Source organism: Rhinoraja longicauda, chromosome 25 (assembly GCF_053455715.1).
Source record: "Rhinoraja longicauda isolate Sanriku21f chromosome 25, sRhiLon1.1, whole genome shotgun sequence".
NCBI lineage: Eukaryota > Metazoa > Chordata > Chondrichthyes > Rajiformes > Arhynchobatidae > Rhinoraja > Rhinoraja longicauda.
Window position 1 is genome coordinate 6,737,129 of NC_135977.1, and position 65,481 is coordinate 6,802,609.

The 65,481-nt window shown below is 44.9% G+C and overlaps 1 protein-coding gene across 1 annotated transcript; it reads left to right on the top strand.

Moving 5' to 3' along the window:
• Nucleotides 1-9,707: 9,707 nt before the first annotated feature.
• On the top strand, nt 9,708-26,496 carry tmem119b (transmembrane protein 119b). The gene is made up of 2 exons (XM_078421543.1): nt 9,708-10,002; nt 21,875-26,496. Exon 2 carries the CDS (start codon nt 21,903-21,905, stop codon nt 23,010-23,012), a length of 1,110 nt encoding a protein of 369 aa, XP_078277669.1. The 5' UTR covers nt 9,708-10,002; nt 21,875-21,902; the 3' UTR covers nt 23,013-26,496.
• Nucleotides 26,497-65,481: the final 38,985 nt, after the last annotated feature.

Here is a 65,481-nt window from a genome sequence, read left to right on the forward strand (position 1 = left end):
AGAGAGCCCGACGGGCAGAGAACAGACGCACTGCAGAAGCCCAGAGGAAACGCACCGCGCGCAAGGCCCGGGCTACCTCCACTTCCACTGCAGCACCCATCCACTTGTGTCCTACGTGTGGGCGTGCCTTCCGGGCCCGGATTGGCCTCACCAGTCACTTCCGGACCCACAGTCACCAATCCTCCAACTGAAAGTGAAGTCATGGTCATCTTCGAACCCGAAGGACGAACAACAACAACAATATATATATATATATATGTATGTATATGTGTGTATATGTACACTGTATATACACACACTGAACTTTTTTTTCTTGTTTATTATATTGTTTACAGTGTACTATGTTTACATATTCTGCTGCGCTGCTGCAAGTAAGAATTTCATTGTTCTATCTGGGACACATAACAATAAAACACTCTTGACTCTTGTGCTTGCAGGCACCCATGGGTGCTGCAGGGGAGTCTGGCACTGGGTGGCACGGGATGGCCACCCGACTATTGCAGGGGTGCCTGGCACCAGGGTCTCCCAGGAGCTTGATCAACGCAGAGTGCCAGGCTTCGCCCATTGACACTCCCAATCAAACCCCACTACTGGAGCCCACTCTGAGCTCAGCTGGCTCTCCACCGCAGCTTGTGCCCGTCCACAGTGCATGTGCCGGCTGGCATCGTGGGGACGTTTACCGGCCATGCGCCACCCATTCCCTTCTCTCCAGAGATGCTGCCTGTCCAGGTGAGTTACTCCAGCATGTTGTGCCTATCTTCGCTGTAAACCAGCATCTGCATTTCCTTCCGACACACCTCATTCCCTTTCCCATCCCCCTGCCTCCGACAAGCTCACAGCCAAGGAACGCTGAGTGTGAGATTCAAAGCCCTGATCCCTGAGCGATAAACTGCAGTAGTTTAAACAAGCACTAGCTTTTGATGAATGACTCAGTCCCAGCTCTTCCTGACCTGATCGCCCAGCCACATGGAATGTTTAAACAACCACAGACAGGCATTTATTTCTTGGCATGTGGTAAAAAACATGTATTAACAGCCTCAAGAAGTTGAAGTCTGCCCCTTGTCCCCCCCCCCCCCGTCCCCCCCCGTCCCGCAGAAGTGAGTAGGATTATGTCACGACTTCACTGTCTTGACCGAGAAATGATCAAAATGGCTGTGGCTACAGACTGATGTGCGCAAACATCTGTAGTCTGCAGCCCATTCAGCAGCGGGGGAGGTGAGGGAGAGGGAGAGGGAGAGGGAGAGGGAGAGGGAGAGGGAGAGGGAGAGGGAGAGGGAGAGGGAGAGGGAGAGGGAGAGGGAGAGGGAGAGGGAGAGGGAGAGGGAGAGGGAGAGGGAGAGGGAGAGGGAGAGGGAGAGGGAGAGGGAGAGGGAGAGGGAGAGGGAGAGGGAGAGGGAGAGGGAGAGGGAGAGGGAGAGGGAGAGGGAGAGGGAGAGGGAGAGGGAGAGGGAGAGGGAGAGGGGATAAGATCACATTCAGAGTCAGGTCTTCTAGGTTCACTGCCCGACTTTGCCAAAATCTAGCAATGCGTAATCCCTGATTGAAATACCCTAACGGGACGGATGGAATAATAAGTAAGTGAAGTGTATAAAATTATGAATGGCGTTGATAGGGTAGAAAATCAGGATGAAAATATCAAATACAAGAGAGCTTAGCTTTAAAGTGGGAGGGGCATAGTTTAAAGCAGATGTGCGGGGCAAGCTTTTTACACTGAGGGTGTCGAGTGCTTAGTACTGCCTGTGGTGATGGTGGAGGCAGATACAACAGTGGCTTTTAAGAGACTTTTGGATAGGCACATGGATATTCAGGGAATGAAGGGATATGGATTGTGTGAAGGCAGGTAAGAATGAGTCTAATTTGATGCAGTGAGAGTGAGAGGAAGGAGGTGCGAGCACAGAACTAGACAGCACTGGCATAACACGAACAAACTAGTCTTGCCCACGATGGCAGAACTGCAAGAACAAGTTCAAGAAAGACAAGAGTCAAGAGTGTTTTATTGCCACATGTCCCAGATAGAACATTGAAATTCTTACTTGCAGCAGCACAGCAAAATGTGTGAACATAGTACACTGTAAACAATATAATAAACGAGAGAGAAAAAAGCTCAGTGTGTGTGTGTGTATGCACATACTCGCAAATACACACATATATATAAGGGTCGAGACCCTTCTTCAGAAGAAGGTCTGAAGAAGGGTCTCAACCCGAAACGTCAACCATTCCTTCTCTCCAGAGATGCTGCCTGACCCGCTGAGTTACTCCAGCATTTTGCGTCTACCTTCGATTTAAACCAGCACCTGCAGTTTTCTTTCCTACACACACATATATTATATATATATATATATATATCTATCTCTACACACACACACACACACACGCACGCACGCACGTACGCACGCACGCACGCACGCACGCACGCACGCACGCACACACACACACACACACACAAAACAAACAACAACAAACAACAAAAAACGAACAATAATAGTTGTTGATTGCTGCTGAATAAGCTCTTCAAAAAAGATTTGAATAAATAGGGAGGGAGGGCAGCACGGTGGCCCAGCGGTAGAGTTGCTTCCTTCAGCGCCACAGACCCGGGTTCGATCCTCACTATAGGTGCTGCTGTGTGGTCTCCTTGTGACCATGTGGGTTTTGTCCGGGTGATCCGGTTTCCTCCCACACTCCAAAGATATGCAGGTTTGTAGGTTAATTGGTTTCTATAAATTGTCCCTAGTACGCAGGATGGAACTGGTGGGCAGGTGATCATTGGTCGGCATGGACCCGGTGGGCCAATGGGCCTGTTTCCACGCTGCATCTCTGAACTGAACTAAAAAGGCAGAGGAAGGGATTGGCAATAGCAGAGGTAGTTTGAGATAACCAGAAGTGTTTGATCGGCTGCTGGAAGGGAGGTAGGGGGTCAGCAGGTACAATGGGGTTAATGTCAAACTCTCTGCACCTTCTCTTCAAGGAATCAAGGAGATCATTTCACAGAAGTAGAAACAGGAAGCATATGTGGAGATAGAAACAGAGCTAACACTTCATTTTTTGCCAGAACTGGAAAATGCTGCAAGAAAGGAAACAGAAAGTAATAAATTGGAATGAGGTAAAAGAGACAAATGGGTGCGGAGCACCACAGTGGTTCAGCTGGGAGAGCTGCTGCCTCACAGCGCCAGAGTCCCGCGTTCGATCCAGACCTCGAGTGCCGTCTGTGTGGAGTTTGCACGTTCTCCGTAAGACCGCTTGGGTTTCCTCCGGGTGCTCCGGTTTCCTCACACATCCTCACAACGTGCGGGTTTGCAGGTTAGTTGGCTCTCTGTAAATTGCCCCTAACGTGTAGGGAGTGGAGGATCATGGGTAAGGCCTTTCATGTTGCAGGAAAGACTGTGCCTCAGCTGATGATGCAGCAGTGGTTAATGCCAAAATAGAAAATAATCATTCTTGTTTCCTTCTTGGCAGGTTGCAGTACAGATGGAATTAAAAGGCTGAATCAGAGAAACCGCAGCTGGTGATGTGCGCTTGGATTATGCACATTGTTCCAAGTCACTGGTCAACTGGATTCTTGCAGAATGAGCTTCGAAAATAAGTCAAAAATACATGGGAATGAATCAGGTGTCTGGCCAACAATGAGCAGACACGCGTTGAACCCAGTCACAGCCGAATGCAGAGATAATCATTCAATTGTATTTGGTAGCAAAATGGTTCCTGGCACACTTTCCTACAGCCATTGGGTTCCTGAACTGACCTTTATCTGCACAACGCTCATCCTACCTCAGCAAAGGAACACTATGGACCTGTAGGCAGCACAGTGGTGCAGCGGTAGAGTTGCTGCCTTGCAGCACCAGAGACCCAGGTTCGACCCAGGTGCAACCTGTACAGATTTTGTACGTTCTCCCTGTGACCCCGTGGGTTTTCTCTGGGTGTTCCGGTTTCCTCACACTTTCCATAGACATACAATTGGCTTCTGTAAATTGTCCCCAGTGTTTAGGATAAAACTAGGGTTTGGGTAATTGCTAGTTGGCGTGGACTCAGTGGGCCAAAGGGCCTGTTTCTATGCTGTATCCCTAAATCTCTAAAGTTGAAACCACCTCTTGTACTACTGTGGATTGTTTTGTAATTGTGTTTTGCAATAATGTTTTGTGTTTTGCTGTGTTTTTCTTTTCAGTGTCTTGTATAATTTATCTGTAGTTTAGTTTTTAGTTTAGAGATACGACATGGAAACAGGCCCTTCGGCCCACTGAATCCACGCTGTTAATCGCCCATTCACATTAGTTCTATGTTATCTAGTTTAGTTTAGTTTAGTTTAGTTTATTGTCAATTTTACCAAGGTACAGTGAAAAGCTTTCTGATGCGTGTTAACCAGTCAGCGGAAAGACTATACATGATTACAAACGAGCTGTCCACAGTGTACAGATACATGATTAAAGGAATAACGTTTAGTGCAAGATAAAGTCCAGTAATGTTAAAGATAGTCTGAGGATCTTCAATGAGGTAGATAGTAGCTCGAGACCACTCTCTAGTTGTTGGTTGGATGGTTCAGTTGCCTGATAACAGCGGGGAAGAACATTAACAGGTGACGTTTCGGGTCGGAACCCTTCTTCACAAAATGACAAAAAGTGCTGGAGTAACTCAGTGGGTCAGGCAGCATCTCTGGAGACAAAAACAGACACAAAGTGCTGGAGTAACCAACAAAATCCGCTCGGGTCAGCACAATGGCGCAGCGGTAAAGTCGCTAGAGATCCAGGTTTGATCCTGCCCACGGACCCTTGTTTGTATGGAGTTTGTACGTTCTCCCCGTGACCTGTGTGGGTTTCCTCCACATTCCAAAGACATACAGGTTTGTAGGTTAATTGGCTTGGTATAATTGTAAGTTGTCCCTAGAGTGTGTAGGATAGTTTTAGTGTGCGGGGATCGCTGGTTGGCGCGGGCGGACTCAGTGGGCCGAAGGGCCTGTTTCCGCGCTGTATCTCTAAACTAACTTAAACTAAAATAAGACACAAAGGAAAAGGGTCTTGGCTTGAAACGTCACCTATCCATGTTCTCCAGGAATGCTGTTGACCCATTGTGGTACTCTAGCACTTTGTGTCTTTTTTTGTAAGCCAGCATCTGCAGTTCATTGTTTCTACATGTGACATGGTCATGACATCTCTCATTAGACTATTCCAGAGTTGTTGCCATGGATCCCTCAGTTACCTATGATGTCAAAGTCAGAAGCAAATTATATCATATGATTCTCTACTGTATAGTTGGAACCTGTCCCCTGAATAAAATATCTTCTGATTGCGTCTCTTTGTAAAATTGGTTATTCACTTCTAATTTGCACATTTCAAAATAATCTTGTCCTTTAGCTCGGAGTTATTTCATTCAAATGACATCAGAGTAAAACAAGGATTGGTAAGAATTTGTGCAGATCTGTTAAAAAGTGTATTGCTTAAATAGTGAGTGTAGGATTTAATATTTATTCACAAAATGCTGGAGTAACTCAGCAGGTCAGGCAGCATCTCGGGAGAGAAGGAATGGGTGACGTTTTGGGTCGAGACCCTTCTTCAGACTGATGTCGGGGGTGGGACAAAGGAAGGATATAGGTGGAGACAGGAAGATAGAGGGAGATCTGGGAAGGAGGAGAGGAAGGGAGGGACAGAGGATCTATCTGAAGTTGGAGAAGTCGACGTTCATACCACCGGGCTGCAAACTGCCCAGGCGGAATATGAGGTGCTGCTCCTCCAATTTCCGGCGGGCCTCACTATGGCACTGGAGGAGGCCCATGACAGAGAGGTCAGACTGGGAATGGGAGGGGGACTTAAGGTGCTGGGCCACTGGGAGATCAGTTTTGTTAATGCGGACCGAGCGCAGGGGTTCAGCGAAGTGATCGCCGAGCCTGCGCTTGGTTTCGCCAATATAAATAAGTTGACATCTAGAGCAGCGGATGCAATAGATGAGGTTGGAGGAGGTGCAGGTGAACCTCTGTCTCACCTGGAAAGACTGTTTGGGTCCTTTGATGGAGTTGAGGGGGGAGGTAAAGGGACAGGTGTTGCATCTCGTGCGGTTGCAAGGGAAAGTGCCCGGGGTTGGGGTGGTTTGGGTAGGAAGAGACGAGTGGACCAGGGAGTTACGGAGGGAACGGTCTCTGCGGAACGCAGAGAGGGGAGGGGATGGGAAGATATGGCCAGTGGTGGGGTCCCGTTGTAGGTGACGGAAATGTTGGTGGATGATATGTTGGATCCGCTGGCTGGTGGGGTGGAAGGTGAGAACGAGGGGGATCCTGTCCTTGTTGCGAGTGGGGGGAGGGGGAGCAAGAGCGGAGCTGCGGGATGTAGAAGAGACCCTAGTGGGAGCCTCATCTATAATGGAGGAGGGGAAGCCCCGTTTTCTGAAGAACGAGGACATCTCGGAAGCCCTAGTCTGAAACACCTCATCCCGGGCGCAGATGCGGCGTAGACGGAGGAATTGGGAGTAGGGGATAGACTTTTTGCAGGGGACCGGGTGGGAAGAAGTGTAGTCCAGATAGGTGTGCGAGTCGGTGGGCTTGTAGTAAATGTCCGTCACTAGTCTGTCTCCTGTGATGGAGATGGTGAGGTCCAGAAACGGGAGGGAGATGTCAGAGATAGTCCAGGTATATTTAAGGGCAGGATGGAAATTGGAGGTGAAGTGTATGAAGTCAGTGAGTTCTGCATGGGTGCAAGAGGTAGCACCAATGCAGTCGTCGATGTAGCGGAGGTAGAGTTCGGGGATGGGGCCAGTGTACGTCTGGAACAGGGATTGTTCGACGTACCCGACAAAGAGGCAGGCGTAGCTAGGGCCCATGCGAGTGCCCATAGCTACGCCTCTGGTTTGGAGGAAGTGGGAGGAGTCAAAGGAGAAGTTGTTGAGGGTAAGAACCAGCTCTGCTAGGCGGAGGAGAGTGTTGGTCGATGGGGATTGGCTGGTTCTACGGTCGAGGAAGAAACGGAGGGCTTCGAGACCATCCTTGTGGGGGATGGAAGTGTAGAGTGACTGGACATCCATGGTGAAAATGAGGGAGTGGGGGCCTGGGAGCCGGAAGTTATCCAAGAGATGGAGAGCGTGTGAGGTGTCTTGGACGTAGGTGGGGAGGGATTTAACCAGGGGGATAGGATGGAGTCGAGGTAGGTAGAGATAAGTTCGGTGGGGCATGAGCAGGCAGAGACAATGGGTCTGCCGGGACAGTTGTGTTTGTGGATTTTGGGTAGGAGGTAGAATCGGGCCATGCGGGGCTGGGGAACTATGAGATTGGAGGCACTGGGGGGTAGATCGCCGGAGATGATGAGGTCGGTGATGGTGCTGCTGATAAAGGTCTGGTGTTTATCGGTGGGGTCATGGTCCAGGGATAGGTAGGAAGTTAATCTGTGTTAATTTGTGACAAATTATACCTGGGGGTTTATACAGTTTAAAATCCAGAGTGAGCTGAGGCAAATAGAGACTTTAGACTTTAAGATACAGTGTGGAAACATGCCCTTCGGCCCACCAGGTCCACACCAACCAGCGATCACCTCGCATACTAACACTATTCTACACACTCGGGACAATTTACTATTTACAGAAGCCAATTAATCTACAAACCTGTATATCTTTGGAGTGCGGGAGGAAACAGGAACACCCGGGGAAAATGCACGTGGTCCCAGGGAGAACATACAAACAACGCCTGTAGTCAGGATCGAACACGGGTATCTGGCGCTGTGAGGTTAGCAACTCTACCTCTGCTCCACTGTGCCGCCCTGAGGACCCTCCGTCTGTGTGAACACAAGAACAATCTTGTGACCCACTGGAAACCCAAGCTTAGGGAGGCCTAGGTTATTTTGCATAAAGGGTTTAAATCTCACCAGATTGAATTTGAGTACATGTGGTCTCGACCCGAAACGTCACCCATTCCTTCTCTCCTGAGATGCTGCCTGACCTGCTGAGTTACTCCAGCATCTTGTGAATAAATACCTTTGGTTAGTTCATTAAGTACATGTGGAACAGTCAATGAGATAAATCAGTAATAGTGATCATGAAAGTACTGGATTATTGCACAGAATTCGGCACCATGAGACCACCATGTCCATGTTGTCCATCAACTACCCGTCTCCACTAATTCATTTAGCATCACTTGGTCCTTAGCCTTCCGTGACTTAATGAGGTAATTTTTTGTCTAAATAAATCTTCAGTGTCGTGAGGGTCCCAGGCAGTGTGTTCCAGTTTCCAGTCAAACTCAGGGTGGAAACATCCTTCCTCAGATCCTCTCCAAGCCTCTATATCCTAAAACTAATCCCCCTGATTTTAGACACTCCTGCTGCATGCTGTAATGAATGCGCAGCTAACAACGTTCTTTTTGAAGCCACAGTTGAATTGACAAGGCAACCACATCAGCACAGTGGTGCAGCGGTAGAGTTACTACCTTACAGCGCCAGAGACCAGGGTTCGATCCAGACCATGGATGCTGTCTGTACGGAGCATGTATGTTCTCCCTCTGATTGCGTGCGGTTTCTCCGGCTGCTCCGGTTTCCTCCCACACTCCAAAGACGTACAGGTTTGTAGGTTCTGTAAATTGTGAATTGTCCTAGTGTGGATGATAGTGGCAGTAAATGGGGTGATCAATGGTCAGCGTGGACTCGGTGGGCCGAAAGGCCTTTTTCCATGCTGTATCTCTAAAGTCTAAAGTCAATTAATGTACTTTGTGTCTTTTTTTGTTACTCCAGCATTTTGTGTCTTATTTTTGTAAACCAGAATCTGCAGTTCATTGTACCTCCAATGAATGCGTCGTGAGCATCCACAGAGTGCAATATGGTAAGCATCAGATCACCTGCATTTAGGGCGGCACAGTGGCGCAGCAGATAGAGCTGCTACCTCACAGCGCCACAGTCCCGAGTTCAATTCCGACCTCAGGTACTGTCTGTGTGGAGTGTGTACGTGCTCTCTGTGACCACATGGGTGCCCTATCACATCCTGAAGATGTGCAGGTTTGTAGGTTAATTGGCCCTCTGTAAATTACCCCCTAGTGTGTAAGGAGTGGATAATAGGAAAGTGGGATAACACAGAACTAGTATGATGGACTCGGTGGACCAAAGGGTTCCATGATTTATATCTGAATGAGAGATAAAACACGCCAGCATACATTGTGGAACTCTCTCGTCCTTCCTTGAATCAGTACTACGTAATTCATCTTCTGAGAAAACAGATTGACCTTGGGTTTTATCACCACCTCTAGTATCTCAGGCAGTGCAGGACTCCGGCACAGGAGTCGAAGCCTAGATTGTGTGCTGAAGTCTCGTTAATGAAGCCTGAACCCATTGTGTTCTACTTCAGAAGTGAGAGCTGCTATCGCCATCGTGTTGATGACCCTACATTTAAAATGAAGAGCAAAATCTATGATTCAGAAATCCAGACAAAGGTCAACCTCCACTAGTGTTAATATCCAGAAATAACTCACCATTTGTTGCATACGTTACATTCCTATTGCTCAAAGTAGTTATTTCTTTCTCGTTTGTTTGGAGAACATTGAGACATAATTTCTTTCTTTTGGAGGGCAAGTTGAAAAAATATTGACAACGGAATTTGTTTAACTTTCTTTGTAACCAATTGTTCAGTTTGCATGCAATCTCCGATTCGGCTGAAACACGCAACCCCTGAGCTCTCCCCTCCCTCCCTCCAGTTTCTTCAACTGCACAAAGCAAGCGTTCTGGTCTCAGTGCAGCGCACAAAGGTCTGACAGGAAGTCTGCTGTTGAAGAGTACTGCATCCCTGCCGCGCGCTCCCCACATTAAACTCCAGGCTAATGAAAACAATCTGGTGTGGAGGAGAAAGAGAGAGAGCCAGAGAGAGAGAGAGAGAGAGAGAAAGAGGAGAGCTCACAAGCCTTACTCCCAACTGATGGCAGAAGAGAATTAAACACAAGAAGACCAAAGACTGGCAAGAACTTCTTCCAACTTTGTTCTTCATCTCCAAATACGCCTTCACATCAGCCGCTCGTTGAGAGGACATTTGTTTTATCCAAACCAGTAGCTCAACAGGGTAAGTCTAAATCTGTATGCTTATTTTGTTTGAACTGCTATGAGCTACAGCAGAAACTAAAAAAAAATTCTCTCTCTCTCGTTCTATTCCTTGTCTCCAGCTGCGATAAATTATCTTTTGACCATTGCGATGAAATTTACTGCAAAGATAGCCTTATCTTATAATCTTATAGTGGTGTAGCCTAGTCTTATAATGGTGTTTCAACATGAGAGAAAATACATTTTTTTTTAATCAGCTCCTCTCCTCAACCTTCACTTTCTTTATTTCTGTTTGACTTTTGGCACAATGAAGGTGTGAATTATCAAGCCACTTTGTGGAAACCCTCTTTTCTGCACCGTTCAGCAACATTGTGAAGTCAATTGCAAATATCTGCTTGTGATTCTCCCACCAATAAGAATTATCCTCGTCCATACATCATCTTTCTGAGAGTGATGAGACAATAGCAATATCAATATTGCATTTCAAAGAGGGATTTCTCCAGGATTAATAAACTGCATTAAGAAAAAAGACTGAATGATATAAATCTGAAATGGGCTGGAGGGAGGTGGAGAGGAGAGAGCAATCTTGCAGCGTTGTTCTCAACTTTCTGCCCCAAGGACTCTTTGAAGATTTCCTTTCCTTTCCTTCATTTCCTTGGCCATTCCATGCTGCATTTTCTTTCAATTTGTTTTTTGTTAATCACTCTAATTTTTCTTCATTCACACATTCCTGGCTTCCTTCCCCTTTATCTTCCTCTCTCACTTTATTCCTGTTTTGCTGCGATGCTCGTTCATTGTATTGCTTCCCAAATGTTTTTGTTTTGCAGTTCAAGACTTCCTTTCTCTCATTTCCCTCTCCCCACCTAAACATTCTCCTTACTTTCCTCCACTGCCTCTTTCCCTTGATCTGTTCTTTTGCTTGTGAAATCTGACCGCGGTTTTGTTGCTCTTCCATATAATCAAGTCCAGACAGTGGATATTAGCAACTTATTTGACCCTAAGAACCATACCGACCTGTCGAGGAGAGTGTGACTTCCTCTCTCCACCTCTAGCCAGTAGCATGGGAAGTATTAAGTAGCTAATGAGTGAACACAACGGGAAAGATTACAGAACTCCAGAGTGGTGTTTCAACTCATGGCCAATAACCTCTCGCCAAGTTATTAACAGTCAGAGGCTTGCAGGAACATCATACAGAAAAGAATGTGATGACAAGGAACTGCAGATGCTGGTTTACCAAAGAAAGACACAAAATGCTGGAGAAACTCAGCAGATCAGGCAGCATCTCTGAAGAATTTGGAGTGGCAGGTGACATTTCGGGTCAGGACCCTTCTTCAGTCATAGAGCCATAGTCATAGAGTGTGGAAACAGGCCCCACCAACTTGCCCACGCCGACCAACATGCCCCATCTACACTAGTCCCACTTGCCTGTGTTTGACTAATATCTCTCTAAACCTATCCTTACCATGTACGTGTCTAAATGTTTCTTGAACATTGTGATAGCGCCTGCTTCAACTACCTCCTCTGGCAGCTCATTCCATACAACTGGACATAAACAGGCTGCTGGAATAGGCAGTTGTGTGGTAGATGATGTTTAAATTGTGAGGTGATGCATTTTGGTGGGAAGAATGAGGAAAGGCAATGTAGAATAAAGGATATTGTTCTGCACAGGATGCAGAGGGACCTGGAATATATGGGTATGCAAAGGGCGGCATAGTGGCGCAACTGGTAGAGATGCTGCCTCATAGCATCAGAGTCCCAGGTTCGATCCCAACCTCCAGTGCTGTTTGTGCAGAGTTTGAACGTTCTCCCTGGTTTCCTCTGGGTGATCCATTTTCCTCCACATACCAAAGATGTTTAGTTTAGTTTAGAGATACAGCGTGGAAACAGGCCCTTTGGACCACTGAATCCACACGGACCAGAGATCCCCATCGCTCATTAGCACACACAACACACTTATTGTTTTACCGAAGCCAATTACTCTTTGGAGTGTGGGAGGAAACTGGAGCACCTGTGGAAAACCCATGCGGTCACAGGGAAAATGTACAAACTCCATACAGACAGCACCTATATTCAGGATCGAACCTGAGTCTCTGGCGCTGTAAGGCAGCATTCTACTGCTGGGCCACTATGCCACCTCTAACCAATGGACTTGTAGGTCAATTGGCCACTGTCAATTGCCCCTAGTGAGATAGATAGATTCTTCATTAGTATAGGTGTCAGAGGTTATGGGGAGAAGGCAGGAGAATGGGGTTAAGAGGGAGAGATAGATCAGCCATGATTGAATGGCGGAGTAGACTTGACGGGCCGAATGGCCTAATTTTACTCCTATCACTTATGACCTTGTTGTGTGGGGAGTGGATGTGAAAGTGGAATAACATAGAACTATTGTGAATGGGTGATCAATGGTCGGCGTGGATTCGGTGGGCTGCAGGGCCTGTTCCATGCTATATCTCTTTCAAAAAATCTTGGAATAAGGCAGGGCACTTTGAGAAAGCTATTAACAATCCTTACACTATTCAGGGTTTTATTAATAGAGGCAAAGAATATAAAATGCAAGATGTCATGTAGAACTTTTTTTTAAAAACATTGTTTTGGCCTCACCTGGAGTGTCATGTTCATTTGTAGCCTTAATATAGGAAGGATATGGAGGCATCAGAGAGGGCCTCCACAGGCTTTTGTGGCAATGAATTCAACAGATTCACCACCCTCCTAATAAGGAAAGTACATCCTTTTATTCCGAGGCTATGCTCTCTGGTTCTGGACTCTCCCACTAGCAGAAACATTCTCTTTAAATCCACTCTGTCCACGCCTTTCACTATTCAGTATGTTTCAATGAGTTTCCCCCCTGCCTTAACCACCAGAAGTTGAAACACAACAAAGTGTAGATTCATACAGAGTGTGGGAATTTTGTAAGTACGGGGATCGGTGGGGGTGAGAGATGGGTGCACTGTACAATTGGCAGTAAATGGAGAGAAATGTCAAAATGTCGTATGTTGAAAGACTGGAGCGACAGGGCTTGTATACACTGGAATTTAGAAGGATGAGAGGGGATCTTATTGAAACATAAGATTATTAAGGGATTGGACACGCTAGAGGCAGGAAACATGCTCCCATTGTTGGGGAGGCAAGAACCAGGAGCCACAGTTTAAGAATAAGGGGTAGGCCATTTAGAACGGAGATGAGGAAAAACATTTTCACTCAGAGCGTTGTAAATCTGTGGAATTCTCTGCCTCAGAAGGCAGTGGAGGCCAATTCTCTGGATGCTTTCAAGAGAAAATTAGATAGAGCTCTTAAGGATAGCGGAGTCAGGGGGTATGGGGAGAGGGCAGGAACGGGGTACTGATTGTGGATGATCAGCCATGATCACATTGAATGGCGGTGCTGGCTCGAAGGGGCCGAATGGCCTACTCCTGCACCTATTGTCTTTTGTGCATTGAAATGTGTAAAGTGCACCATATATACAGTGAGTCAGAGGTGGATCTCCAGAAATGACATCAAGATTCAAAGTTCGGCCAATAAAAGACACAAAGTGTTGGAGTAACTCAACAGGTCAGGCAGCATCTCTGGAGAACATGGATAGGTAATGTTTCGGGTCGACTCCAGTCGGAAGAAGGTTCCCGACCCAAAAGATCACCTATCCATGTTTTCCAGCGATGCTGCCTGGCTTGCTGAGCTACTCCAGCACTTTGTGCTTTGTTTGTAAACTAGTATCTGCAGTTCCTTGTCCGTCTTCAAAGAATGACATAGAGCAGAGGAGAAAGTTGATTGGCAAGACAAATCAGTGGGCCTTTCTACTCTCTCTGCAATTCATTAGTTTAGGTAAAAGAAGTTGATAATAATTTATACTTGGGGTGGAAGGAGGACCCAAGAGTAATTGATATTGTTTAATTAAAGGGAGAAACTGAGGAGCTGAGTTTAAACGTAATTGAACGAAGGAAGTCTCAACCCTTACAGAGCTCCATTTACATAACAGTGTGCGAAATAGAAACATAGAAAAATAGGTGCAGGAGAAGGCCATTCGACCCTTTGAGCCAGCACCGCCATTCAATATGATCATGGCTGATCATCTAAAATCAGTACCCTGTTCCTGCTTTATCCCCCATATCCCTTGATTCCTTTATCCCTAAGAGCTAAATCTAACTCTCTCTTGAAAACAGCAGACACTCTTGCAGTGTCCATGACAACCATGTGTGTAGGAAGCATATCTAACTGCATATATGTGTGTATGTATATATATATATCGAGCAAAATACATATGATATAGATTGATATAGAATAGAATATTATAGACATACACACATATATGTATATACACATATATACTCGCGCGCACACACACACACACATATATATATTTGTGTGTGTGTGTGTGTGCGGATATATATGTATGCGTATGTGTATAAATATATATATATATATATATATATATATATACATATATATATTTTATTTTTGTGTATCATAGACGCTGAGATGTACATGGATAACACACAGTGAAATGGTCACACCGCACAAAACTGCGCAGGTAGGTAAGTTGAATGGGTGACCACCAGGCAGAGACTAGGAAGGCAGATAGTGCAGGAATCCTCTCAAACAGTTATATATTTTCCGAGGGGACTTGAGGGAGGTGACGTCTCAGGAGAACGCAACAAGAGTCAGGGTGGTGGCAGCATTGGGGAGGACACAGAGCTAGAGAGACAGGGGTTGACCTGGACTGGAAAACGTAGGTGTTTCAATGACCATCGGTCTAATTCCAGGGTACTGTGCTGCCTTACTGCTGCTAGCTGCAAGGAATGTCCGTAGGACATTCTGGAGAGGAAGGATGAACAGAGGGAGGTTGTGTACATTTTGGTAGCAACCGCATAAGTTAGAGGGAAAAGTGCTGCAAAATGAATTTATGGAGTTGTAAGCTAAGTTAAACAGTGGGGCCTCAAAGGTCATAATTTTAGGATTAGTTTAGTGTATCCAGTCAAAGAAAGACTATACATGATTACAATCAAGCCGTACACAGTGTACAGAATCAGGATAAGTACAGATAAAGGATAAAGGGTACAACATTTAATGATTCATTGAAAATTACCAGCTACTTCAATAATCATCTCCAGGCCCTTTCAGTTCCACGTCCTCCAATCCTAAAGTTCATAGCTTGGAAATGGAGATGGTTATGTTTCCAGGCAAGTTTCAAACTCAGCACAGAGCAGCAAACAGATTTAAATAGTTGATAGACACAAAAAGCTGGAATAACTCAGCATTTCAAGAGAAAAGAAATAGGTGACGTTTTGGGTCGAGACCCTTCTTCGGACTAAGAGTCAGGGGAAAGGGAAACGAGAGATATAGAAGGTACATAGAACAAATGAATGTTAAAATACATTACTGCCTTTACAAAGCATCTGTGAGTATTAATAATGTTTGGTAAAGCCTCTTGGCGGCTCAATAATCCGGAGCTGGATGAGAGGCCAAACGCAACAGAATGATCCAGCGTTAACTAGTGAGGGACTGAAGTGCTGATACATTATGTGTTCCTGCTTACAAGTTCTGGACAGCTGAGGCAGTCACTCAGGTGGAATTTATAGAAATCAAGTCAATTGACTTAAAATAAATGTCACTTGTTTATTTGTGTTAAGTCGGTATATTCATGTTCTGGGCTTTTGTTCAAAGATGGGGCGGTTCGGGTACATGTGGTTTTGCATTCTGCTGCCTCTATTAGTATATCCTCTAGAGGTTGACAACAGGATAGTGGATGAGTATAAATAGTTTACTCAATAAGGGCCTCACAACCAGCAGCGGCTCCAATCATCATGGAGTCACTTAATTTGATCCAGACAGCTTCCTCGTTCTCCTTTTCGCACACACTCTCATGCCCCCGTTAACAAGTCATTCTGCATTCTTCTATCGTTGCACAAGTTGAAAAAAAAAAGGTGCTTTGAAATGCCGCCAAGCTTGCCACTTTATTCATCATCTGCGCGTGCTGCCTCCCACTTCATTTTTGGTTCCCCCTCTCATTTCTCTTTCCTAATTTATTTCCTATTTTTTTGCACAAATATCTCTTTCAGTAATATCTAGTCTCACCCCATCGTTCTATTCCGGTACATTCCCTCATTCTCTTTAATTTATTCTTATTTCCACAACACGCTCCCTGTCTCTTCTCAGTGATATCTCTTGCTCACCTTACTGACACTCTCATTCTACATTCCTCACATAATGCATGCATGTCCCAGGTTGTCCATTCTCTTACAGACGACCTTAGATCATTATTTTGCTCTTTCTGTCATGACTTGAACACTTGCTCCTTGCTAATTTTCTCTCTTCTTTCTGTCACTATTTTCTTTCATTGATATTCTGCCTACTCCTGTTCTGTCTCTTTCTCTCTATCTTTCTTAGAGTCATAGAGTCATAGAGCATGAAAACAACACATTTGGCCCACCTTGCCCATGCTGACCAATGTGCCCCATCTACGCTAGTCCCATCTGCCCATATCCTTCTAAAAGTATCCTATTCTTGTACCTGTCCAAATATCTTTTAAACTTGTGAAAGTACCTGCCTCAACTATCTCCTCTGGCAGCTCGTTCCATATACCCACCACCCTTTGTGTAAAAACGTTGCTCCTCAGGTTCCTACTAAATCTTTCCCCTCTCACCTTAAATCAATGTGCTTCTTGACTGTGCATTTATCCTATCCGTTCCTCTCATGATCTTGTACACCTCTACAAGATTAGCCCTCATCCTCCTGCGCTCCAACGAATTAAGTCCTAACCTGCTCAACCTCTCCCTATAGTCCAGGCCCTCAAGTCCTGGCATCATCGTCATAAACCTGGCCTCTTGTTCCCTTTATTTGTCTCTTTCCTCACTTACTTTCTCACATGTTGCTTTTCCCTCTCACTTTTGTGACATTATTTCTTTTTTGTGGCCCATATTTTCTTCAAGGACTCTCTCTCTCTCTCTCTCTCTCTCTCTCTCTCTCTCTCTCTCTCTCTCTCTCTCTCTCCTGTCACTGTTCTCTCTGTTTCTTGCTTTATCCTTGTTTCATCTCTCATTCCTAATCTAGCCAAATGAGAATAGTTACCAACGGAATCTCAAAGCCTAACACAGGGACGGTCTGGTGCAACCATATCCTCCCTGTGTGTCCACATTGCTGAACTGGCCTCCTCTAATTCCCCCTTTCCCCTCTCTCTTCCCTGTGCCGCAACCCCCTGTATGCACCCATTACTCCCACTGTCCCACCCTGTTCCCTGTCCTCTTCCACCTATATCCCTCCCTCAGGCTTTACATTTCACTCCTCTTCTCTTCTTATCTGATGCCCTTTAGTCTCCATTTTATCTCAAGCCTTTGTCACCTACTCCACCCAGAAGAAGGGTCCTGACCTGAAACATCACCTATCCATGTCCACATCAGACACTGCCTAACCCGCTGAGTTACTCCAGCACTTTGCGTATTTTTTATCCTACTTCAAATCAGAAAGCCATTCAGCCATTGCCAATGCATTCCCTCTTTCCTCCAAACTCTGACAACTTTTTGTTGAGAGTCGAGAGTGACTTCCTTAAACGTCTGTCCCTACTTACTTACTGACTTTCGTGATATTCTATCCTATTCTGTTCGGACCTCTTTAGCCAACTCTATCCTTGTTCCATTGTAATCCCCTTTAAACTTCCAACACCACTTTCTAGCTCTCAAACTGAATGCAGAATTCTACCTTGCCATAATCACTACTTCTGGGGAATCTTTTCTTTTAACATATAACATATAACATATAACAACTACAGCATGGACACAGGCCTGTCCGGCCCTACCAGTCCACGCCGACCATTCTCCCTGACCTAGTCTCATCTACCTGCACTCAGACCATAACCCTCTAATCCCCTCCTATCCATATACCTATCCAATTTACTCTTAAATAATGAAATCGAGCCAGCCTCCACCACTTCCACCGGAAGCCCATTCCATACAGCCACCACCCTCTGAGTAAAGAAGTTCCCCCTCATGTTACCCCTAAACCTTTGTCCCTCAATTCTGAAGCTATGTCCCCTTGTTGGAATCTTCCCCACTCTCAAAGGGAAAAGCTTACCCACGTCAACTCTGTCCGTCCCTCTCAAAATTTTAAAAACCTCTATCAAGTCTCTATCAACCTCTATCACTTACTCTGAAGTCATTTATTAAAGATGCCTCCTTATCAGATTACCAGAATTATGATGACCTGTTGGAAACACAAGGAACTACAGACTCTGGTTTATGAAAAAGACACAAGACACAAGATTCTGGAGCAACTCAGTGGGTCAGGCACCATTTTCTGAGAACATGGATAATTGATGTTTCGGGCTGGGACACCTCTTCACCTATCCATGTTCTGCAGAGATGTTGCCTGATCCACTGAGTTACGCCAGCATTTGTGTTTTGGCTTGCTGTAATGTTAAGTAACTCTACAAATCCACAGATTCACAGAATGATGGTGACGGTATCTGTTAGATCAATTAGAACTCTGCCCTGTTTCAACCTTCCTTTCTGGAGAGTGGCCCCATTTTAATTCCTATGTTTCAAGGACCCGGTTTGGGGCTTGTTAATAAATTATATTTCCAAACTTTGTGTGGTCCTCTATTTTCCACTTTTCCCAAGTGAAGTAAGAAAACAAAATCTACAGCTAGCTGAAACAAACTGATTGAGCTTGGGATTACCAATATGTTTTTTTTATTTGATAAAGTGCAATGGACATCTGAAGTAAAACCACATGTGCTACAGTTTTCCCACAACCGGTGCCCAAGAATGTGGGAAATCTCACTTGATCCTACGTCTGACATGGTACCAGCCTCCTGGGGTCTGGCTTCCTCTAATTATACGTGCTTCCTGCCCTGGAGATGCTGGCTTATTGCGTCTGGAAACACAGTTAGAGATGCCCTCATACCTCACTTGCCCAGGTGGCCATTCTTTATGCACCACAGGATTATCACCGAGTCAGAGAGTTTTGAAGCATGGAAACTAGTCCTTTGGCCCAACTCCATAATGGCTACAAATCTACCTGAGCTAGTCCCAATTGCCAGCCTTTGACCCACGTCCCTCTAAACTGTAACTATTCTTATACCTATCTAAATGCCTTATAAACATTGTAATTGTACCTGCCTATACAACGTCCTCTGGCAGCTGCTTCCATACAGCTACTGAGAGGCAGTGTTAAAACATTGTTTCTTAGCTCCCCTTTAAATCTTTCCCCTCCCACCATAACTCTATTCCATCTAGTTTTAAACTCCCCTCTCCTGCGAAGACTGTGAATATTCACCTTATTTATGCCCTTGGTGATTTTACGTATTTCTATAAGATCACATGTACATTGGCACAGCGGTAGAGTTGCTGCCTCACAGCACCCGAGACCCGGGTTCCATCCTGACTACGGGTGCTGTCTGTATGTGTTTCACGCTCTCCCCGTGACCACGTGGGTTTTCTCTGGGTGCTCTGGTTTCCTCCCACAAAAAAAGTTCAGGTTTCTAGGTTATTTGGCCAATATATCCTCGTGTGTAGTGCACAAGTGATTGATGGTTGGCGGGTACTGGGTGGACCAAAGGGTCTGTTTCCATGCTGTATTTCTAAAGTAAACCAAACTAAACACTTTTCAGCCTTATAAGCTCTGGGGAAAATCGACCCAACTCATCCCTCCAGTCGCAGTTACATCCTGGTGAAGCTTTTCTGCACCCTTTCCAGCTTAGTGGCATCCTTTCTATAGCTGGGTGACCAGAATGGCATATATACTCCATGTAAGGTCCCATCAATGACTTGTACAGCTGTAACCAGACATCCCAACTTCTATACTCAATGGGAAACATGGATATGTGGCATTTCAAAATTGGACCCTTCTTGAGACTGATTGAACAGACAGACTGACCAGACTGAATCAGTCACTGGGTAGATATGGTCACTTGCCAAGCTTTGTAACCCCTACTACAATCAGTCTGAAGAAGTATCCCAACCCAAAACGATGCCTATCCATGTTCTCCGGAGATACTGCCTGACCTGCTGACTTATTCCAGCACTTCCTGTTTTTTTTTTGTAAACCTGCCTTTGCAGTTCTTAATGTTTACATTCTATACCTTATGCCCCGACCAATGGAGGCAAACATGCCAAATGCCTTTGCCAGGAGGCTGGTATCATGTCAGACATGGGATCAAGTGGGATTTCCCACATTTGTCTTAGAACGGGGCTGGAAATACAAGGAATTGCACATGCTGGAATCTTGAGCAAAACACGAAGTGCTGGAGCAAGTAACTCCGCAAGTCAGACAGTATCTCTGGAGGATATGGATAGGCAATGTTTTGGGTCAGGACCTTTCTTCAGATTGGGATTAATTGGATTGTTCCCATGCAAGATCTGCCACAGACTCGATGGGTTAAACGGTCTCCTTTCTGACACATTGCTCCATAATTTTTTTTAAGGCGAAAAGGGGCAAACGAGGTTCTTGTTTGTCTTTGAAATTTGCAGATAGATTTTGTTCCCTTTTCACCGTCCTGCCTGTCAGTCAGGGGGGGAGCTTCCCTTGATCATCCATGTGTTACCACACTCGCTGCACAGAGATCAGCACTTCCTGGGGCAAGAAACTGCAGATGCAGGAAATCTAAAATGAAAGCATACAATGCAGGAAAAAAATGCAGCGTCGGTGAAGAGAGAAACAGAAGTTTTGACTCAGGGCGATTTTTCCAGGCCATGCAGTTGCTGTTGATTGTGGTTTCAAACTTACAAATAACATCTTTCCTCTCACATTTTCACTTGACCGCCTCAAGTTTCCACCATCTATGCTCAGCACTATTTTAAACGCTACCATTACAAAGAGCAGGCGATTGTTGTTAATTCAGGCTACTGGTTTTTATTGGCTACCCAACGAAGGCAGTCAGAGAGCCTCGGCACACTATCCAGGTCTGGGCTGCACACAAATCCATCAATGACACTTGTGCTGATAGGTCAAAGAATTTGTTTTTATCTAAAAGCTTAGGCAACAGATGTTCCTAATGGACAAATAAATTCCGAATCAGAAAACTCGCTCAGTCACAGGGAGAACATGCAAACTCCACACAGGCAGCAGCCAAGGTCAGGAATGAACCTGCGACTCTGGTGCTACGAGGCAGCAGCTCTACCGGATGCGCCTCTGTGCCAGCTTTAATATTTTAACCCAGGACTGCTAGGGGTAGTGAGCACCAACTTTGTCCCAGCTAAGGCCACCTAATTGAGCATCTTACCCTGAAGTAGGCTGTGCAGCTTCCTAATGAAACACTATGGCCTTTTCATCCTGAGAGCTTCTGCAAAGTTTTGGAAAAGCATAACAATGCAGATGCTGGAAACCTGAAATTAAACTGGTAGATGTCCAACACAACGACTGCAGATGTTGGAATCGAGCAAAATACAAAGTACTGCAAGAACTCAGCGGGCCAGGCAGCATCCGAGGAGAAAATGGACCAACCTCTGACTAAAGATCCTGACCCAAAATGATGCTTATCCGTTTCCTCCACAGATGTTGCCTGACCTACTGAGTTCCTCCAACACTTTGTATTTTGCCGGCAGATAGTCAGTATCATACAGCGTGGAAACAGGCCCTTTGGCCCAACTTGCCCACACTGACCTACATGTCCCATGTACACTAGTCCCACCTGCCCACATTTGACCTATATCTCTCCATGTCTTATCCATGTACCTGTCCAATTGTTTCTTAAACGTTGCTGGCCTATGCTCAGCAGCTCAGACAGCATCAGTGGAGAAAGAAACGGAGTTACTGTTTCTAGCTAATTATCTCTCTGGCTTCTAAACAGGAACTCTCCAATAATTCTGCCTAACTGGCCGGGCATTCCTGGCATTTACTGCTTTTATTAGAAAAGGACGGTCTTTTAATTTTAATCTGCCGCTTTGTTCTTTTTCCTGTTTTAATAGACCTTGGACACACCTGTGGACATCAACAATGGCCGTTTGGTTGGTCCTATGGCAGCTTGTTCTTGCAAACATGTGCCTATGTGCACCAATGACCCCCAATGTTCCAGATGTAAGAACACCGAGTTCTGCTGAAGCATCTGGCAGTTATGAATCTGCAGTCACAAGCACTGAAGAACCATTTTCCACCGTGAGAAGCTCAGATATCGACACCACGGATGCTGCCTTGACCTCAACCCTTGCTGTTACTGCCTCTAAGTCGGCCCACATTGGCACTGTTGTAAAGGAGTTTATCATGCAGTACCTGACCTTCATCATCATTGCCGCAGTTGCTCTGGTCCTACTGCTTGTCCTCGTGTGCACCGTGATATTTACGAGGCTAAGCAAGGGTTCAGCCTACTACCCGTCCTCTTACCCTACTAAAAAGTACGTGGACAAGCAGGACAAAAGGGGTTCCGGCAAAAACTTTGAGGAGGTCGCCGGGACGGTCGGTGAAGAGCCCAAGGAGGATATGGTCAACACCTCGGAGCAGCTGCAATCTGACATTCTCTCGGCCTCCCACAACCTCAAGAAGAAGGGGCCATCCAAGGGAAATGAGAAGAAAGCGGGGAAGGGAGAGAGCCCGCAGGAAGCAGGCAAGGAGGGAGGGAACAGTACGGCCCCAGACTCAGCAACTAATGCGGAAGGCCCATTGACTGGCGGCATGGAGAGCAACTCTGCCAAAGCACCCGAAGGAGACCGGCAGGAGGAAGAGGAGGAACAGCCGACGGGGAAGGAAGAGCAGAAGGGAGACGGCCAGGCAGTGGGGAAAGGAAAGAGGGAAAATGAAGAGGTGGGCAAGGATAAGATGGAGATGGAAACTGGAGCAGTCCCAGGCACTATCTCAATAGAGCCATCTAGCAGTGAGATGAGGGACAAGTTCCCCCAGGCCCCTGGAGAACAACTTGTTGCAGGCACAGACCAGTCAAACACCTTAGACGGAGCTGCAGGCCAGGAATTGAACAAAGTTAAGTACGCCCAACTGACTTTATATGACGCATCGAGTGTGGCTGAGCCATCTGCCGATTATTCCAAGGACCTGGAGGGTACCCCACTCATCTCCAAGTCCAATGGTGCGCCCAATGACAACAGAGCTTTTTAAACGGCCAACGCAAGCCAAAACCTCCCTTGGCTTGATGTGAGGATTACTTGAATATTGACCGGAGAATTTGCTCAGCAATACACCAATGCCACTCATTTTCAACCAAATGCTTTAAAACAAAAACATATTTTGCAAGATTAGGATATGCAAAAGAAACATTTTCAGTTAAAAAAAAACTGAGGGAAAAAAAGGGTTTTATAGATTCTCTTAATACAAGGAAAAATGTCATCCCAACCTGTAACATTGATTTATTGATTTTAATTCCCTCCATTTCAAGGGGAAATATCAACCTGGAAATGGGAAGAAGTTTAAAAATGCAACCATCCCAGAGTGCTTAGATTTACTCTTCATTTAATCGTTTTGAACATTTACAGACATCATCAAAGGTTAAAGTGTCAAAAGTTATGGGGAGCAGGCAGGAGAATGGGGTTGAGAGGGAAAGGTAAATCAGCCACGATTGAATGGCGGAGTAGACTCGATGGGCCGAATGGCCTAATTCTGCTCCAATGAATTATGAACTTCTGAATTTATCATCAAAGGTACTGATTTAAATTGGAAGGATATTCAATCAAGTCAACCCCAAATCAAAGCTCCAACATCTGATTTGTTAGTTTAAACTTTATAATGTTTCAGTCGTGCTTCCAGCCTGCCCCCTATTATCAGCGACTAAATCCCACCCATCCACCTGGATATTTGAGGCTCACCCATGTACATGAAGCCAACTTTGTATCCTTGCCTTTGGGCTTCCTGAAGCCCCATGTGGGCTCAGGGATAAAGCATGGCAAGATGATGGCTCCCAGCATATCTTCCCGCAAAAACTGCAATGTAATTTTCTCTCCCAAATATTATCACATCAGGTTAAGGGTACAGTCCCCCTTCATGAGCCTTCTGAAGGAGCCATATGCTGTAAAAGCAACTAAGTAATATCATCTTTCAATAATCTTTCGAGAATTGCTGGATGTTTTGACCCTTGCATTGGCGGCACCCAAAAATTAAAGTGCTTGTTTTTGTGAGGAATCATCTGTCGTAACATTGGATGATCCAATCGTAACACGTGTGCCCATTGAAAGCAGAAGCTCAATGCAAAGAAACCTTTTAAAAAAGTAATTATTATTAACATGGATTGTTCAGGCAGGATCTGAACAAAGTTAAGCATGCAGTGATTTTAACTGGGGTATATAGCCCCTTGAAGGAGACTTAAAGCTTGTTAAACTAAATTGCAATAGCCAGTCATGTATCTTGAGCATAAATTGTTCATTTGGGCACAACTTCAGCAGTGAGCCCTACTTTGCTTGTATCATTTTTTTTTAGTAAAACTAGACACCATTATGCTTTGGAATTAACTGGTATCCAAAAAGCTGGGTTCCTTATATACATTACCGATGTAGAGCATGAGACACAGGGTGTTTCAGTCGTAGGGTGGACTCAGTTCCAGTATATTAGACAGACACAAAGTGCTGGAGTAACTCAACGGGTCAGGCAGCATCCCTGGAGAAAAGGGATGGGTGACATTTGGGACTCTTCTTCAGACTGAACGTAATGGGTGGGGAGATGAAGAGGTGGGGGCGAGAAAAGACCAGGGCTGGTCACAAATGACTTCAGGCAGAGTGGTGCCTTGATAAGCCCATGTTAGCTAGGGAAGGTGTGATCTCAAGAGGGATACAATGTGGAGAACTGTAGAACTGGTTAAACAACTAGGGTGGAGGAAGGGGAAAAGGGGAGAGGGGAGGGAAGTGTAGGTTACTTACAGGAAGTTACTTAAAATTAGATATTTCAGCGTTCATACCACTGGGTTGTAATATGAGATGCTGTTCCTCCAATTTGCGTGTGGCCGAACTCTGGCAATGGAGGAGGCCCAGGGTAGAAAATTTAGTATGGGAAAGGGAAGGGGAGTTGAAATGATTAGCAACTGGGATATCAGGTAGGCCTTGTGGTGGGGTGACAGGCTTAATCCTGGAAAATGCCATAGGGAACACTGACCAAGCAAGATGTAAACCTTTAGACATAAAGTTTGGAATATTTACCAGCACCATCCAATTCATGTACAGCAAATCCATTTTAAAATTACATTTATGGAAGACCTACAATGTATTCCAAGCTTCCGGGACACAGTGTCCTCCAGTCCCACAAGAAGATCTAAACAGTTGGCTCTTTGAGGAAGAATGGCATCTGTGGTCAAGATTGCCTGGGTAGGGGCCTTTTCTTGCTTCCCTCACTCCCCAGTGTTTGGGTGCTTGACCTCCCCAGAGCAACACATGCTGGGGAATTTGTAGTGGGGGAGGAACAGAGGGGGGGGGGTGAAAGAGACACTGGTAACGTTGGAAATGTTGACGCCCACAACAGATCAAGCAGGTTAGAGTCGAGGTGTGAGTTAGCCACTATAAATGGCAAGGTTGTGCAGATGATGGTTCATACTGAAGGTCGACACCAAACGCTGGAGTAACTCAGCGGGTCAGGCAGCATCTTTAGAGAAAAGGAATAGGCGATGTTTTGGGTTGGAACCCTTCTTCAGAGTCTGACCCGAAATGTCACCAGCCATGTTCTCCTGAGATGCTGCCTGACCCGCTGAGTTACTCCAGAATTTTGTGTCTACCTATGGATGGTAGGGCTTTAGGGCAGACTCTCAATCCCTGCCTCTACCATTCTTGAGGAAGCTTATGCCAACAAATGGCACATTTTGCCCAGGTTTTATTGACTGCAAGTGCATAAGCCAAGTGCATTTTAATCCAGCACATGCCTTTTTCCACTTTGACCGCCCAATGCCATCCTTCTCCTCCCAGTGAGGCCCATTCTGCAAAGGCTCTCTGAACTGAGTGACATTACTTGGAATAAACTGGTGGGTGGTGGGGAGATTTTTTGCGGTGGGGGGGGTGCTCATAGTGGCTGTGCTTTGGCGATCCAGCCCCACACCCCTCACCCGACCCTTGAGTTCTTCCCCTAGTCCACGGTGCTTTGTGTGGCCATGGCAATGAATTTTGGTGCAATGCTTTGTTTAGTTTAGAGATACAGCGCAAAAAAAAACAGGCCCTTCAGCCCACCGAGCGATCCCTGTACTCTAGCACTATCCTACACACTATGGACAATTTACAATTTTGTTTTACCGAAGTCTATCAACCTACAAACCTGTACATCTTTGGAATGTGGGTGGAAAGTGGAGCACCCGGAGAAACCCACGTGGCCACGGGGAGGACGTACAAACTCCGTATGGACAAGCACCCGTAGTCAAGATGGATGCCGGGTCTCTGGCATGGTAAGGCGGCAACTCTATCGCTGCACCACCTTGCCACCCCTGTGACTCTGCACACACCTTCTGAGAATGTCCATTTTCACAGAGACACCTCCACCGCCCTGCACTGAAGAACTCTTACAACACCCAGAGCGGGCCAACGTCAACCTTTCTGATTCATGTTTTTCCTGTTCAGTCCTAAGATCGCTGTAGTGCAACTTAACGCTGGCAATATACAATAATAAATCATTTTTAATAAAGCAATGCATTTCCTATGTTTTACGTACGTATTTTTCAACCCTGCTGTGTTTCATTCCAAGCCACTTCTCTCACACACTAGGAGGACCTTCCTCCTGTACAGGTCCACTGTGAGAGAGAGGCCAGTATCCTACGCTAGATAGCAAGGCCAACTGACAGCACCCTCTCCAACCCCAGTAGCCTAACTGAGATCACCACAACAGCACAAAGCCCACGATTGAATTCACGGTGATCCCAACAGGTATCTTTTCTTTACACTTAGTCATCAGGGGAACCAAAAGGCCATAAGACAAAGGAGCAGAATGAAGTCATTCGGTCCATCGAGTCTGCACCATCTGATCACGACTGATCTATTTTTCCCTCTCAACCCCATTCTCCTGCCTTCTCCCCATACATTTGATGCCTTTAATAATGAACAACCTATCAATCTACCCTTTAAAAATGCCCAATGACTTGGACTCCACAACTATCTGTGACAATAAATTCCACAGATTCACCACCCTCTGGCTAAAATAATTCCATTGTAAATGTACGTCCTTTTATTCTGAGGCTGTTCCCTCTGGTACTAGACTATAACACGACTGGAAACATCTTCTCCACATCCACTCTATCTAAGCCTTTCATTATTCAGTAGGTTTCAGAGATTTCCCCCTCATCCTTCTAAACTCCAGCAAGTACAGGCCCACAGCCCTCAAACGCTTATCATATGTTAACCCAATCATCCCCTGGATTATTCTCGTAAACATGCTCTGAGCCTTCTCCAACATCAGCACATCCTTCCTCAGATATGGGGCCCAAAACTGCTCCACGAAAAGGAAGCCAAACCCTTCTTCGGTTCCAGGTAGCCCCGATGGTGCAATGGGACCGTCTCCTGGTGGTGACGTGAGCCTCGCGACCCTTCCATGGTCCTGGGTCATTGGTGCTCACGCCAATGTGTGAGTGTTTCATTTATTTTAATCAACGAGGCAGCTGTGACTGTCTGTTTCCTTAAGAACTATTTCTGTGCACAGGAAGCTTCTGTTTCATAGTTCAGTAGCTCCGCTTTGGTTAACAAGACCGTAAATGGGAGGTGGGGGAGTTCCAGGCAAGGCTCTTCAATGCGACCCGATGTTATCTCGGAGCCCAGTGCTTTCACTGAATGCCAGACCAAGCATAAAGTTCTGTGAATTTGGGCGCTGCCCTTTCCTTGTGGACCTAGGTCCCAATCTGGAGCAGATTGAAGTCATCAGTCTTTGGAACTCTCCTCCATATGATGGGTTTGGGGTTTTCAGTTTCGTAGAGGCATAGAGCATGGAAACAGGCCCTTCAGCCCATCTCAGCCCATGCCTATCAAGTTGCCCATCTAAACTTATCTCATTTGCCCATTTGGCTCATATCCCTCAAAACCCTTCCTATCCATGTACCTGTCCAAGTGCCTTTTAAATTCTGTTATAGTACCTACCTTAACTACCTCCTGGCAGCTTGTTCCATATAATCACCACCATCTGAGTGAAAAAGTTGCCCCTTGGGCTCTATTAAATCTTGCACCTTTCATCTTAAACTTATGTCCTCTGGTTCTTGATTTCCCTACCCTGGGTAAAAGTTTCTGTACATTCACCCCATCTATTCCCCTCATGATTTTACCCACTTCTATAAAATCACCCCAGCCTCTCCTGCGTTCCAAGGAATACAGTCTTAGCCTGCCCAAACGGCGGCACGGTGGCGCAGCGGTAGAGTTGCTGCCTTACAGCGAATGCAGCGCCGGAGACTCAGATTCGATCCTGACTACGGGCGCCGTCTGTACGGAGTTTGTACGTTCTCCCCGTGACCTGCGTGGGTTTTCTCCGGGATCTTCGGTTTCCTCCCACACTCCAAAGACGTACAGGTATGTAGGTTAATTGACTGGGTAAATGTAAAAATTGTCCCTAGTGTATGTAGGATAGTGTTAATGTGCGGGGATCGCTGGGCGGCGCGGACTCGGTGGGCCGAAGGGCCTGTTTCCGCGCTGTATCTCTAAATCTAAAAGAAATCTATAGCTCACCCCTCAAGTTCTGGCAACATCCTTGTAAATCTTTACTTTACTTCAGACTGTATAGATACAGTGTGGAACAGGCCGTTCAGCCCACCAAATCTACGCCGACCAGTGACCACCCCATACATTCGCACTATTCTACACACAAGGGACAATTTACAATCTTACAGACGCCAATTAACCGATAAACCTGTATGTCTTTGGGATGTGGGGGGAGACCGAAGCACCTGGAAGAAACCCACACGATCACAGGGAGAACGTACAAACTCCATACACACAGCACCCAAGGTTTAGATCAAACGCAGGTCCCTGGCGCTGTGAGGCAGCAACTCTACTACTTCTCTGCATTCTTTCCAATCTTTGCATTCTCTCCAGAATCTAATAGTCACAACCCCATGCTACAAACTACCTCTAATTCATCCTAATTAATGAGCCAATTAGTTTTTAGACTTTACTTTAGATTTTAGAGATACAGCATGGAAACTGGCCCTTCGACCCACCGAGTCTGCGCCAACCAGCAATCACACAGTACACTAGCACTATCTTACATGCCTGTGCAATTTACAGAAGCCAATTAGCCTACAAACCTGCACATCTTTGGAGTGTGGGAGGAAACCGGAGCACCCGGAGAAAACCCAAGCGATCACAACGAGAATGTACAAACTCCGTACAGACAGTGCCCATAGTCAGGATCGAACCCGGGTCTCAGGCGCTGTGAGGCAACAGCTCTACCACTGCGCCACTGTGCCATCCAGTCATTAGACCACAAGATACTCAGATAGTGAGAGTCGTTGTGGAATTCAAATGCAAGGCCTGTCTGGAATGACTAGACCACTTTCATGTCTTGTCACTTGTTAGTAAATTCTGAGAGACTTAACCCTGTGTTTGTAAGTCACAAAACAGGTTCATTGTCGAGCACAGGGGGAAAAGCGGTCACTTTCTGTTTGTGCTACACCCAAGATTTGGGCGGCACGGTAGCGCAGCGGTAGAGTTGCTGCTTTACAGCGAATGCAGCGCCGGAGATTCAGGTTCGATCCTGACTACGGGTGCTGCACTGTAAGGAGTTTGTACGTTCTCCCCGTGACCTGCGTGGGTTTTCTCCGAGATCTTCGGTTTCCTCCCACACTCCAAAGACGTACAGGTATGTAGGTTAATTGGCTGGGTAAATGTAAAAATTGTCCCTAGTGGGTGTAGGATAGTGTTAATGTACGGGGATCGCTGGGCGGCACGGACTTGGTGGGCCGAAAAGGCCTGTTTCCGGCTGTATATATATGATATGATATGATATGATACCAGACAGAATTACACATAGTGATCTTAGGGGAAATTGCACAATGTTCTTAAAAGGGAAATGCAAAAAACATAGCATAACAATAACATGAACTAAACTTCTGCCAACAGTACACTGGCAACACCTGGGCCATGCTATTCAGCTCAGTTCAAATATTCCTTTCCCCGTGTATACTAAACATTGCTCAATGTTATGTTTGATCCTTTTGAGCTGCAGAATCCACAGACTGTCCCTCAGTAGTTTCTACTGCTGCAGTATGACCGACCCTCCCCTCTGCCTCATATCCCAATGATGAAATTCTCACTCACAATTAGAATTAATTTCCTTTAAAAAGGAGATGAGAAGGAATTTCTTTCGTCAGAGGGTGGTGAATCTGTGGAAATAAAGAATTCATTTTATCGGGATGCATCACAGCACGGTTTGGGAACAGATCCATCCAAGACCTTAAGTAATTGCAGAGAATTGTGGACGCAGCCCAGACCATCACGTAAATCAACCTCCCTTCCATTGACTCCATTTACATTTCATGCTGCCTCGGCAAGGGCACCAGCATAATCAAGGATGAGTCGCACCCTGGCCACTCCTTCTTCTCCCATCAGGCAAAAAGGTATAGAAATGTGAAAACGCGGAATGGAAGGGAGGTTGGTTTGTATGATGGTCTGGGCTGTGTCTACAATTCTCTGCAATTTCTTGCGGTCTTGGATTGAGGTATTGCCATTGATAGGCCTGGCCTAACTGGCGAAGGAGCCTGGGGCGGCTCCGCTCTCCTTTAAGGGGCAACCAGGTGCCCACTTGATGCCCATCACTCAACCCTGAAGTGCCCAGTCAAGGCTTGAAGCCAAATACCCTGAAAAGGAAAGGCATGATAACTCTGTTAACCTTGTGCCTTACTGGAGAAAATGCTGATAATCTCACTCCAAAACCTTCAGAATAAGGAAAAGAACAATACGTGCATTGAGGCAGAGAAAGAGATTCTGGATCCTGCATTCTTAAGATATCTTGTAACACATTCTATTATACTAAGGACTGTTTCTCTGCAACACAATGGCATAGGACGCTGTGTATCTATTATATCTGATCCAAAAGTGATAGCAATGTTCTCCTTAACTGCATACAACCCACTTACAGATGCACAATGTAATTGGATAGACCTATAAAGAACATTCCATTGTAGAACAACAAATGCCGATGAGCAATAAAGAAGCAGAACTGTTTATTCATTCCAAAGTAATATTTTTCAGGTGATCCTGAATTTAAATGGTAAGTTTAAAACAGCATCTGATAGAGTTGAATTCATCATTGACGGATGGCATTGAAAGGACTGGCAGAAATAAAGGGCTGTGAGGGTATCATGGGAAAATAGAAGTATGACATTATAATCAGATCAGCTGTAACCTTATTAAATGGCAGAACAGCCCTTCGAGTGACCTATTTCTGTTCCTAATTCATTTGTTTGTATTTTTTTTGTATGCCTACTCAATATCTAAATCTACCGTAGCTGGTTTAGTTTAGTTTAGATTTACAGCAAGGAAAAAGGCCCGGAAACAGGAAACAGTTGCCTTTTTTAATATCAAATGGTGTCACATTTTATTTAGTTAAAAGGGGGGTTTCAGGGCTGTTCTCATAGAAGTATATAAAATTATGAAAGGCATATTATGAGATGGTCAGAACCTTTTATCTCAGGGTGGAAAAAAGACCAGATGGCATAGTTTTTAGGGGCAAAATTTAGAGGGGGATGTACAGGACAAGTTTTTTACACAAAGGTTGGTGGGTGTCCCTTGCCCTAGTTATTCTGTATGCCAGGATCTCCTTCTAATGTAATAGCCCACCTCTCTCTATTACAGGTGCCAATACCTCATGAGTTGAAAGCCATTTCTGCTACACCACCTTTGGACCACACATTCAACTCTCTTAACTCAGTGGCCCCACGCCAAATTGCAACGATTGTCAGATGGTTATCCTGAGATTGTTACTCAAGGTGCTACAGCGGTTGAGCTGCTGCCTTACAGCGCCAGAGACACAGGTGCGATCCTGACGATGGATAATGTCTGTACGGAGTTTGCACCTCTCTCTGTGACCGCATGGATTTTCTCTGGGTTCTACAATTTCCCCCCACATTCCAAAGACGTGCAGGTTTGCAGGTTAATTGGCTTCTGTAAATTATCCTTCGGGTGTAGAATAGAACTAGTGTATGTGTGCTGGTTGGTGCGGACTCGGTGGAATGAATGGCCTGTTTCCATGCTGTATCTCTACACTAAACTGTGGCTCGACTATTTAATGTGGACCCTATCTGCAGCAGATCCTCCTTCTTTGTCTTACCGACCTCATTGGTCTGTCACAGGCATCCCATTCCCAAGTTTAACTCAAAGGCTAATGAAAAAACTCCACTCGCCTCTATAACTAGAAGCCTTTATATTAACCGCAGAATAGCATCAGCCGACAGTAGTGAAATCTATTCTGCCTAAACTGTTCTGGTTAAGCTTACCAACTTTAATTCCTCCAGAGCAAGACTGCTTTACATTTGACGTTGGTTAAAGGACGAAAAGCATATGAGAAAGTGAGTGACTTAGGGTCAATTTCCATGCACAGTATGCAAATCTCAACAGGTGGTTATGCAATTTCTATTCGCTGGTCGTCTGAACATTTGCTTTGCTTTCTATTTTTACGTTTACAAGAAAGCTATTATAACTCTGAAAACAGGAACTTTTAAGAAGTATATTCTCATGAGAAATATTTTTTATAACCAGACCTATCTTGTAAGCCATTCTGCAGGAACCTTGCGCTGGAAGCATGCATTATTGCAGCAAAATATTAGTAATTATTTTACCAAGAATGATCAGCTGTAGTATTTTTGTAGTTCATTGTCACAGAAGGCTGTGTTATTTTTGGAATTCATTGTCACAGTAAGTCAATGGATATTTTTAAGGCAGAGATTGATAAATTCTTGATTAGACAATAGACAATAGACAATAGGTGCAGGAGTAGGCCATTCGGCCCTTCGAGCCAGCACCGCCATTCAATGTGATTATGGCTGATCATTCTCAATCAGTACCCCATTCCTGCCTTCTCCCCATTCCCCCTGACTCCGCTATCCTTAAGAGCTCTATCTAGCTCTCTCTTGAATGCATTCAGAGAATTGGCCTCCACTGCCTTCTGAGGCAGAGAATTCCACAGATTGACAACTCTCTGACTGAAAAAGTTTTTCCTCATCTCCGTTCTAAATGGCCTACCCCTTATTCTTAAACTGTGGCCCCTTGTTCTGGACTCCCCCAACATTGGGAACATGTTTCCTGCTTCTAACATGTCCAACCCCTTAATAATCTTATACGTTTCAATAAGATCCCCTCTCATCCTTCTAAATTCCAGTGTATACAAGCTCCTTCAACATATGACAGTCTTTCAACATATGACAGTCCCGCCATTCCGTGAATTAACCTAGTAAACCTACGCTGCACGCCCTCAATAGCAAGAATATCCTTCCTCAAATTTGGAGACCAAAACTGCACACAGTACTCCAGGTGCGGTCTCACTAGGGCTCTCATTAGAATGGGTGTCAGGGATTATGAGGAGAAGGCAGTAGAATGGGATAGAGAGGGAAAGATAGATCAGCCATGATTGAATGGCGAAGTAGACTTGATGGGCCGAATGGCCTAATTCTGTTCCTATCACTTGTGATTAAGGTAATTAAGATAATATATAAGGTAATTGCACACTTATTTTTGAAATGGCCTGCTTAATGTCTTTTAACTCCCGTTTGTCAAGTTCATCGTGGTTTATAATCAACGAAAATCTATTCAAATGTAGTCATTGTTATAAATCTGGGAAACACAGCCGCCAATTAGAACACACCAACTTTCAGCAAACAGCAATGTGATAATTCAATGATTCAATAATAGTTTATTGCCACATGTACCTGGGCACAGTGAGATCTTTGTTTTTGCAGACAATCCTGCAGTGCACCAAAGCAACGCTCAAAGAATCGCCACGTTTCATGCACCGGCAGTTTCAAAAGCCAGATAAATTGCTTTTCTTACAGAAATTTAATTTGAGGGATAAATCTTGGCTAGAATATCTGAGAGAAGTTATTTTAAATCATCTTAATTTAAATGATCTTTAACTGCCCATTATTTATGATGTTACAGATTAACCATTCTTCAGAAACCAACCCTCTAATTCTCTCTCAGCTTAAACTGTGCTTGTTGGTGGACTTATCTAATTATATAAATTTTTCTATTTAATTTGAATTATGTATGATTTACAGCACCAACTCGGACCATTCAATCAATGCTTCACCCAAGACTCTTACTTACAAATTAAACTTTGTTCTTTCTCCTAAACCTTCCTTTCTCAGTTACTGGTTTAAAACAGCAACGTGACCCAGCTGGTAGAACTGCTGCCTTGAAATACCAGAGACTCGGGTTCGATTTTGTGGAGTTCGCATGTTCTCCCTGTGACTGCGTGGATTTCCTCCGGGTGTTCCAGTTTCCTTCTATATCACAAAGATGTGCGAGTTTGTAGGTTAATTGGCCACTGTAAAAATTGCCCCTAATGTGTAGGGAGTGGATAAGATATTGGGACAATATAGAACTAGTGATCGAGTCAGTATGGTCTAAGTGGGCCGAAGGGTCTGTTTCATGCTACATTTATAGTTACAGTTCATTGTCACATGTACTGAGGTACAGTAAAAAGCTTTTGTTGCATGCTATCTAGTCAGTGGAAAGACAATACATGCTTACAATCGAGCCATTTACAGTGTATAGATATATGATAAGGGAATAAAGTTTAGTGCAAGGTAAAGCTAGCAAAGTCTGATCAAGGATAGTCCGAGGGTCACCATTGAGGTAGATAGTAGTTCAGGACTGCTCTCTGGTTGTGGTAGGATGATTCAGTTGCCTGATAACAGCTGGGAAGAAACTGTTACTGAATCTGGAGGTGTGCGTTTTCACACTTCGATACCTTTCGCCTGATTGGGGAGGGAAGAAGAGGGAGTGTCCAGGGTATGACTCGACCTTGATTATGCTGTTGGCCTTGCCGAGGCAGCGTGAGGTGTAAATTGAGTCAATGGAAAGGTTATGGTCTGGGCTGCGTCCACAATTCGCTGCAATTTCTTGCGGTCTCGGATGGAGCTATTCCCAAACCAAGCTGTGATGTATCCTGATAAAATGCTTTCTCTGCTGTACCTATAGAAGTTGGTGAGAGTTTAGATTTAGAGATACAGCGCGGAAACAGGCCCTTCAGCCCACCGAGTCTGCGCCGCCCAGCGATCCCCGCACATTAACACTATCCTACACACACTAGGGACAATTTTTACATATTACCCAGTCAATTAACCTACATACCTGTACGTCTTTGGAGTGTGGGAGGAAACCGAAGATCTCTGAGAAAACCCACGCAGGTCACGGGGAGAACGTACAAACTCCGTACAGACGGTGCCCGTAGTCAGGATCGAACCTGAGTCTCCGGCGCTGCATTCGCTGTAAGGCAGCAACTGTTGTGGGGGAACATGCCGAAATTCCTACGCCTTCTGAGGAAATAGAGACGTGGTGTGCTTTTCAGCTGCCACAAATAACATTACAATAAAGAACCAAATGATCCCATTTTAATAACGTATATTATATTATTCATTTTGGTTATGACAAAGGGAATAATACATTTTAAAAAAACTTTTAGTTTTCCTGGGACTGAAAGAGTTAATACAGATCCATTCTAAGAAATTTTAAGGGGATAATTAGTGGTTAAAAAGTTTCCATTGGTTAGCAAATTGGTAATGAAGTGGCATCCACTGAGGATTATTCTTGGAAGAATAAAGAACATTTGAAGATTCCTTTCAAATCAGAGTCTTTAGAAATGAAATGTTTTACCGTGTGGCTATTGTGGCAGAAATAAAAACGTCACAAAAGAGAACTGAATAACTGCTTCAAAGACCATCATAGAAAAAAAATAACGGGAACGTGTAGGGATTATGGTAGTTGGAAAGCCAGCACAGGCAGTGTACTAACAGTGTGCGCGCGTGCGCGTGTGCGTTTACGTGTGTGTGCGCACGTGTGTGTGCACATTTCCATGATTGTAGCAAATAACATGTTTAAGCTGAAACATTGCTGGCTAACAGCACGCTCTGCTGTTCCTCGGGCCAGAATCAGAACTTTTGTGCGGTTCGTACTCTGCAGATGTGAGCTGTAATCTGAAGCTAGTTTTCTTTTTGGCTTAATGCAATGGAAATTCTCATTACAGCTCATAAATTATGCTGAGCTATTTATACTAGAATACTAGAGTGCCTTTGACTTGAGAAGTTGTTCTGAGTTGTCTTAAAGAATAATACGTTACAGCACGTTGTTGGCAGCCCTAGTGAATTATAATAAATACGATACGCTGCCACTGAAATTATTTGGCCTTGTGTTTATTTCCAACTTCAGGTCTTCAAGCCAACATTGTTTAGATTTGCTGATGTAAGCCTGGTCTGTGTGGAAAGGTGGCTCCCATTTTAGAGTCATAGTGTCATAAAGTCAGCACAGAAACAGGCCCTTCAGGCTAACTTGCTCATGTCGACCATGAACCCCTATCTATACTGATCTCACCTGCACTATATTTGGCTCATATCTCTCTTTCCTATCCATGTAGCACACTCCTTATCAAATATTAGCCATTACTATGAAGTAGTGTCAACTTTAATTCCAGCTCAAAGGATGGAGCCTAGATTTAATGTAAACCTAGGCTCAATCCTTTGAGCTGGAATTAAAGTTGACACTACTTCATATTAATGACCAATATTTGATATATATTACTAAAGGCGTGACTAAGTAATAAACCAAACTGAACAAACCCAAGTGTTCCCGGATAATCACAAAATGCTGGAGTAACTCAGCGGGACAAGCAGCATCTCTGGAGAGAAGGAACGGGTGACTTTTTGGGTCGAGACCCTTCTTTAGACTGAGAGTTAGGGGAGAGGGAGACTAGAGATATGGAAGGGTACAAAGAGAATGTAGAGTGTGAAAAGGACGATGATTCAGGAAATGTAGTTGGAGAGCAGATGGAATCATAGAGGGGGAGCAGCGAGAGAGGGTGTTGCAGAACTCTCGGCGGAAAGAGAACTTCTTCAAAGTAGGCATATCGTGAGGAGATTTCGCAGTGGAGCAGATGAAATGTGTCAGAGGAACTGCAGATCAAGTTAGTTAGTTTGTTAGTTAGTTTAGTTTATTATCACGTGTACCGAGGTACAGTGATATTTTTGTTGTTGCGTGATGTCGAGTCAGCAAAATGACTGTACATGATTACAATCGAGCCGTCCACAGTATACCGATACATGATAAAAGGAATAACGTTTAGTGCAAGATAAAGTCCAGGAAAGTCCAATTAAAGATAGTCTGAGGATCTCCAATGAGTCCATGGATCTCCAATTAAGTTTGAAGGGCCACCAATGGATTAAGAAATGTGTAATGGGTAGCTTTGGTGAGTGAAGCAGGAATATTGTAGACTACCTGCAAAATCCCATTGAAAAAGATTTGTTTCACCTCCTACAGAGGGCCTTAGCCTCTCTGATAATAGAGAAACAGGTTACTTTGGGAGTTTTGCAAAAGAAAGATGTAACTTCTCACAGCAGTGCTCCATGGTTCAATGTCAAAAGCAGTAGATGTTAATAATAATAATAATAATTCATTTAATTTATATAGCGCTTTTCAGGAAACTCAAAGACGCTTTACAGAGCAAACAAGACATAAAAACAAACAAACAAACGGAGAAGCGGCGAACAAACAGCGCCAGCGTCCTCTCATGTCAGGGTCCGGCGTAAATGGTTGACAATAAACAATAAACAGTAAATGGTTGACAGTAAACAATAAAGAACACAAGATACACAGTTACAATTTAACACAGACAACCATCACAGTGATTGCTCCAGGCACACCCTCACTGTGATGGAATGCAAAGAAAAGTCTTATCTCCTCCTCAATTCTTCTCCCGTGGTCAGGCAGTCAAACTGCTGCCTCGAGGCGATCGAGGCTCCCGACTTTTGAAACCCCCGCCAGGCGATGGAAGGCCCAGGGCCGAGCCGAGCAGGCCGATGAAGGTCCTAAGCCCCCACCGGGCGATGGAAAGTGCCGCGGCCGAGCCACGCAGGGCGATGAAGGTCCTGTGAGCAGGTCGATCGAGCCTCGCGATTCGGGGCAGTCGAAACTGCTACGGCTGAAGCTCCCGAAAGCCGGTCGCCAGCCAGGGACCTGCGAGCTCTCGATGTTGCGGTCTGCAGGGCCCATGGCCGAAGCCTCCGAGATGGTAAGTCCAGGCCCTGCGACCGGAGTCTTCAAGGTCGATCCCAGCTGGAGGCCGCCAACTCCACAGTGTCAGGCCGTAGCGTGAACGGAGATACGACATGGAAAAAGGTCACATCTCCGTTGAGGAGGAGATTTAGAAAAAAGTTTCCCCCACCCCCCCCTACCACCCCTCACATATACAGAGCTAAAAATAGGTCAATACATACATTTAAATGGTAACAATAGACAAAGACAGAAAAAAGACAGAGAGACTGCCGGTGAGCCGCAGCCGCAAGGCGCAGCCACGCCCCCTAGATTGGTTAAGAAGAAGAGATGTAGGAGAGAATTCCAGAGCTTAGCACAGAGACAGCTGAGGAATAACTGTCAATGGTATAGTGATTTAAATCACCAATGCACTACAAGGCAGATTTTAAAGCACATTTATCGTCAAGGCAGGAGGAGCTTAAGTATTATAGGACAATTTGCAATGGAGACAAGAAGCAAAAGTCAAGACTTTGAGGTTGAGACCAGTGTGCAGTAGTGATTTATGTGGTCCAGTAGATCTGACAGTGAATGGCAATGCCAGCTGCCTGCTACATGCTCTCCAATGCTTCCCTTGGACTCAAGGGAAAGGCGATGAAGGCCGGAGCTATTACAATGACCTACCAATCTATATTTGGTCTGGACGGTTATTCCCCAATCCTGGTCTTATGCCCAATGTCCCCAGGGCTGCATTTGAGACGTCTTTGTGGTGAGAGGTAAGCTGGCTGCACTGATTCACAGAACTCCACCACTGAACCACTGTGCCGCCCCTGAATTTAATGAAACAAATTTTGGAAATTAGAATTCAGGATTGCCAAGAAAATAGTTTCAGGAAGCAAACATTACTCCTTTCCATTATTTCAACAGACTATAAGTATTGACTCTTGACTTTTTAAAAACTGAGGAAAAAGTCAAGGAGAAGCCAACGGCTTAGCAATCACTGCATTCCTGGGAAACCTGGACGACCATTGACCTCCCAGACAGCTGGGGAATGTCTCAGAGTAGCTGAAGGCTAACGTTGCTTCAGCACACGACTGTGGGAAACCGTGGATATCAAACCTGTTGGATATCAAACCTGTTGAACAATTCAGGATTGCATTCAAGACAATAGTCTGGGGCCCATTATCAATGAACTTGACGCACCACTCATTCATTAGGAACAGTATCTCTAAACTAAACTAAACTAAATTAAACATATTTCTCCGAATGTAATCTGGGATTAATAGACAGTGAATTGCATCGTTGATCTACGACCAACCACAACTTCATCAGTCCCTCCTTCATTGTGGAATGATGCACCAGAAAAGTCCCAGTTCTCCTTTTCCCTCCCTTCCATTATCAACAGTATCCCATTCTTACTGAGTATTTCCAGCATTTTCAATTTTTTTATTTCTAAGGCTACAACCTTTGTTCTCTGAAGATCTTGGGAGTCTGACCCACACCTTTGGAGATCATTTAACTAACTTTATATTACAATTTTCCACATTTCAAAACATTTTGTGATGAAATGTATTTTTATTTTGTTTTGACCGACAAAAACGAAGAAAAGCAGACTTAGATAAAAAACAATTGCATTTTTTTTATCAACGGTGTCAGCATGAATCCTCACAAGAATGGGAGCCCCCAATATCGGGGCAGAGAACTGTTAATCCAGAAAGAGGAGGAGGGAACTTGGTCAGTACATTCGTCGCCAGACCAAGGTCAGTCTTCGGGCGAGGAGAGAGCAGAGTTGGGGCCAGCAGATCCACCCAACAACCATGAAGCAGATTAGGCCTGGGAACCTGCTGCATGCAGTGCTCCACTTGTTCTCACAATTAAACTCCTGAAAATGCCCCCATTCTAGAGCTAGGATGTCCACTATAACATGTATCTTCTGCCCCATAATATTTAAGTAGTATTTTCAAAAGAATTTATGGAGAACCGTGTGAGAGGAATGGAGGTCTGGTTCTTCATTTTCTTCTTTGTGTGTCGACCTACCAAAGTCTTAAATTTAAACTTTAGACATATACCGATCATCCAAAACATTCTGACCACTGAAGTGATTATCTTGTTACATTGGCACCTGTCAATGGGGTGGGATACATTAAGCAGCAAGTGAACAGTCAGTTCTTGAAGTTGATGTGTTGGATGCAGGAGAAATGGTCAGGAGTAAAGACCTGAGCGACTTCGGCAAGGGCCAAATTGTTATGGCCAGACGACTGGGTCAGAGCATCTCTGAAATGGCAAGGCTTGTGGGGTGCTCCCGGTCAGCAGTGGTGAGTACCTACCGACAGTGATCCGAGGAGGGACAAGCCACAAACCGGCGACAGGGTGTTGGGCGCCCAAGGCTCATTGATGCGCGAGGGCAACGAAGGTCTGGTCCGTCTGGTCCGAACTGACAGAAGGTCTACTGTGGCACAAGTCACATAAAATTTTAATGGTGGTCACGGGAGGGATGTGTCATAATGCACAGTGCATTGCAGCCTGCTGCGTATGGGGCTGCACACGGAGGACCAACAGCATATTAGGCAGGTGGTCATAATGTTTTGGCTGATCGGTGTACAGTGTGGAAATAGAACCTTCGGCCCACCTAGTCCACGCCGACCAACAATCAGCCCATACACTCACACTATCCTACACACGAGCGACAATTTACAATTTTTTACCGAAGCCAATTAACTTACAAACCTGTATGTATTTGGAATATGGGAGGAAACAGGAACACCCGGAGAAATTATACGCAGTCACAGGGAGAACGTACAAACTCCGTACAGACAGCACCTGTAGTCGGGATTGAACCCGGATCTCTGGCACTGTAAGGCAGCAACTCTACTGCTGTGCTACTGTCTTTCCGTTAATGAGGAACTAATGAGTTGGGGACTGCCTCTTGCTGCATTTGCAGCTATTACACTGTAGTCCCATTCCACCAAATCACTTATGGACTCGCCAACCTGGGAACAGAGGTGATTTAGGGCCTTCCAGGTGATCCATTTCACCTCTGCCCCCGCAAGAAGCTGCTCAGTTGCCCCAATACTCATGTCAGGACTTTCAGGTCATTCCTGCTTTGAACAGTGCCTTGTTGGCTGCCACAGTAGCAGTGCTGGTTTTCATAAAGAATCTCCTATGAAACTACACATGTTTTGTTTTTCTGCAGCCATGTGGCATACAGAGTGTTTCTGGCACCCTCTATTTTTCATTTTTATTTTTCTTTGGTTGGATTTAGCTCTCCAGGGATTTGGTAGTGCTGTTCCACTGTAAATGCTGTTGACATTTATTGGGTTTAGGTAAGAAATGATTCTTCTGCACCTCTGACATTTAGACTTTAGAGATACAGCTTCGGCCCATTGAGTCCGTGCCGACCAGTGATCACCCTGTACACTAACACCGTCCTACACACGAGGGACAATTTACAATTTTATGGAAGCCAAATAACCTACAAACCTCTATGTCTTTGGAGTGTGGGAGGAAACTGGAGCACACGGAGAAAACCCACACGGTCATTGGGAGAATGTACAACACCTTACAGACAGCACCCATGGTCAGGATTGACGCTGGGTCTCTGGCGCTGTAACTCAGCAGCTCTATCGCTATGCCACAACAGTTTAAGAATAAGGGGTAGGCCATTTAGAACAGAGATGAGGAAAAACTTTTTTAGTCAGAGAGTTGTGAATCTGTGGAATTCTCTGCCTCAGAGGGCAGTGGAGGCCAATTCTCTGAATACATTCAAGAGAGAGCTAGATAGAGCTCTTAAGGATAGCGGAGTCAGGGGATATGGGGAGAAAGCAGGAACGGGGTACTGATTGAGAATGATCAGCCATGATCACATTGAATGGCGGTGCTGGCTCGAAGGGCCGAATGGCCTACTCCTGCACCTATTGTCTATTGTCTATTGTCTATTGTCTATTGCCAGTATGTTGCCTTTTAGCAACATCTCAAATTGTGTTTGTAGCTTTGGCAGGACAGACTAGAAGGCTCGATTAGGGAGGCTGTTTGGGTGGAACTCAGAAATGAGAAAGGTTTAGCAACACTTATAGGGGTGTATTATAGACCGCCAAATAGGGAACGATAATTGGAAGAGCAAATATGTAAGGAGATAGCAGATATTAGTAGTAAGCACAGAGTAGTGATTGCGGGTGATTTCAATTTTCCGTACATAGACTGGGAATCACATTCTGTTAAAGGACTGGATGGTTTGGAGTTTGTAAAATGTGTGCAGGATAGTTTTTTGCAGCAATACGTAGAGGTACCTACCAGAGAAGGGGCAGTGTTGGATCTCCTGTTGGGAAATGAGACGGGTCAGGTGACGGAGGTATGTGTTGAGGAGCACTTTGGGTCTAGTGATCACAATGCCATTAGTTTCAATATAATTATGGAGAAGGTCAAATCTGGACCAAGGGTTGAGATTTTGGATTGGAGAAAGGCTAATTTTGAGGAGATGAGAAAGGATTTAAAAGGAGTGAAATGGGACTTTTTGTTTTATGAAAAGGATATAATAGAGAAATGGAGGATATTTAAAGGTGAAATTTTGAGAGTACAGAGTCTTTATGTCCCTGTTCGGTGGAAAGGAAAGAATAATAATTTGAAAGAGCCGTGGTTTTCCAGGGAAATTGGACACTTGGTTCGGAAAAAGAGGGAGATATACAATAAATATAAGCGGCAGGGAGTAAATGAGGTTCTTGAGGAATATAAAGAATGTAAAAGGAATCTTAAGAAGGAAATTAGAAAAGTGAAAAAAAGATATGAGGCTGCTTTGGCAAGTAATGTAAAAGTAAACCCCAAGGGGTTCTACAGATATGTCAATAGCAAAAGGATAGCGAGGGATAAAATTGGTCCATTAGAGAGTCAGAGTGGACAGCTATGTGCTGAGCCGGAAGAAATGGGGGAGATATTAAACAATTTCTTTTCTTCGGTATTCACCGAGGAGAAGGATATTGAATTATGTGAGGTAAGCGAAACAAGTAGAGTAGTGATGGAAATTATGAGGATTAAAGAAGAGGAGGTACGGACACTTTTGAAAAATATAAAAGTGGATAAGTCTCCAGGTCCTGATAGGATATTCCCTAGGACATTGAGGGAAGTTAGTGCAGAAATAGCAGGGGCTATGACGGAAATATTTCAAACGTCATTAGAAACGGGGATGGTGCCGGAAGATTGGCGCATTGCGCATGTTGTGCCTTTGTTTAAAAAAGGTTCTAAAAGTAAACCTAGCAATTATAGACCTGTTAGTTTGACGTCTGTGGTGGGAAAATTAATGGAAAAGATACTTAGGGACAATATATATAATTATTTGGATAAACAAGGCCTGATTAGAAACAGTCAACATGGATTTGTGCCTGGAAGGTCATGTTTGACTAATCTTTTTGAATTTTTTGAAGAGGTTACCAGGGAAATTGATAAGGGCAAGGCTGTGGATGTTGTCTATATGGACTTCAGTAAGGCATTTGACAAGGTTCCACATGGAAGGTTGATTAAGAAGGTTAAATCGTTGGGTATTAATAGTGAGGTTGCAAGATGGATTCAACAATGGCTGAATGGGAGATACCAGAGGGTAATGGTTGACAATTGTATGTCAGGTTGGAGGCCAGTGTCTAGTGGAGTACCCCAAGGATCTGTGTTGGGTCCACTGTTGTTTGTCATTTACATTAATGATCTGGATGATGGTGTGGCAAATTGGATTAGTAAATATGCAGATGATACTAAGATAGGTGGTGTAGTTAATAATGAAGTAGAGTTTCAAAATCTACAGAGAGATTTGGGCCTTTTGGAAGGGTGGGCTGAAAGATGGCAGATGGAGTTTAATGCTGATAAGTGTGAGGTGCTGCATTTTGGTAGGACAAATCAAAATAGGACGTACAGGGTAAATGGTAGGGAATTGAGGAATGCAGTGGAACAGAGGGATCTGGGAATAACTGTGCATTGTTCCCTGAAGGTGGAATCTCATGTGGATAGGGTGGTGAAGAAGGCGTTTGGTATGCTTGCCTTTATAAATCAGAGCATCGAATATAGAAGTTGGGATGTAATGTTAAAATTGTACAAGGCATTGGTGAGGCTGAATCTGGAGTATGGTGTGCAGTTCTGGTCGCCAAATTATAGGTAGGATGTCGACAAAATGGAGAGGGTACAGAGGAGATTTACTAGAATGTTGCCTGGGTTTCAGCACTTAAGCTACAGAGAGAGGTTGAACAGGTTGGGTCTTTATTCTTTGGAGCGTAGAAGGTTGAGGGGGGACTTGATAGAGGTTTTAAAATTTTTAAGAGGGACGGACAGAGTTGACGTGGGTAGGCTTTTCCCTTTGAGAGTGGGGAAGATTCCAACAAGGGGACATAGCTTTAGAATTGAGGGACAAAAGTTTAGGGGTAACATGAGGGGTAACTTCTTTACTCAGAGGGTGGTGGCTGTATGGAATGGGCTTCCGGTGGAAGTGGTGGAGGCAGGCTCGATTTTATTATTTAAGAGTAAATTGGATAGGTATATGGATAAGAGGGGATTGGAGGGTTATGGTCTGAGAGCAGGTAGATGAGACTAGGTCAGAGAGAGTGGTCGGTGTGGACTGGTAGGGCCGAACGGGCCTGTTTCCGTGCTGTAGTTGTTATATGGTTATATGGTTAAGAGAGTGTGGGTTCCACCACGCAAGCATCCTCTGACCTGCAGGGAAGTGTAAAGCTGTCAAGTCACTGCCTCAGTATTGTTTATTTTGGTTTAGAGATACAGCATGGAAATAGGGCCTCGGCCCATCGAGTTCACCCTGACCATCGATCACCCGGTCACACCAATTCTGTTATCCCATTTTTTTTAACAACTCCCCATGCATGAGGGCCATTAATTTAACAGAGGCCAACTAACCTACAAACCCGCACGTCTTTGGGATATGGGAAGAAACCTGAGCATCAGAGAAAATCAATGTGGTTGCAGGGAGAACATCCAAACTCCACACAGACGGCATCTGGGGTCAGGATCGAATCAGGATCACTGGCGCAGACAGCGGCTCTACCAGCTCTGCCACTGTCCCACCCACTGGTAGAGGAGTTAACAGCAGGATGTAGACACAAGGAACTGCAGATGCTGGAGAACTCAGCAGGTCGGGCAGCATCACTGGAGGACATGGATAGGACGTTTTGGTCGCCCAGAATAACAGGTAGTATCAGTGAAGAGTGAAAAGCCGAGTTAATATCACAGGTGGATAACTTATAACAGAACTAGAGAGTTCTAATACAAACAGAGAAAACAAGTTACCTGAGATTACCATTCAAAATTAAAACTGCTGGAAGCGCCCAATGAGTCTGCGGAAAGAGAAACAGAGCTAACCTTTTGGAGCAATACTATAATATAATTTATATGCTCTGGTATTTAAATATGTCAAAGAAATTACTTAACGGTCAATTATTGGTTTTGACTACGGCCCAGATAATCTAGTTTAGAAGATTCTGAGTTCAAGACTTTGTTCAAAAACTTGAAGACAAAGCTTTAGGAAGAAACATCAGGGGAATGGTGAACTGTTGTAGAGACTGTCTTTGGCTCTGAATCAGATCTGCTGAGAGGCCCCCATGATCTGTCTCTGCCCCCATGGTCATCTGGCACAACTGACCCTGCATTTTTTGCACTTTACCTTGTTTCCTTTTTTATTCTCCCTCCTTTTGTTGCTTTTGTATTTGCCGTGTTTTATTTATTTTATAGCATCAATATGGAAGTGGCATTCTTAATCTCGTTGTACTTGTACAATAACAATAAAGATATTGTATTGTATTGCATTGGATAAGATGCAAAATTGAGACCCTGCAGGCTCACTCTGGACTGAGGATGTGAAATATTACATGGTACTATTTTGAAGAAGAGAATTTAAAATTTATGAGGTGCTTTGCCCAGTATTTATCCCTCAACCAACACATAATTAAATTATGTAGTTGTAGAAACAAGGAACTGCTGATGCTGGTTTAAAAAAAGAGACACAAGGTGCTGGAGTAACTCAGCAGGTCAGGCAGCATCTTAGTTTCGTTTAGTTTAGTGATACAACGTGGGCACAGGCCCATCGGCCCACTGTAATGTAGCAACTCGACCACATCTCTGGCGAACATGCTACAAGTAAGAATTCCCATGTTCCATTTTGGGACATATGACAACAAAACACGCTCTTGAGGTGACTTTTCAGGACGGACCCTTCTGCATGGACAGGTGACGTTTCAGGTCCCGAAACATCACTATCCATCTTCTCCAGAGATGCTGCCTGACCTGCTGCATTTTGTGTCTTTGTTTTTCATTATTTGGCTATCGTGGGAGCTTGCTGTGCATATATTGTCTGCTGTGCTTCCTATTTAACAATTACAATGCTTTAAAAGGTATCTTATCAGCTGTAATATTCCCTGGCTTGTCAGATGTTAGCATTTCTCGTTCTCCTAAATGACCGGGAAAATTTTCAAATGAAATTGCATACAAAATGATAAAAACAAGAGCAGGATGTTTAAAAAAGAATATTTTAAACCTGTGTTTAGTTTGCAAATTTCCAAGTGCTATGCTTTGCAGTATAAGTGTTCATATGTAGCCAAAAATGCTTATTTCACAGATTTGTGATCCATAAAAAGAGAAGACACTTCTTTGCTTTAATCTGGCACTGGGAAGTAATTGTAGGGAAGGGCATGCTTAGCTGCGTGGGAAAACAGATCATTACACAAGTGTGAATTATGGTTTTGGTTGTATCATCCATACTTAAGTGTGTGCGGAAGTCAAGAATGCCTACTTTGCTAGTATCTGAGTTTAAGTTATGACGTTGAAGAGCAATAGCAGGGCCTTAGCCTTCATGAGAGCTGCTGACATTGTCGGAATAAAACCTCCATGAATGCTGGAAATCCCCCCCAAAAAATGCTGGAAGACTCAGCAAGTTAGACATCATTGGCAGAAATGGGATTGGATAAGAAGAAAGGAAATAACTCTTCAGACATAACATGTTCTTAGCAAGGTTAAAAGAAAACTGCAAAACTAACTTCTTTTTTTTGCCACAGATTTCTTCACCTATTGAATGTCTCAGGATTTATTGTGTTATTTAACACTGGAGTATGGAATTTTCACCTTCAGACGGCACAGCTGAGGAAATTTGTCCCACCAATCACAAAGACACCGTTTATTTTAGTTTTAGACACAAAGTGCTGGAGTAACTCCAGCTGGAGTGAGGGTGCCAGAGTGGTCAAGTGGCAGAGTTGCTGCCTTTCAGCACCACAGACTTCTTAATTTAATTTTGTTTTAGAGATACACCATGGAAACCTGCAACCACTGGTTTACAAGACCAGAGCTCTAAACCCTGAGTAATGGAGTCCATTTTTTCTGAATCTGTACACTGTGGATGGCTCGATTGTTATCATGTAGAATCTTTCTGCTAACTGGTTAGCACACCACAAAATCTTTTCACCGTGCCTCAGTACACGTGACAATAAACTAAATTAAACTAACTTGCCCACAATCTGCACAGTCCACTCAAAGGATTCAAACAAATAGAACTGAATACAACCATAATTAATACACACATAAACATTTATTCCTGGCTAATAAATTCAAATTTTGCCCTCAATTTTTATCCTTTCAGTTTGACTAAGCTTTGATGGCAGCTCAGCTAGAGTTGGTGTGATAAGGTCTTCAAGGCTCGACAGAGATGAAACAGAAAATGAACCTAAACTTGAGTGACATTAAATCAGTTGACTATTTCACACGTCCCCTGATGGGAGGTGCATTTGGGCCCACCCATTTCACACTCAGTCAAGATCAAAATTACCCCTGTGTTTTAATTTGCATAGTTTATTGAGAATGGGGAAGTTCTTCAGTCTGAAAGTACTCTATGTTTCCCTTTTAAATACAAATTGCTCAGAGCTTTTTTTAAGGTTTTAAACTAATCAGAGCATGAACTTTCTCATTATAATTTTTTTAACATTTTCTATACCAACATCTGCTTAAGTGTTTTAAAATGTCAGTTTTATGCCAGCCCACCTCCATCTGAGATGCCAGAGGTTGCAAGTCAAAAAGGGAGGTGCTGTCACCACCTTCAGGCCAAATGACAAATTGCAGCTCTACTTCTAAATGGTGCAAATCAGAGAGAATTACAGAATGAATCAACAGGACCATTTGACACGTTATGTTCAGCCCAAATCGATAAAGTTTAGTTTAGTTTAGAGATACAATGCAGAAACAGCCCCCTCAGCCCACCGAGTCCGCGACGACCAGCGATCCCCATACATTAGCACTATCCTACACACACTAAGGACAATTTACAACTTTACAAGGCCAATTGACCTGTACGTCTTTGGAGTGTTGGAGGAAACCGGAGCTCCCGGAGAAAACCTATGCAGGCCACAGGGAGAACATATAAACTTTCATATTGACAGCTCCCATGGTCAGGATCGAACCCGGTTCTCTGGCTCTGGAAGGCAGCAACTTTACCACTGCGCCACCGTGCCATTCCGAAAGGTTATTACAATAGTTGGTTCCTCATGGTCTTTTCCTCCATCATCCTGCAAACATTCCTCATTTGAATATTAATATTGTTCAATTTTTAAGAAAGTTACTTTCAAAAACTGTCTAGTCTCTCCTGATAACACAAGCCCTCCAGTCCCGGTAACATCCTTGTGAACCTTTTCTGCACCCTTTCCAGCTTAATAACATCCTTCCTAAAGCTGGTGACCAGAATGGCACACAATACTCCAACAGAGGTCTCACCAATGACTTATACAACTGTAACAAGACATTCCAACTTCTATTCTCAATGGAGAACATGGATAGGCAACGTTTCAAGTCAGGACACTTCTTCAGACTGATTGAGCACTGACTTATCTTATTGAATCAGTCACTTTGTCCTGCCCCACCTCTCTTCCAGCTTTCCCCCTTCTACCACAATCAGTCTGAAGAAGAGCCCAGAGCCAAAACGTGGTGCTACCTGACCCGCTGAGTTACTCCCGCACCTTGTGTCTTTTTTTAATAAACCAACAGTTGCAGTTCCTTGTGTCTACATGAAAATAGACACAGATGGAGGCCAGCAGCATGCCCTGCCACTCAATATGATCCTAGTGTTCTGTGCCAGGCTTCACTTCCTCTTCTGTGTCAGTTCCCCACATCCCTCAATCTTTCAAAAATGTACTTACCTCTTTAAATACCCCTTAGTGATCTAGCCTCCATAATCCTTCACAGTAGTGAATTCCAGAGATTCACCACCCTCACATTAGTCACTAACTGCGTTCTTTTCAGAGACACCTGCTCAGCTGCCATGTTGTCCATGGACCATTTTGGGATTGAGCAAGGTTGTTTTGCTGTCAGCTAGCGTAAGTGTTGTACAAACCAAAATACATTTTGGACGTGTATTTGCTGAGTAAACTCTGCGATAGGCTAGAGAGCAACGCAGTCACACCAAAATCCCACTGCTTATCTTGGAATACATGCAAATACTAAACAAAATAAATAAGATTGTATCTGGTTCCAACAACAACAACTTGTATTTAAGCAGCACCTAAATATAGGCCTGGTTTCAGCCTCAGCAATGGGTCTATAGGTTCATGGCATGGTCTGAGGGCTATCTGACAGTCCCACCATTGTCTAACAGTCCACATACAGCTCACCTGATGTGCTGGTTTAGGATATTAATCAGCCGCTCAAATTGGCATTAAATCACCTGGCACAATGAATTCTCAGGGTCATCTGTGTCCCCTAACCAGCAATCCCAGGCTGCTCCCTCACTTGGCACTGGTAGCAGTCTAAAGCCACCCGCTCATATGCAAGAGTTACATGAGGATCTTCAAGGCTATCTCTTCATACTCCGATAGGAAGCAGCCTTTCAGAAAGCAAGACTGCAGCTCTACATGGGGTATGAAGACACAAGGTGCCCCATCTAGGCTTCCCCTGCCTGCCTGTGTTTGGCCCATATCCCTCTAAACCTTTCCTATCCTGAGTTTGGTGGTAGGGGAGAAGAGGGAATGACCGGAGTGATATAGGGTTCTCGATAATGTTGGAATGTTGAGTAAAGCACAAAGTGATGGAGCAACTCAGTGTGTCAGGCAGCATCTTGTGCAGGGAATGGACAGGCAATGTTTCGGGTTGGGACCCTGCTTTAGTTTGAAGAAGAGTCCTGATCCCAAAACTTTGCCTGACCCACTAAGTTGCTCCAGCATTTGTGTTTTTTTCCACAGTGGATATAACAGCATAGTGCCAGGAACTGTGATCCCACATATAAGACAGAAGATGCTAAGGCATATTGGAGTATTTAATATGGTTCACCTGCTTATTTCAAATTCATGCAACCTCATTATCAATTTCTGATAAAAGGTAACCACAGATGAAAAGCACCATTGTTATTATTTGTAATTGCACCTGTTATCAACTTGGTATAACTGACAATGTGATGACATTTAGGCACAAAAAAGCTGGAGTAACTCAGGGGGACAGGCAGCATCTCTGGAGAAAAGGAATAGGTGACATTTTGGGTCGAAACTCTTTTTCAACCCGAAACATCACCTATTCCTTTTCTTCAGAGATACTGCCTGACCCCGAGTTACTGCAGCTTTTTGTCTCTCTTCGGTGTATAACCAGCATCTGCAGTTCCTTCCTACACAACATGATGACATTTAGACAATAGACAATAGGTGCAGGAGTAGGCCATTCGGCCCTTCGAGCCAGCACCACCATTCAATGTGATCATGGCTGATCATTCCCAATCAGTACCCCGTTCCTGCCTTCTCCCCTTCCCCCCTGACTCTGCTATCCTTAAGAGCTCTATCTAGTTCTCTCTTGAAAGCAATCAGGGAATTGGCCTCCACTGCCTTCTGAGGCAGAGAATTCCACAGATTTACAACTCTTTGACTGAAAACGTTTTTCCTCATCTCCGTTCTAAATGGCCTACCCCTTATTCTTAAACTGTGGCCCCTGGTTCTGGACTCCCCCAACATTGGGAACATGTTTCCTGCCTCCAATGTGTCCAACCCCTTAATAATCTTATATGTTTCCATAAGATCCCCTCTCATCCTTCTAAATTCCAGTGTATACAAGCCTAGTCGCTCCAGTCTTTCAACATACGACAGTCCCACCATTCCGGGAATTAACCTTGTAAACCTATGGTGCACACCCTCAATAGCAAGGATACCCTTCCTCAAATTTGGAGACCAAAACTGCACACAGTACTCCAGGTGCGGTCTCACCAGGGCCCTATACAAGTGTAGAAGGACCTCTTTGCTCCTATACTCAACTCCTCTTGTTATGAAGGCCACCATTCCATTGGCTTTCTTCACTGCCTGCTGTACCTGCATGCTTTCTTTCAGTAACTGATGCACTAGGACACCCAGATCTCGTTGTACTTGACACTTTTCCTAACTTGACACCATTCAGATAATAATATGCCTTCCTATTCTTACCACCAAAGTGGATAACCTCACACTTATCCACATTAAACTGCATCTGCCATGCATTCGTCCACTCACACAGCCTGTCCAAGTCACCCTGCAACCTCATAGCATCTTCCTCACAGTTCACACTGCCACCCATCTTTGTGTCATCTGCAAATTTGCTAATGTTACTTTTAATCCCTTCATCCAAGTCATTAATGTATATTGTAAATAGCTGTGGTCCCAGCACCGAGCCTTGCGGTACCCCACTAGTCACTGCCTGCCATTCTGAAAGGGATCCATTTATCCCCACTCTTTGCTTTCCGTCTGTCAACCAATTTTCTATCCATGTCTATCCAAGTCAGTACCCTACCCCCAATACCATGTGCTCTAATTTAGCCCACTAATCTCCTATGTGGAACCTTGTCGAAGGCTTTCTGAAAGTCAAGGTACACTACATTCACCAGCTCTTCCCTGTCCATTTTCCTAGTTACATCCTCAAAAAATTCCAGAAGATTAGTCAAGCATGATTTCTCCTTCGTAAATCCATGCTGACTCGAAACGATCCCGTTACTGCTATCCAAATGCTCCGTAATTTCATCCTCCAGCATCTTCCCCACCACCGATGTCAGACCAACTGGTCTATGATTTCCCGTTTTTTCTCTCCCTCCTTTCTTAAAAAGTGGGATAACATTAGCTACCTTCCAATCCACAGGAACAGATCCTGAATCTATAGAACATTGAAAAATGATCACCAATGCATCCACGATTTCTAGAGCCACCTCCTTAAGTACCCTGGGATGCAGACCATCAGGCCCTGGGGATTTATCAGCCTTCAGTCCCATCAGTCTACCCAACACCATTTCCTGTCTAATGTGAGTTTCCTTCAGTTCCTCTGTCACCCTAGGATCTCTGGCCACTAGAACATCTGGGAGATTGTTTGTATCTTCCTTAGTGAAGACAGATCCAAAGCTTTGCTGGCTTATTTGCATTAAATGTTGAACTTCATCGAAGAAGTCTAATTAACCAACACAAGCCTTGTGACGTTGCTCCACACCATTTCTTGTTTGAATTATACCTTCCCACTTGGGATAACAGCTGAATGGTAGACTGGTGAAGATTTAATGCCATTGACACAATGTTGTCCCACCTGTGATTACACCTGAATCCCAGCACTTGGCTATTTCCCCCTTCATGATGTTTAATTCCTCTCACTCTCACAGCCACTTATGAGGAAGGAACTCTTGCATAATATGAGGGAGTCTGAACAAGGGCCCCCACCCAAAACATCACCTATCCTTGTTCTCCTGAGATGCTGCCTGACCCGCTGAGCTACTCCAGCACTTTGCATCTTCCAAAATATGAGGCAGGTTGCTAGCAGAAAATTTTAACTCTTCTGAGATGTGGCCCTCCTGTTATAGACCCCTGTATTGAAGGGACATGAACATTCTTGAGAGTTGCAAATTGATTCATTGATGGCTTTGCTGAGAGCTCTGTGATCTCAAGTTGTTCCACCAATTATACTCAAAAATCGTGGCCACTCTACCAAAATATGAACCAAAATATCCACCAAAATATAAACCCTCTGATTTCCTGATTTGGAATATGAACAGAGGGTTCATATTTTGGTGGATATTTTGGTTCATATTTTGGAGGAGTGGCCACGAGTTTTGAGTATAATTGGTGGAACAAGTTGAGATCACATAGCTCTCAGCAAAGCCATCAATTAATCAATTTGCAACTCTCAAGAATGTTCATGTCCCTTCAATACAGGGGTTTATAACAGGAGGGCCACATCTCTCTGAATATCCTGATTTGGAATCTTGTGCAGTTTTTCATGTTGATAACTGGGTTGGAACTAGAGTGGATTGAAATGCTGGCTCTCTGACGATCCCAATTCTTTTTGGATGCCACACAGATTACATTGCTGCTATGTACATTTCTCCCCACTACCATGTGGTTATTTGCTTCCTGCTGGATATCAATATTGTCCAGCAATACAAAGGGCTCAACAGTTGAAGCAATGATTATACTGCAGGCAAGTAGAAAATAGAGATTATTTCCCTCTACTTAATAGACATATTGACATAATAGACATTGATGTACAAAGGTAGAACAAAATGCTGGAGTAACTCAGTGGGTGAGGCAGCATCTCGGGAGAGAAGGAATGGGTGATGTTTTGGGTCGAGACCCTTCTTCAGACTACAAAGGTATCTTGGGGTTCAAGTCCATAACTCTGAAAGTGGCAACACAAGTAGATAGAGTTGTAAAGGCATATGGTATGTTTACTTCGTTGATCGAGGCATTAAATACAAGAGTTAGGAAATCTTGATGCAGCTTTATAAGACTTTGGTTAGGCTGCACTTGGGAGTCTTGTGTGCATTTCTGGTCTCCCCATTACAGGATGTGTAGCCTTTGGAAAGGGCGCAGAGGAATTTCACCAGAATTACGCCTCGAGTAGGAGATAATAGCTATAAGGACAGACTTGAATTGTTTTCTCTGGAATGCCAGAGGTTGAGGGCAAACCTGATAGAAGTATATCAAACTGTGAGAAGCATTGATAAAGTAGGCAGTCAGAACCTTTTTTTCAGGATGGAAATATCAAATACCAGATGGCATAGCTTTAAAGTGAGTGGGGCAAAGTTTAAAGAATATGTGCAGAAGTTTTTTTACACAGATGGGGGTGGGTGCATGAAAGACGCTGCCGGGAGTGGTGGTGGAGACAGATATTATAGTGGCATTTAAGATACTTTTGGATAGGCACCCACTAGATAGGATATAGACATAAAGAACTGCAGATGCTGGAATCTTGCGTTGAACACAAAGAACACTGGAGAAGTCAGAAGGTACTGACCCGAACGGTTACCTATCCGTGTCATCCTGATAGGTTTTTGATTAATAAGGGCATCAGAGGTTATGGGGAGAAGGCAGGAGAATGGGTTTGAGAGGGAAAAATAGATCAGCCATCATCAGCTCAGGGTGGCACAGTGTGATAGTGGTAGAGTTTGTGCCTTACAACACCAGAGACCAAGGTTCGATCCTGACTATTGGTGCTGTCTGTAAGGGGTTTGTATGTTTTCCCTGTGATCGTGTAGGTTTTCTCCAGATACTCCAGTTTCTTCCAACACTCCAAAGATGTACAGATTTGTAGGTTAATCGGCTTCGGTAAAATTGTAAATTATCCCTAGTGTGTAGGATAGTGCTAGAGTACAGGGTGATCGCTGGTCGGTGCGGATTCGATGCTCGAAGGGCCTGTATCTCTAAAGTCTAAAGAATTGCAGAGTAGACTCGATGAGCCGATGTAATGTCCCGTCATATCTGTTAGTCGTGTCATGTTCTGTGTTTAGATTCTCATTTCAGGTCCCTTGACTTCCTGCCATTGTAATTGTCAGCCCCGCCTTGATTGTTTCCACCTGTGTGCCCTTACCTCATGTATATATAGTTCACACCTCCCTTTGTCCTGTGCCAGTTCGTATTGTGATTCATGTGCTCTGATTCATGGGCTCTCAGTCGTAGTATAGCTGGTAAGTAATTTTTGTAACTAATGTTTTGTAGCTGAGTAAGTTTAGAGTTTTTGGTTCGAATCGCAGTGTTCTTTAATGTGAAAATTAAAGAACGCCTTTATTTTCTCCAAATTGACTCTTGTGTGTGAGTCGTGCGTTTGAGTCCAGTTCCTGTGTGCCCCAGAGCATAACAGAACGAACTGGCCTTAATATGGACTCAGCCGACTCTAAGATTTGGAAATCAGCCCTTGCCAACCAGGGCACTAAGATCCAGCACCAGGAGGAGCAGCTGCGCTCAGTCAGTCACGGGGTGCGCGAGCTGAACGATAGACAAGGCGAGTTCCAGTCATCAGTGACGACCCAGATTAACCACCTCGCTGTACAACTCCATCAGGTTCTGGCTGGTCTCGACCCAACCTCGGCAGCTTCTCCACTGGCTCACGTTGAACCTTCAGCCGGCCATCCGCCTGCCGTTCCGGCCACGCCTGCGAACCCCACGCTGATTCTACGCCTGGCTTCACCAGATAAGTTCTCTGGAGACTCGGAGAATTGTAGATCATTCCTTGTACAATGTGATCTCCACTTCAAGCATAACCCTGCACACTTCCCCTCAGACCAGGCCAGGGTAGCATTTATTGTGTCCCATTTGACGGGACGAGCCGCAGCATGGGTCACTGCGGAGTGGTCTCGGGGCTCCACAGTCTGTCAGGATCTAGACCTTTTCCAAAGAACATTTAGCAGTATTTTTCATCACACTTCCTCTGCTAAGGAAGCTTCCCGAGTCTTACTGCAGCTAAAACAGAACACTCGCCCAGTGATAGACTATGCCATTGACTTCCGAACCCTTGCAACAGACAGTGGGTGGAATATGCCTGCACAAGTGGATGCATTCATGAATGGGTTGTTGGAGGCTATAAAGGACAGACTTTCACCTTTTGAGTTACCCAGTGATCTAGAGACATTAATTACCAGGGCTATTCGTGTCGATAACAGGATAAAGGAAAAGGAAAGACACCAGGCTGCTGATCGTCCTCCCAATCACCAGGGGCGCTCCTCCGGGTCCTTCACACCAAAGAAGTCATCGTTCCCTGTCCATCGCTGGCCGGAGAAAACAGCGTCCTCTCAGCCGTCGGAGGAACCCATGCAGCTAGGACGAACCAGGCTGACTCCGGAGCAGCGACAGCGCCGCCTGAAGGACGGAGCCTGCTTTTACTGCGGTCAACAAGGACACCGTCTGGCCGACTGCTCGGTAAAAGGGGTGGCTCACCAGTGAAAAGGAGGACACTGGTGAGCCAATTCCCCGTTTCGGACTTACCTCCTCGACCTCTGACACAGGCCACCCTCACTCTGAATCAGCAAATTGTGACTCGGGGGGTTTTGATCGACTCTGGAGCTGATGAGAGTCTCATGGATTGGACTCTAGCTCGATCGTGTAAGGTTAAATCTGTGCCCTTGTTGCAACCTATTGTGGCGAGCGCTTTAGATGGACGTCAGTTGTTTGAGATAACTCATCGTACAGAACCTGTCAAAGTCATGTTCAATGCTAACCATGTGGAGATAATGTCTTTTCACTTGTTTGACTCAGCTCAACATCCCTTGGTCTTTGGTTTCCCTTGGCTGCAGAAACACAATCCTCAGATTGATTGGCGATCTGGTAAGATCAGACGATGGGGGGTTGAGTGCACACAATCATGTCTTGTTGAACCAGTAAACAAAGGGGTGAGTTACGGGAAGATCGGGGCGGTTTTGGGAATAAATGTTCTTAAATCTGAAGAAATAAAGATTTCTAATGATGATGATGATGACTATCCCGATCTGTCGAAGGTTCCACCATGTTACCATGAACTGAAGGAGGTGTTCAACAAGTCCAGGGCCACCACCTTACCTCCTCATCGACCTTTCGACTGCGCTATCAACCTGCTGCCGGGAGCCCCTATTCCCAAGGGGCGACTGTACTCCATATCCGGCCCCGAGAGGAAGGCGATGGATGAGTACATTGAGTCCTCCCTGAGGACGGGCATTATTCGCCCGTCCTCCTCGGCAGCAGGCGCGGGGTTTTTCTTTGTGGGCAAGAAAGATGGGTCACTTCGTCCCTGCATAGATTACAGCTTCCTAAACGAGATTACGATCAAGAATCGTTAACCACTTCCTTTGATGTCTTCTGCTTTTGAACTGTTGCACAAAGCCAAAGTATTCACTAAACTAGACTTAAGGAATGCATACCATCTAGTGAGAATCAGAGAGGGGGATGAGTGGAAAACTGGGTTTAACACCCCTAACGGGCACTACGAGTATTTGGTGATGCCGTTCGAGTTAACCAATGCCCCCGCAGTCTTCCAAGCTTTTATGAACGAGGTCCTCAGGGAATTTCTCAATGAGTGTGTTTTTGTCTACCTTGATGACATTCTTATCTTCTCTCCAGACATACAGTCTCATGAGCGTCATGTCAAGTGTGTGTTGCAGAAGCTCTTAGCTAACCGTCTGTATGTGAAGGCCGAGAAGTGCGACTTCCACGCAGACACAATGTCCTTTCTGGGCTACATTATATCGGCCGACCACATCCAGATGGTCAGTGCGGTGGCCAACTGGCCCACCCCCACTAACAGAAAGAAGGTGCAACAGTTTCTCGGATTTGCAAACTTTTACAGACGTTTTATTAGAGACTTCAGTGCTGCTGCTGCTCCTCTGCACTCTCTCACGTCTTCCAAGACCCAGTTCCAGTGGAATCCTCAGGCCGAAGCCGCCTTCCAGCGCCTCAAAACATTGTTCTGACCATCCCAGATCCCCAGAGACAGTTCATTGTGGAGGTGGATGCCTCCAACGAGGGGATTGGGGCGGTACTTTCCCAGAGAGCGGAGAAGGACAACCGGATTCATCCCTGCGCCTACCTGTCACGTAAGTTGACCCCCGCAGAAAAAAATTACGATGTCGGAAACAAAGAACTGCTGGCGGTCAGAGCCGCATTGGGGGAGTGGAGGCACTGGCTGGAGGGGGCCGAGCAGCCTTTTCTGGTATGGACAGATCACAAGAACCTGGAATACATCCGTAAAGCCAAGAGACTCAACTCACGTCAGGCCAGATGGACTCTGTTTTTTAGTAGGTTCAACTTTTCTCTGTCTTACAGGCCCGGTTCCCAGAACACAAAACCAGACGCCCTGTCCCGACTTTATGACCCTGAACCTGATACCAGAGAACCCGAACCCATCCTGCCACTTAACCGTGTGGTAGGAGCGGTGTCTTGGCAGATCGAAACAGATGTGAAGCAGGCTAATGATGAGACTCCAGCACCGAGTGGCTGTCCTACTAACTGTTTGTTTGTTCCTGTGACATTGCGCCCCCAGGTAATCCACTGGGCTCACACGTCCCTGCTCACATGCCATCCAGGTGCCAAGAGAACTGTTTTTGTGGTTAAACAGCGTTTTTGGTGGCCTTCACTTGAGAAGGATGTAGCTGAATATGTGGCCGCCTGCCCTGTCTGTGCAAGGAGCAAGCCCTCCAGACAAGCCCAAGCGGGCCTGCTGCACCCACTTTCAGTCCCTCAGAGGCCCTGGTCCCACATCTCCATTGACTTTGTTACTGGGTTGCCGGCCTCCAAAGGTAAAACAACTGTCCTGACGGTGGTAGACCGATTTTCAAAGATGGTACATTTTATCGCTGTGGCCAAGCTCCCCTCTGCCAAAGAGACGGCAGAGGTAATGATGTCTCACGTTTTCCGTATCCATGGTTTCCCTACAGACATTGTCTCGGACCGAGGTCCTCAGTTTGTGTCCAAGTTTTGGAGTGAGTTTTGTTCCCTCATAGGTGCCACCGTCAGCCTGTCTTCTGGTTACCATCCGCAATCCAATGGCCAGACTGAGCGGATGAACCAGGAGCTCGAGACCTGCTTGCGCTGTCTGATCGCGCAGAACCAGACCACCTGGAGCGACCATCTCATCTGGGTCGAGTACGCACGCAACACGCTTCCTACGGCTGCCACGGGACTCACACCCTTCCAGTGTGCCTACGGCTACCAGCCCCCCTTGTTCTCGGCTTATGAGGGTGAGGTGACGGTGCCTTCTGCCCACGCCATGATCCGACGCTGTCGCCGAATCTGGGACGGAGCTCGGAGGGTTCTACTCCGGGGTCAGTCCTGGATGAAAGCGGCAGCCGACCGCCACTGCAGATCCGCTCCGCATTATCGCCCAGGCCAGAAGGTATGGCTGTCTACAAAGGACTTGCCACTTCACGTCCACGCCAGAAAGCTGGCTCCAAGGTTCGTGGATCCATTTCCCATTTCAAAAGTCATTAACCCTGTTTCGGTCCGTCTACAACTCCCCAGGTCATTAAGGGTTCACCCTACATTCCATGTCAGCAAAATAAAACCGGTCAAGGAAAGGGCACTCGTGCCCGCCTCCAAGCCCCCTCCACCCCCCCGGCTCGTCGACGGTGGTCCGGTCTACACAGTTAAGGCACTTCTTGCAGTCCGCAAGAGAGGTCGCGGTCGCCAGTTTCTGGTCGACTGGGAAGGCTACGGTCCTGAGGAGAGGTGCTGGATTCCTGCCAGCTTCATTTTGGTGAAAACTTTGATCAAGGACTTTGACAAGACTCATCCTGACCAGCCTGGACCGTCAGGAGGCGGTCCTAAAGGGGGGGGGGGTAACTGTAATGTCCCGTCTTGTGTCATGTTCTGTGTTTAGATTCTCATTTCAGGTCCCTTGACTTCCTGCCATTGTAATTGTCAGCCCTGCCTTGATTGTTTCCACCTGTGTGCCCTTACCTCATGTATATATAGTCCACGCCTCCCTTTGTCCTGTGCCAGTTCGTATTGTGATTCATGTGCTCTGATTCATGTGGTCTCGGTCGTAGTATAGCCAGTAAGTAATTTTTGTAACTAATGTTTTGTAGCTGAGTAAGTTTAGAGTTTTTGGTTCGAATTGCAGTGTTCTTTAATGTGAAAATTAAAGAACGCCTTTATTTTCTCCAAATTGACTCTTGTATGTGTCGTGCGTTTGAGTCCAGTTCCTGTGTGCCCCAGAGCATAACAGCCGAATGGCCTAATTCTGCTCCAGTGTCTTATGGTTTTATGGTCCTCCAGAGATGCTGCTTGACCTGCTGTTACTCCAGGACTTGGTGTTCTAGATAAGATATAACGTTTCTATAAACAGGCTAGGGGTTGGATATTCTTAGATGGGCATGAATGTGCCACTTTGGGCAAGGTTCCCGATCCACAGTGTCGCCGATCCTCACAACGTCATTTCCTCTATTAATAAGTTTCTCATTGGTGTGATTACCTAGGCTTCTATTGCATGAGTGTTTGAACTGCTAAATGTAGGAAACGTGGATTAAAGCAAAGTCCAGGAGCCTTGAGTGGTGTTTCGTTAGCTTAGCATGATTGTTCTAAGTGAACAGTCAAATGTTCAAATGTTAACTGTATAAATGATGAATGATGTTTCACAGAGTATAATATACTCGTAATTTTACCATGTGTGAATCTTAAAGTAGGAAGTTGCATCTAAAAAGTTGATTTTATAACCACAAAATTGGAAATTGCTTAGTGATATTGCAGGTGCATTGGAAATAAATTGAGTCAATAATAACATGTTTTGGAGATTTTTATTAGAAACTGTTTTTACCTAATATCAGCTCATTACGATGGCATGTTAAAGGTTCTGTAATTCCAGTGCATGCAGTTTGATAATTTGGCCTTTGGTGTTAGCCCTTCATTCAATAGAACATTGAACATAATACAGTACAGCAAATGAACAGGCCCTTCATTCCACAATGTCCATGCTAGATATGATGCCAAGATAAACTAATCACATCTCTTGCACATGATCCATATCCCTGCATTCCTAATATATCCATCTATGTCCCCATTTATTAAACAGCACTAAGGTATCTGTCTCTACAACGACCAATGGCAGTGTGTTCGAGGCACCTACCACCCTCTGTGTAAAAAAAACTTGTCATACACATTTTCTTTAAACTTTACCCTTTCACCTGAGGGGGCACCCACCAATCTTTGTGTAAAAAAATTACCCTGCCTTAAATTTGGCCCCTCTCACCTTAAATCTATGCCTTTTAGTCTTTGACATTTCCACCCTGGGAAAAAAAGTTCTAAATGTCTCCCCCATCTATGCCTCTCATAATTTGATTTTATTTTGTACTTTTATCGAGTCTCTGAGGAGGTTTCAGATTTATGTTCCATGGCAGATACTTAAAATCACAGCCTTAGTTTATCTAAGTACCATCAGAGGTACAGCCTTCAGGTGAGACATTAAACCGAGATATCCTAAGGTGATTCTCTCCAGAGATGCTGCCTGACCTGCTGAGTTACTCCAGCATTTTGTGATACTATCCTAAGGTGAATGTAAAATATCTTCCCTCCTCAAGCAATTGTTAAAACTAATATATTACTATATTAGTAATGTATTTTAAAGTGCATAACACAAAAGGAAAATGTTCCATTCGTGACTATAAAGCGAAATTAAAGGCAGAATTGAATCAGAGGAATGGTACAGTATTGCCTCAAAAAAATAAGCATGAGGAACAGTCTGAGAAATGATCCCGACCCAAAATGTCAACCGCCCTCCAGCCTCTTCCTGACTTCCTAGGTTCCTCCATCAATTTGTGTTTTTTTTAAGTGATAATTAGTTAATAGACAGAAAACAGAATTGGAATTAAGACGTTATAGGAAAGATGTTGTTAAACTAGTAAAAAGCATTGCCAGGACTTGAGGGCCTGAGCTATAGGGAGAGATTGGGCAGGTAAGGACTGTATTTATTGAAACGTAGGAGAGTAAGAGGTAACCGTATAGAGGTGTATAGGTCACAAGGGAATAGGGCAAATGCACATAGTCTTTTACCTAGAGTAGGGGAATCAAGAACCAGAGGAAATAGATTTTAAGGTGAGAGGTGAAAGATTTAATAGGAACCTGAGGGGCAATTTTTTTTACACAAAGGGTGCTGCCTTTATGGGACGAGCTGCCAGAGGAGGTAGTTGAGGCAGGTACTATAACATCATTTAAAAGACATTTGGACAGGTACATGAATGGGAAAAGTAGAGAAGGATATGGGCCAAACACAGGCAAGTGGGACTAGTGTAGATGGGGCACCTTGATTGGCATGGGCAAGCTGGGACGAAGGGTCTATTTCCATGCTGTATGGCTCTAAGTTACTTTAGGACTGCGAGGCTGATTCATGGGGTGATGCAAGAATTAGTGGAGGAGCCCTATCTATTCACAATCTATTTCATTGATTTACATGAGGTTTAAGCTAGGTGGCAGTTTGGACCACACAGCGTCTTCGGGGATAGAGGTGGATTGCGTAAATGCGCAAGAAAATGGCAATTGCAATATCATGTGGAACAAGAGTCAAGAATGAAGAGCTTTTTATTGTCATATGTCCCGAAACAGAACAATTAAATTCTTATGTGCAGCAGCACAACAGATATGTTGACGCAAACAGATATGTACATAGGTACATAGTACTCTGTAAACATGATTTTACATATATATAAACAAACAAATGGGGCAGCACAGTGGCGCAGCGGTAGAGTTGCTGCCTTATAGTGCCAGAAACCTGGGTTTGATCCTGACCATGGCTGCTGTACGTCCGGAGTTTGTACGTTCCCCACGTGACCGCGTGGATTTTCCCGGGTCCTCCGGTTTCCTCCCACATTCCAAAGATGTACAGGTTTGTGGGTTAATTGACATTGGTAAAAATTGTAAATTGTTCCTAGTGTGTACCATAGAGTTAGTGTACAGTGGTGATTGCTGGTCAGCGTGAACTCCATGGGCCGAAGGGCCTGTTTCTGCACCATATCTCAAGTCTAAAATCTAAATAATAATAGTGCAAAGAGAAACAAAAACAATCCCCTCAACTCTATATAGTTCGGAGATTATTGGGAGATTTCAGTGTTTAATCGCATGATAGTTGTAGGGAAGTAGCCACTCCTGAACCTGGATATTGCAGTTTTCAGGCTCCTATGCCTTAGACAATAGGTGCAGGAGGAGGCCATTCAGCCCTTCGAGCCAGCACCGCCATTCAATGTGATCATGGCTGATCATTCTCAATCAGTACCCCGTTCCTGCCTTCTCCCCATACCCCCTGATTCCGCTATCCTTAAGAGCTCTATCTAGCTCTCTCTCGAATGCATTCAGAGAATTGGCCTCCACTGCCTTCTGAGGCAGAGAATTCCACAGATTCACAACTCTCTGACTGAAAAGGTTTTTCCTCATCTCAGTTCTAAATGGCCTACCCCTTATTCTTAAACTGTGGCCCCTTGTTCTGGACTCTCCCAAAATTGGGAACATGTTTCCTGCCTCTAACGTGTCCAACCCCTTAATAATCTTATACGTTTCGATAAGATCTCCTCTCATCCTTCTAAATGGCAAAACAGTCCAATCTTCCCGATGGCAGGAGTGAAATGAGAGTGTGGCCAGGGTGGATGTTGTCAGCTGTCTTTTTGAAGCAGCAAAACTTGTAGATCCCTTCGATAATGGGGAAGTCAGTACCCCTTATCTCTAGAGAAAAGGAATAGGTGACGTTTTTCGGATCAGAACATTTCTTCAGACAACCAGAGCTACGCTTGGCCGGGCTGACCCCGCAATGCCACCAGGGCAACGGGCCTTCATGGTCAGGTCAAGAACCTGGCACTAACAACTGGGACTTCGAAATGGCACCAAATCTGATGACTCTGTATACTATCTCAGTATACTACTGCTATACACTTACTGCTATACATCACTGCTATTGAACGAGGAGGGCCGTTGAGAGCTACCTGGCAGGGGGCCACCGAGAACGATGGGGGACCCAGCGGGGGGCTGTCGAGAACGAAGAGGGGACCCGGCGGTCGGGGGGTGGCAGGGGGCTACTGCCATGTGCAGCGACAGGCAGAAGATTGGACTGTTCGATGAACTTTTGTAATTTTGTCAATGCAAGAAACATGGCGACATGTGTGTACTGCCTAGGTGAGGTCTGCTGTATGATTTTACTGGGTTGGATGCAAAACAAAGCATTTCACTGTTCCTAGGTACATGTGACAATAATGTATCATTGAACTTACACTGTTTCTGTATCTGAGATGCTTATCTAAGATTTATCTAAGTGCTTGTGTATAGTGATACGTATACTGAACTGTATACACAAATGATTTTCACTGTACTTGGGTACATGTGCCACATAAAGTACCATTTAAAATTTTATGTCTTATCTTTGGTATAAATCAGCATCTGCAGTTCTTTGTTTCCAAATCAATGAGAGGTTCCTTCTCTCCAGAGATGCTGCCTGTCCCGCTGAGTTCATAAGGTCTTAAGTGATAGGAGCAGAATTAGGCCATTCGGCCCATCAGGTCTACTCCGTCATTCAATCATGGCTGATCTATCGTGTAAGAAGGAACTGCAGGTGCTGGTTTAAACCAAAGAAAGACACAAAAAGCTGGAGTCTTCTTATTGAGTCCACGTCACAAGATTAGAAATTGTTCAGCCAGAGCTGAACACACTTCTCGGCATCTGCAAAAAATGGCAGCTTGCGCTTCTTGTGCGTAGTGGTGGAAAGATTGGTGGAAACAGGGCCGCGACGTGAACGCTCTTTCCTTGACCCCAAAGCTGGAGTAACTCAGCAGGACAGGCAGCATCTCTGGAGAGAAGGAATGGGTGACGTTAAGGGTCACCCATACCATTCCTTTCAGTGGTAACAGAAAAAGATCTCAAGGAAATGGCAAACCTGTGGTTCAGAGAACATTTGCACAGTGAATCATGTGGGTTGCGAGCAGTCTGACTGGAAAAATTATGCTTTTGACCTTTGGAAATTTAAAAAACACAGTAAAAATACAGAAAGATCACTGAAAACTAGGGGAACCAAGTATCAAAGATGACTGTTCAATCGATGCTTTTGAAGTTCATGAAGTTGATGCTGTTCAATCGACCCTTCTTGAAGTGTCTCGACCCGAAACGCACCCATTCCTTCTCTCCAGAGATGCTGCCTGTCCCACTGAGTTATTTCAGCTTTTTGTGTCATGCTATGGCTGATCTATCTCTCCCTCCGAACACCATTCTCCTGCCATAACCCATAACCCCTGACACCCATACTAATCACAAATCTATCTCAATAGACAATAGGTGCAGGAGTAGGCCATTCGGCCCTTTGAGCCAGCACCGCCATTCACGGTGATCATGGCTGATCATGCACAATCTCAGCTTTAAAAATATCCATTGACTTGGCCTTCATAGATTCACCATCGCTCTGACTAAAGAAATTCCTTCTCATCTCCTTCCTCCACCATTTTGAATGTCTATCTTGAATGGAAGGGAGGCTGGTTTGTATGATAGAAGAGAAGGGGAGAGAAGGGGGTTGTGGGAGCTGAGTGCGTGATTTTCTGATAAGTTTAAGGTGAAGAGAAAAAGATTTAACAGGAATCTGAGGGGTAACTTTTTCCACACTAAGGGTGGTGGGTGTAAGGAACAAGCTGCCAGATGAGGTAGTTGAGGCAGCTACTATCCCAACGTTTGAAACATTTAGGCAGGTACATGGATGAGGACGGATTTGGAGGGATATTGTCCTAACGCAGGCAGGTGGGAAGCAAGAGCCTG

Bases quoted from the DNA above. Each gene is read 5' to 3' on its own strand.
- tmem119b (XM_078421543.1), top strand. From the start codon at position 21,903: ATGGCCGTTTGGTTGGTCCTATGGCAGCTTGTTCTTGCAAACATGTGC.